This window comes from Microcaecilia unicolor, chromosome 8 (genome assembly GCF_901765095.1).
Source record: "Microcaecilia unicolor chromosome 8, aMicUni1.1, whole genome shotgun sequence".
Lineage (NCBI taxonomy): Eukaryota > Metazoa > Chordata > Amphibia > Gymnophiona > Siphonopidae > Microcaecilia > Microcaecilia unicolor.
In genome coordinates this window covers 29,914,860-29,986,948 of record NC_044038.1, presented here as the reverse complement: position 1 = coordinate 29,986,948, position 72,089 = coordinate 29,914,860, and the positions used below count along the sequence as shown (strand labels likewise).

Sequence of the window (72,089 nt, the reverse complement as noted above, 5' to 3'; positions counted from 1 at the left end):
CTGATCACTCTTTATAAATACCAACAATTGTACATCGTCTGCACAGCTAGGAAGCCCACTGTCAAATTCTCCCATTTCCCACGCTAAAGGGGCCAAATTCAAGTGAAACGAAAGAAGAGATACCACTGAGCCCTGAGAGACTCCTTGGGAAAGAGGCCAAGACTCAGAAAAAAATTCTTCTTCCAAGATTAAAACGCTGGAACTGAGAACAACCTAAACCACTTTAGTACTACTGTACCCTCGGAAAAACATCACATAGATGAAAACGGTAGCAGAATTCAAGCATGCGTGGGATAAACATAAAGGAATCCTGTTCAGAAGGAATAGATCCTAAGGAGCTTAGCTGAGATTGGGAGGCGGGGCTGGTGTTTGGGAGGCGGGGTTAGTGCTGGGCAAGACTTCTACGGTCTGTGCCCTGAAAATGGCAGATACAAATCAAGGTAAGGTATACACAAGAAGTAGCACATATGAGTTTATCTTGTTGGGCAGACTGGATGGACCGTGCAGGTCTTTTTCTGCCATCATCTACTATGTTACTATGATATATTCTTAGTGTTGGCAGGACAGTGAACCAAAAATTACATGCGGGGGGGGGGGGGGGGGAAGGAATAGATGAACATACACACACAACAAATTGCTGAAATCTTCATTTTCCTTTGGAAAGCACTTTAAAAATTATTGCTCAGATTACTGTGCTTCAACAACATAGCATACCTATAGATTTTTCCGATAAGCTATTTCAGTCCTGTTTTATTCCAATGTTTCTGTGAAATCAAATTCCAGCTAGAGTAAACAAAGCATCCATCCAATCCAATCAAATCTTTATTAGAAGCGCAAAGGAGGCAGGATCACCACAGGGCCTGTGAGCACATCACCAGTATATGCCCTGCAATAATTAATTTCCTTGCCGGTGCCAGCTAAAAATATCTGCAAGCTAAGACCAGCATCAGCCAAAACAGAGGAAGAGACCCTAAAATCTGATCTCCTTCCCTCACAGTACCTGTGACTGACTGCCAGTCTTAAATCCAGGCCTGCTTAATCCCATTTTCTCCTTCAGTGCTCTCTATCCTTTCTCCTTACCCCCAAACATACCTGGGTGACTGGAGGAATAGTTGCTAGCCGGAGGCCTGGAGAGACATCAGCAAGGAGCCAAAGAGCACCCACAGCATTACTCACTGGCTAATAGGGGTCGCCACATAAGTACATAAGTAATGCCACACTGGGAAAAGACCAAGGGTCCATCGAGCCCAGCATCCTGTCCACGACAGCGGCCAATCCAGGCCAAGGGCACCTGGCAAGCTTCCCAAACGTACAAACATTCTATTCATGTTATTCCTGGAATTGTGGATTTTTCCCAAGTCCATTTAGTAGCGGTTTATGGACTTGTCCTTTAGGAAACCGTCCAACCCCTTTTTAAACTCTGCTAACCTAACCGCCTTCACCACATTCTCCGGCATCGAATTCCAGAGTTTAATTACGCGTTGGGTTAAGAAAAATTTTCTCCGATTTGTTTTAAATTAGTGGCAACCTTCTTTCCTCTCTCCCCAAGACTGAGCACAGCACTTCTATAGTATGCCTAGGTCCAACCCCCCCAACAGGGGATCCATATACAGATCCCACCTCCATAAGAGATGAGTCACTTAAGTGGGTTTTTTTTTTCTTTTAACATTTATATCTATGCATAAAGACTTACCGGTCAACATTCAGGCCACAGTGGGCAGTGTTTTATAAAAGCTCACTGTCACAGGCAGAATTAGTCCTGGATATTCAATGTCAGCCATGTCTGGGCATTGGCATGTAATATCTAAGGCTAATTACACAAGTGCCAGCTGCCAAAGCTTATGCAAGTCCCAGTTGACATGCAGTATAAGTACTGCAAGACTGCCACTAGGGGTCATGACCATTTTGTGAAAGGCATTGCTTCTGCCTGTAGGACCCCAGTAGACCATCAGGAAGTTACAATTTGGCCTGGGGGGGGGGGGGGGGGGGGCTATGGGGATGGAGTGGAATCATGATCAGGGTGGAAGGAGGGGGCACCAGTATGCCTGATGCCACTATCGGAAGACAACCAGGCACTGGCAGCTAAAATTAGAACAGCCTTGTTGGTGTCCGAACTTTAGGTGCTTACTTAGGGGCCCTTTTGCTAAGCCGCATAGGTGCGTCAATTTTGAACTACCACCTGGCTACCACAAGTCCTGGGTGGTAATTTCCTATTTTATGTGCGTCCACTAGGCGCACTGGAAAATTTCCAGTGCATGGTGCTAACTGGGTGGTAATCCAAATTGTACGTATGTAGACCATTACTGGCCAGTTAACACGTGAGACTTTACCGCTAGGCCAATGGGTGGCGGTAAGGTTTCAAGCCCAAAATGGACGCGCGCCAATTTTTATTTTGCCGCACGTCCATTTTTGGCCAAAAAAGGCCTTTTTTTTTTGCAGGCGCACTAAAAAAAATGGACCAGTGAGCGTCCAATACACGCTCTACACCAGCACAGGCCATTTTTCAGCACACCTTAGTAAAAGGACCCCTTAACCAGTTATTGGTCTAAATTTCACCACTAACCGTTTAAGTACCAGCTCCACCTAAGCACCAGCCTCCTCGGACTATCTTTGTACTAACCTGCCACGCAGGGGTGGTTAGAGCCGATATTAACCAGAGAATATTGGCGGTTAGGCAGCCACAGGCAATTTAACTGGGCAAGAGGCTCGCTTGCCTGGTTAAATCGCTTTGAAAATTCACCAGTTAATTCACATTTAAAGAAGATGAAGTAACAGAACAATATAAATTCTCCGAACTATTCCACTTACAAGCTCATTTTCAAAGCACTTAGCCTCCCAAAGTTCCATAGAAACCTATGGAACTTAGCCTCCCAAAGTGCTTTGAAAATAAGCCTCTTAGTGTGAATTTGATAAGCATTTTCCAGCGTTTCATGTGTAGATTAGTAGGCAAGTCTTTCCTGCAGGAGAGTTTTCAGGAGAATGAGGGGGTGTCCCATTTAAGCCTCACTCCATTGTTCTGCTTACATAAATAGTCCCATTAGCAATAGCAGGATTACATAGGGCAATGGGTCTTCACTCCCGGTCTTCAAGACACTATGGCTCAGATTTTCATATAATGGAATTAAATTTCATACATCTTTTTTTTTTTTTTTATATTTGTACCCCGCGCTTTCCCACTCATGGCAGGCTCAATGCGGCTTACATGGGGCAATGGAGAGTTAAGTGACTTGCCCAGAGTCACAAGGAGCTGCCTGTGCCTGAAGTGGGAATTGAACTCAGTTCCTCAGGACCAAAGTCCACCACCCTAACCACTAGGCCACTCCTCCACTGTTGCTACTATTTGAGATTCTACATGGAATGTTGCTATTCCACTAGCAACATTCCATGTAGAAGTCGGCCCTTGCAGATCACCAATGTGGCCGCGCAGGCTTCTACATGGAATGTTGCTAGTGGAATAGCAACATTCCATGTAGAATCTCCAATAGTAGCAACATTCCATGTAGAATCTCCAATAGTAACAACATTCCATCTAGAATCTCCAATACTACTATTTTTTTTTTTTACATTTGTACCCTGCGCTTTCCCACTCATGGCAGGCTCAATGCGGCTTACGTGGGGCAATGGAGGTTAAGTGACTTGCCCAGAGTCACAAGGAGCTGCCTGTGCCTGATGTGGGAATCGAACTCAGTTCCTCAGGACCAAAGTCCACCACCCTAACCACTAGGCCACTCCTCCACTCATTAAGGCTGTTCTGAAAACATAAACCACTGGTGGCCCTCAAGGATTGGGAGTGGATACCACTGACATTTTGTGTGAATATTTCAGGATGCACCATTGCCTTCTTTGGTTCAGAAATTTGCACAAAGTTATTACAACGTTCAACATGAGAATTTATGTGGAGTGAAAGCATCAACAAACATTAGAAATAGTTTTTTTTTCCTGCTAGACAAGAAAGAGGCAGTGGATTACCCCAGGCACTGCCCAATTGCAAGGCAGCATTCAAAAAAATTACTCAATGATATCAAACTATACTCTGACCTAAGATTTCAACTGAACGGGACCAGGTAGAAGAGGGATGTCACTAAGCACTCAACAATCTGTGCCACAAATCTGAATGAAACTGGATGAATCGTTCAGAACTTGTTGGAGGGGAGTGATGAACTGACACATAAAGCAGTCATTTTCCGATAGGAAACTAGGCTTAAAAAACAGAAAATCTGAAGCCTGTCTGCTTTATTTCAGAGGTGATGCATAGCGATGGCGCACAGCTCCATGATAAATGAAGACATGCTGGACTCTATGCATTTCTTCACCCATGTACAGACAATAGGTAAACTCACTCTGCACAGAGGTCCCTTAATTTTATAATCTTGTGTGCCCATTTTCACACTTGGTGTGCAAAATAGAATGCACAGGTTCTTGAATACTTATTGAAGAGATAGTTCGGTTTTCTTTGCATATTCCCTGAAATTCTATATATCGCACCTTTATTTCTCTGTGGGAGTCGAAGCATATTCTAAGCTCCGAAGGAATGGATCCTAAGGAGCTTAGCCGAGATTGGGTGGCAGAGCCGGTGGCGGGAGGCGGGGGATAGTGCTGGGCAGACTTATATGGTCTGTGCCAGAGCTGGTGGTGGGAGGTGGGACTGATAGGTGGGAGGCGGGACTGGTGGTTGGGAGGCAGGGATAGTGCTGGGCAGACTTATACGGCTGTGCCACAACCAGTGGTGGGAAGCGGGGCTGGTGGTTGGGACAGGGATAGTGCTGGGCAGACTTATACGGTCTGTGCCAGAGCCGTGGTGGGAGGCGGGACTGGTGGTTGGGAGGCAGGGATAGTGCTGGGCAGACTTATACGGTCTGTGCCAGAGCCGGTGGTGGGAGGTGGGGCTGGTGGTTGGGGGCGGGGTTAGTGCTGGGCAGACTTATACGGTCTGTGCCCTGAAAAGGACAGGTACAAATCGGTAAGGTATACACAAAAAGTAGCACATATGAGTTTATCTTGTTGGGCAGACTGGATGGATCATGCAGGTCTTTTTCTGCCGTCATCTACTACGTTACTATGCTGGACTCTATGCATTTCTTCACCCATGTACAGACAATAGGTAAACTCACTCTGCACAGAGGTCCCCTAATTTTATAATCTTGTGTGCCCATTTTCACACTTGGTGTGCAAAATTGAATGCACAGGTTCTTGAATACTTATTGAAGAGCTATTTCTGTTTTCTTTGCATATTCCCTGAAATTCTATATATCGCACCTTTATTCTCTGTGGAAGTCGAAGCATATTCTTTAACTAATGTTAATGGGTGATTTCTTAAAGAAAAAATTGGCTACGTAACAGGAAACATGAGATGAACTAGTGCTACCCAAAGACACGCTCTTTCCTACTCAATGAAGTATTTCACGGACAAAATATCAAAATACAACAAGCTCAAAACAACATCCTTTCACCGAAAATGTTTACATTTCCAAATGTTAAAGAGAAAGAACCTCAAAATCTATACTGCAAAAAAAAAACCATTTTAGTTCCAGGGATTGTACTCATATCATTGGTCCTAAAAATAAATTCCTTATAAAGTACAAACTTCCACCAGGAAAAAAAAAATATACAGAGTAATCAAATCACAATTCCATTGATCTACCAGGAGTAAGAGAAACTGTAAATTATCTGTGCCAAATCTTCAATGTTTTAAGCCACTCAAGCGAACAGTCTTCTCCCCAGCCCAATGGAGGCTTTCATTTAACAGTAAGCAAAATGCCACATTAGGGGCACTATAGAACGGTAATTTTCAGCAGATGTGGGTCCTGAAAATAGCCCAATAACATCTATAAACCACAACAGATGATATTCCTGAGGTGAATAATTTATGAAATATATTTTAAAGCACCAATCAAATTAGATTTTCCAAACCCTATTGAAAGCAGCCAAAGACTCATTCACAAACCAAGGTAGTGCTTACTTTATCACACAGTTTTGTCTGGTTATCTGGGGTTGTTTTTTTTTGGGGAGGGGGGGTTACATATGTGGAGTCCCAATTCAGTCTTCTGAAACTTTCAACAGAAGGCAACAGAGATCTCGGGGCCATGCACAAGAGCATTCAACCATGACTCATTTCCTCTGTTGCCCACATGCTCAGATTTATGGAAGTGACATTTCTATGAGATCATCAAGAAAACAAGAATTAAAGAACAACAAAAAAACTCTGTCCTTCAAAAGATACACTTTTAAAAGTTCACATTGCCTTAGAACAGCCCTGTATCGAAAATGAGAATATTGCAAAAGTTTACTTCAATCCGAGAGCCTTGTTTCTATCAACTATTTATAATGTGTCTTATATAGTTTGATACACAATGTTCACAGACTTTTGCATAAAAAGTTCTTGAAGTAACTTAACTTTCATGTACCTTAAACCCCCCCCCCCCCCCCCACTGATTTATGCAAAACAAAACTCTGCTATAATTCTTTCCACTTCAGAGAGGGATTTCAAACTCATTTCCTTTATGGCATTATCAGAATGAAAAAAAATGCAGGGATTACAGCATTCAGTTGAGCTGCAGCTGCTGTTGCCACACATTCAGGTTCTACCTACCAAATTCAAAGTACCACAGAAACCATCATCTTTGCTTTTCCCATGTGCATGAAATTCAGATGTTCCCCTTCATTTCTGTGCTTAATTGCGGCATCCAGATGTCCAATAATTAACATTCTTTGGGGTTTTTTTCATATAACACAGCATGTGGATGGAGAGAGGGAAACTGTCTAGGATACTTTTTTTTTTTTTATTTAAAAAGGGTGGCACAATTTTGGCCTTAGGGTCAACGAGGCAGCCAAGACTGTCACTAGGTGGTCTGGTGATAAAGATGTTTTAGCTTCAAGTCACAAATGTTGGACTGTCTCCTATCCTCAGAGGCTGGCATTCCTTAGTGAACGCTGTTTAGTGGTTTTGGGATGAGTTACTGATCCCTAGAAGAGGACCATCCACATCTCTGAAACCACTGTTGCATGCGATACTAATGACAGTCACCCACCAAGTGCTCACTGCTCCATCATACAGCAAAGGGAAACAGCAAACAGAATATGGAAACAAAGTAACAAAGCAGGAAGAGCCAGCAAATGTCATGATGCAAGGAAAAGGTTAAACAATGCCTATGTAGAGCTCACTATGTCCAGTTCTGGAAGTCCTATTTCCAAAAGGAGAGGGACAGAGTCCACCGATGAACTACTCAAGAGTCTAGGGCAGGTTCAATATTAGGTCCTATGCATCTGATTCTCAACCCAGTTCTCAAGGCACACCCAGCCAGTCAGGTTTTCAGCATATCTGTAATGAATGTGCATGGAGGTAGATTTACATACCAAGGAGGCAATGCATGCAAATCACTTTCATGCATGCAAATTCATCGTGGATATCCTGAAAACCTAAGTGGATGAGTTCACCCCGAAGACTGGGTTTAGAACCACTGCCCTATGCAAACCTTCATTATGCTCCTCTCAATTAACTTTTAGGTGCTTAGACTTCCCCACCCCACCCCACCCAAGGATTCTGATCATTAAGAACTCAGCAATCCTGATCACCTCAACCCCAGCCCTCCCAGAACAATCCTGTAAAAATGAGATTGAAGGGGGGCAGACTCAGGAAAGATGTCAGGAAGTATTTTTTCACGGAGAGGGTGGTGGACGCTTGGAATGCCCTCCCGCGGGAGGTGGTGGAGATGAAAACGGTAACGGAGTTCAAACATGCGTGGGATATGCAAAGAGGAATCCTGTGCAGAAGGAATGGATCCTCAGAAGCTTAGCTGAAATTGGGTGGTGGAGCAGTTGGGGGGAAGAGGGGGTGGTGGTTGGGAGGCGAGGATAGGGGAGGGCAGACTTGTATGGTCTGTACCAGAGCCGGTGATGGGAGGCAGGACATACTGCTGGGCAGACTTATACGGTCTGTGCCCTGAAAAGGACAGGTACAAATTCAAGGTAAGGTATACACATATGAGTTTGTCTTGGGCAGACTGGATGGACCATGCAGGTCTTTTTCTGCCGTCATCTACTATGTTACTTGGACAAAATAACCACAAAGATTATCTATATATTTTTTTTATTTGTACCCTGCGCTTTCCCACTGGCAGGCTCAATGCGGCTTACATGGGGCAATGGAGGGTTAAGTGACTTGCCCAGAGTCACAAGGAGCTGCCTGTGCCTGCAGTGGGAATTGAACCCAGTTCCCCGGGACCAAAGTCCACCACCCTAACCACTAGGCCACTGGGCAAGTATTGAAATTTGTAATCACACCTCTGGGCTGGATGGTTTTGTACTAGTACATTTCCACTGTGCAGACTGTATGGAAAAAATGTTTAAACCTGAATATAATGAAAAGTTGCATACACACGCTTCCTTCCCATAGCACTTTGTTCTCCCTCCCCTCATACAGGTACCTACCTACCTTTCTCCTGTCCTGCTGCATCCTTCCCCTGCAAAAAGACCACAAGAAGTGGAAAGAACACAAAAGACTCACGGAGGAGTAGACAGAGCCAAAAACAAGGAGTGGGACCTGGATCAGGCTCTTCAAAACAGAGCAAGGACTCTCAATGTGGAATTAAAGAAGTTTAATTTAAGTTGGCTCAACACGGTACCATGTTTCAGCACACACGTGAAGCGGCATTTACACGCTATACATACTTTTACTCTCAACGGTCTTTTTAAAGACCAGCTTATGTTTGTTTTGCAAGACATATTGCCAGGGATAGATGTGGTTGTCAAATATACGCATCAAGACTCCTGAGGCAGGCACGTGTTTGTCGAAACATAGTACATGACGGCAGAAAAAGACCTGCAGGGTCCATCCAGTCTGCCCAACAAGACAACTCATGTGTGCTACGTTTGTGTATACCCTACTTTGATTTGTACCTGTGCTCTTCAGGGCACAGATGTAGAGTCTGCCCAGCACTATCCCCGCCTCCTAACCACCAGCCCCGCCTCCCAACCACCGGCTCTGCCACAGACCCTATAAGTCTGCCCAGCACTATCCCCGCCTCCCACCACCGGCTCTGGCACAGACCCTATAAGTCTGCCCAGCGCTATCCCCACCTCCCAACCTCCAGCCCCGCCTCCCACTACCGGCTCTGTTATCCAATCTCGGTTAAGCTCCTGAGGATCCTTTCCTTCTGAACAGGATTCGCATCTTAAATAAATGTCTAATTCCACATTGGGAGTCTGTGGTCTGTTTTGAACAGCCTGATCTAGTTTCCACTCCTTGTTTTAGGTATCCTTCCCCTGTACATACATCCAAGTGTCTCCCTTCTGCTGCTAAACCTACTCCCTCTGACCCACAGACACCCATTTCTCTCCTCTCCTGCTACTAACCCCTCCCCCCCCCCAAGCACACAGGTCTGGCATCTCTTCCCCCCTCCCCATTTATCTGTCTTTTCATATGGTTTCTGGCAGCGATTCCCACATGCTACCTGCAACTGATGCCAATTGCCTTCCCTCTACTGCGCTATGCCAGTGTGAAATAAGATAGGCAGGGGAGACAGCAATGCTGGATAACGGAGGGGAGTAGAAAAAAATGTAATCCTAGTTAAAAAAAAATTTAAAATGAATCGAATAGTGCACTAAATGCCCATCTCTAATCCACCTATCTATACACACTTGTATAGTGAGGACAATTTCAAAAAGAGTTTTTCCTAGGTGAACCGGCTGTTTGGAAAATTTTCACCATCTTTGATGGTTCTGCAAGTTTGAGTAGCAGTCGGGACCTGTTTGCTTTTACTGCAGCTGCTCTTTGCCATTGCCAAAAGCTGCTGCTCTCAGGTGACCTTGTCTGCCTAATGTTGATTTCTGAAAAGAGATTGAAGATCTTAAAAACACAGTATACCTTAGAGGAGGGAGGAGGAGGTGACAAGACAGAGGCAAAGTAAATACAAAGTAAAAACTTCCCGAGCCCTTACGCCAAGCCCCCTCCCTACCCATCTTCAAATCCTTACTCAAAGCCCACCTCTTCAATGTTGCTTTCAGCACTTAACCTTTATACCTTTCAGGAAATCTAGACTGCCCCAATCTGACCACCCCTACTTGACTGTTTGTACATTTGTCCTTTAGATTGTAAGCTCTTTGAGCAGGGACTGTCCTTCTATGTTAAAAATTGTACAGCACTGCGTAACCCTAGTAGCGCTTTAGAAATGTCAAATAGTAGTAGTAGTACCTCAAAAAGGTCTAAAAATCATGCACAAGCAGCAAGGAAGTTCTAAAGCAAGAGGTCATGTTATGATGTTCAGTTACATTCAAGAAAAGAGTGGAGGAGACAGAAACATCTAACAGAACTGAAGAAAGCCTGGGACAGGCACGGAGGCTCCTTGGTTGCAAGGACACAATGGAAAAAGCCAGAGATGAAATAGGTTCTGTTCTGCTGCACGAGGAATGGAAAAATGAGCCATGCCAATTTTTTTGTCTTACGCTATATTCCTTGTAATTAAAATACTGCACACAAACAATGAATTCAGTACCCAGGTCTATGTTTTATTGGTACAGTGAAACCATATACATAACATGTTACAGCTTTTGTAACACTGTACTTGAAAATAAGTGCAAATTTGAACATTAAATAGAAACTGTAATTCTGTAACCATCATCATAAAAGCCAGAGTTAGAAGTTTACACACCTTTTTTTTCACAAAACATATGCTGTACAAAATATTGCAATTAAATCTTTGGTCTAAACATGAAAACTAGTACATTTCTATACTTGAAAGGTCCACACAGGACCCTGACTATATTAAATCACACAACTGACTCGAAAGTTGACAGAAAATGAATGCCTTTTGCAAAGCTACCTTCTGTAGACAGCTCCCATTAACTGCAAACAAACTGGTCCTGAGATACAGGGCATTCAGGTAAAAAAAAAAACCCTATGCCTTTTCAGAAAGGAAATCCCTCCAGATTGCTTGCATAAAAATGAGCAAATAAAAATTAAATACATTAGCTTATATTAGCAATAATCCAGTCTAATTAAGGCATCAACTGATATGTAGTGTTTCAGATGAAGAGAAAATGTTTGCTTTGTCAAAATATCTCCATCTTACGTGTAGACTACTCACAAGGGCGGATGAATGAATGAGGTACGAAGTACTGTCAACTTTGGTGTCTGTCTGGATGAACTTGTTTGTGATTGGCAGAGGTAGCCGTCAATTACAACCGGTGCCTGCAAAGGTAACGTTAAAAGCACCAATATTGTAAAAGTACAATAGTAGTTAAAATAGGAGACCTTTGCTTGCTTTTTTTTTTTTTTTTTTAATCTTTACTGTCCTGTTAAGCCAGTTAAAAGGTAGCACCAAAGACCTGACATTTGCACCACACAGTACTTCCTGTAGGGAAGAATTAGGTTTCAATAACCATTATAACACCTGGCAACTCTGAAAAGGCACTTAAATAAACTTTTCTCAAGATACACAGTGTAACTAACATTCAAACTTAGCCCTAATAACAAGGTAAAATTTAAAACAAGTAATCTACTAATTACAGTTGGCCAGTGATCATGGTGCTGAAAAATGTACCTAAGAACACCATGCTATGCTTAAAGTCATTGCAGTATTTAAACACCAGCAGGTACAGCCTCACACCTTTTGTCATTTTCTTATTATTTAAGGCCACCTCTGCCTCAGGGCTGCCGTGTTCAGACAAGTATCCTGCATTATCTTTGGGGGGGGGGGGGAAGAAGATTTGCTCTCTTCCTGCACCACACTGCTCTCACTTACAGCCAGCACAAACCCAATTACAGTCAAGTAAACTGAGACGCCTTTTCCAACACGACAACCCCCAGGGGTTCAAGAATACACCCCGGAATACCTTAAACAATGTTTACAATTTAAAAAAAAAAAAAGATAAGAGTGATCCTAATAATCACTATGTAAACTCTGAAAATACTGAACAGTTCACAGATGAAAACAGCCTTCATGTAAGAACTGGAAGTACCCATAGGTGTTTTCACAAAAAAAAATGTACAATTAAAATATGCATTCGTATGCTCTGCACAAAATGCTTCATCAGATGACTCCGGGCTCCATCCATGCTACCACATGCTAGATATCTATTAAATCCCCCACTAGCTCACCACATCTGGGAAACAAATTATATTGCTGTGCCAGAATGTGGGCAGATAATTCTGGCCAATACGATGAAAGTTTCTGGCAGATGAGGAAGGCAGGCAATTACAAACAGAGGTAACTCAAACGGCACATTATGGTGGCTGTACCTATTTAGAGAGTTTGAAAATTAAGGGTTTTGAGTCTTTTAAAGTTTTACCAGATACCTCTTAAAGAAAAAAAATTATATGCTAGACTATTTTGACTGTTTAATTACTAACTCTAAACCCATGCTGCAATGGTTTTAGGTTATGATGATTAAACTCTGGTACTAATTGGAAAAGAAAATCTGTACCCTCATTGTTTTGGTGTCTATTTGGGGTTTTTCGATGTTTCAACTATGTTTACCTTGCTTACTGTAAATTAATAATTCCATACATTAACCATATTTACATCAGGAATTAATGATGCTACAGACATTACAAGTTATTTTAAAACTGGGACCCTTTCTGTTGGGTCCTGGAATGTTCAAGTGCAAGCTGACAGCTCAGGTTGTCTTGTCTTACAGCTGATAGCAACTAAAAATATATTTCTTCTTTTCAATGAGATGCATATATCAGATTTTAAAATTAGCTGTGTGCAGTGCTTAATAGTTAATGCAGGATTTCCCAATGAGCTAAAAAAATGAGCTAAAAAAAATAAAACTAGAAATTTTCTAGTCGATTTCATGACAAAAAAGCACAAACTAAAAGGACACAGCTTAAGTGGCAGGGATGGAAATCCCACACGTTTTGTTGGGCTGCACAGAAAGTGGACATTAACAACCAGAAAGACTCTGTTGTAAACATAATACAAATTTTAAAAGTTCTTCTGTATAGAATAGCATGCTCATTTTTTTTAAAGTTACATAGGCTTTTTTTTTTGTTTACATCTTACTTTTTGCTTCTTTCAAAAAGAGCATTAGTTATTTCCTCCAGCCACCTACCTACACGACTCAGTAAACATTCTCTGGCAGTTAAATGCCCACAAGAGCTCACTGCTCATATGACTGCTTTACAAAACATAAAATTAAAAAAAAGAAAAAGAAAAAATTCAAAAATCAGCACTTTTGATTTTTTTTTCCACTGTCGTTTTCTATGAAAGAAAGTTCTCCCTGTGAATGAGCTGACTGCTCTTGCCTTTACCAGACATGCCCTTAATTTTGGCATTCAGGTCTTGGGGTGGGCAGTTATCCATAGGTAGAAACCACAGCAATGGAGGCCACCACTGAAAAAATGGCTATCACAGTTGAAGCATTGCCTCAGTTTTGCTTCTAGCCCTGAATTTCTTGGATCTAGGTCCTCGCGGCCATGAAATGGTCCATCTCAACCACTGGGGCTTAAATAGAACCTGAAATGTGCTTCCTGAAACTGTCTCTCTACCTACTCTCGAGAACCTGCTTTAAAGTTTTGAAAGTGTCTTCTCTGTAAATCAGACACTGCACTCTAGAACTGATTCTTTAAGTGTCCCATCTGCGCAAAGTTCAGTGTTCTGATGTATCAAAATAAAGTGCTATTCTTGCACAAGGCACATATCTTTTGATAGCTTTTGTATAAGTATGAAACTACATTCTTTATAAGTCAAATATTTATAATTAAACAGATCTATACATATTATGTACTGTATTACATAATTTAGAACACATTATTGAAACTGCACAAAACATTACTATGTTTTCTTCAATATGCAAGCTTTTCAGCTATACTTAAGGCTTAAAACCTATAGGGAGCCTAGTTTATCACCTAGTACTCTGGTTTGCAAGTCCTGATCCTGACACCTTTGGTAAATAAGCAGCAATTAACACAGTGCAGCTAAACCCGCCTGCTTCACAATGCAAGGGTCAGTATGTATAGCACCATCATCACTCCTATCTCCTATAGAAAACAGGCAAGGCAGGAGGCCCTGTCCCTTTGACTGTCCCAACAAGACGAGGGAGGGAACAAATGGCTTAAAAGTTTATGAACTGTGCTGTATGTGTGCGCACATGGTCAAACATACGTAGCACGTTCAGATCTTTGTATTATTTGCACAGTGGCGCTATACTGCTGCGACAGTGCATTTCAGCAGAGTTGGCTCAACAGTTGACTGTACCATTACGCTGCTGTAAGCAAGCCCTGGAAAGTTTTGCAAGAACATTTTAAAATAAGATTATGCATTAGGTTAATATGTTAAATTTGCAATTCAGTATTTTAAAGGCGATTTTTATAAAGACAACTGAAGAAAAATATGACTGGCCATGGATTAGCACAAAATTTCCAAGGTTATTAGGACCCTGAGGAGATAATCCACATTGAGACTGATTTTCGAAGCACTTAGACTTACAAAGTTACATAGGTTACTATTAAGTACTTTGAAAATACACCTCCACATAACTTTGTAAGCTTATGAGCTTTGAAAACGAGCACCTTAGTCTACTACCAGGATTTTATTCGGAGGCTGACCTTCCCCCTCTCTCTAAAAAAATATACTCAAAAGGTATGTTTGCCCTCTGTTACTATGATACTCTTTATGAATCTGGCTACTCGGTGTTTGTTGACAAGGAAGTACTAAAAAGCATTAAGAATGCAGCAGCATTTTAAATGCCGCACCTGTTCTAAGAAGCAAATTCCTAAAGTCACTAATTAAAGTCATAATGCAGGGACCAGCAACGTTACAGATAATTCACAGAGCAGTATCAATGTCAAAATAAACTCATTTGGAGTTTCTTTCAAATTGTTTGGACAGCCCTGAACGAATATTAGTGTTGAAAAGTTCTTGAAAGGGCCTCATGATCCTTTTCAGAACCTTTTACGAGTATCGCAAGGGCACCTGTAAAGGATGGACACACCACATGGACAAGGTGTAGAATAAAGAGATGGGGGGTGGGCAATGGCGTTCCTAGGCTGCCTGACACCCGGGGCGGATCGCCGATGCGCCCCCCCCCAGGTGCAGCGCGGTGCCCCCCACTGGCGAAATTACACCCTCCCCCCCGGGTGCATTTTTACCTGTGGGGGGGGGGGGTGGGGGGGGGGGTGCCGCGCCCTGTTGGCCGAGTCTGCTTGTCCCCTCCCTGCTGCTCTCTCTGCCCAGAACAGGAAGTAACCTGTTCCGCGCAGAGGGAGCAGCAGGGAGGGAACGAGCGGACTCGGCCAACAGGCGCACGCGGCACCCCCCCCCCCGCAGCGTGCACCCGGGGTGGACCCCCCCCCGCGGTACGCCACTGGGAATGGGCAAGTTTGGGACAATGTTTTTAGGAATATAGTTCACATTGATGTGATACGCTCAATGATGGACAAGCAAATGCAGACAAATTAAACATTTTAAGAATTACAGACCATAGCACAATCCAGATCAATTTCTGATGTCTGCTCCCAACCTCTTATGTTCTCTATTTTTCACTACTGCCTTCAGATAAGAGAGATATTTCTTTGCAAGGTTACCAAAGTTTATCTTTATAACATGTTCTGACCCTAGAAGCCACAAAGCAAAAGCCTGCTGACAGGTCTTTGGCACCCAGCCACTGGATAAGATAAGAACACAATTCAGAACATTTCTTGAGGCTGGCAGCCTGCTTATCATTTTGGGAGGGGGGAGGGAGGAGGAGGGACTAAGCAGTGCATCTCCCTAACAGGATTATCATCACTGGTTTTGGATACCAGGGATCAGTTAAGTACCTTGAAATATCTCTAGCATATCACTTTCTTAAAATAAAATGCACCGGAGCAGAAAGCAGTGCCTGCCGTACATGTCCAGGCCATCTCTGCAATGCACTGCCTCACTTTTTTGAACTCTCACTACTGCTGGGTGGCAATAACATGGAAAGCTCAAGCTGTGCTCCCCTACTCATGCCTTTTTTCAGACAACTTACAGAACAGCCAGCTGAAGTCAAAGAATAGATTTAATGTATTACTATGCAATTAAGCAGGTTGTGAATTGATCCTGTATTGACTACAGTGTGCCCTATGTTCCAGCTGGCCAATTTCTCACTCCCTACCGATTTAGGCAGCAGCACCTAGATTGCCATGTAACTTATTTTGATTATCCAAAATCTTTCCAGATGGTGTCAATGTCAACAGGAAGGTGGAAAGCAGACCAAAAAAAAAATGTCTCACTTTATATGGCGACTCATCAGCAGAAACTGGTGCTTTTACAAGAAGTGGGGCTTTTCACCAAGTACCTCGGATTTCCATTTACTGTTAACAACTGAGGAATCTGATTCCACGTGTTAAGGAGCTGGAATGAGACTAAATCTAAAGTGCGCGCCTCAAAACCTGCCAGCAGATTCACCGCTGGCGCATCTTTCAATGCCTTCGGCATAGTCACAACATCTGGGACCCCGCTGTTCCCCAAAAAGAAATGCATAAGCGTCTGCTTGTGTAAACACTCCCTGAAAAACAGGAAAAAGTCCTCCAGCCTTTCTGCAAGGCAACTCTCCTCCCAGGCTTCCCAGGGACCCCTCAGAAGCAGGTAGAAAAGCGCCGTTTTGAGGGTGTAGGAGGAGAGGACGGCCCTCCACTGCGCGGAAAAACGAGGCGCAAAGGTCTTGCAGTTCAAATCGCGCAGGGCCTTGACCATTTGCAGACACTTGAGGTGGCACGACCTGGCCGGCGTTTGCTCCTTGAACCAACCGAGCAACCTCTGCTCCTGCTTGGAGCAATTGATCCCCCACATGGCTTCCAGTTTCAAACCAGGTACCAGCAGTTCGGTTTCGGCCCAGGGCTGGGCGATAAGGAAGGTGGCATCGCCCACGTGGACAGCGGGGATCAGGCGAACAGCCATCGAGATGTGGCAGCAGACGTAATCGGATCTGGGCAGGATTTTGAGGACCAGCCTGTCATTGCACACGACCAGCGCGATGTGGCACCTCTCCTGGAACTGGTACTTGATGACCGCCAGGCAGCGCTGCACTTTCCAGTGGAACCACTTGAGCACCAGGGCGGAGGAGAGGCGGCGCCTCCCTTGCACGTCCACGCCGAAACTGTCGCCGAAGCTCCGGAAGTCCTTGGCGCACTCCGATCCGCGCGCAATTTGCAGCCCGCACAGGGCGCCGCCTCCGCGGAGCGGGGCCCCGGCGAACACGGGCTCCGGCTTGAGGCTGGGCGGCAGCTTGAGAGGTACCAGGATGTCGAAGCAGTCGGGGCTGCCCACCTTGTGCTGCTCGTAGGCGCTGCCGATCTGCACGAAGTCGCCGCGGAAGGCCAGGCTGCCGCAGCCGCCCCGCGCCTCGGCTTTGCCCGTCTGCACCAGCTCGCCCACGATCTTGCTCACGTGCGCCTTGCTGTGGCCCAGCACGTGCGGCGAGAGGCGCACGCGCTGCGCGTAGTACGCCCGCAGCAAGGCAGCCCGGCGGGCTCCGCGCTCGCGCTCCTGCTCGGCGCGCGCCTCCGGACCGCACGCGCCGGGCGCAGAGGTTGCTGTTGGCGGCGCGAGCCGGCCGCCGCCGCTGCAGCATTGCTTGACGAGAAAGTAGCAGAGCAGGAAGAAGAGCGACAGCTGGCAGAGGCGCGCCGTGCCCGAGTCCAGGTCGGGCTCTCGCTCGCCGCCGACCCCGGCTCGCTCTCTCCTCAGGGCGTGGTAGAGGCACCAGAGCGCGGTGCACAGGCAGGTCAGCAGCGGCCAGAAGACGCGCACATTCAGCGAGTAACCGGACATGCTGTAGCCATACCCCGGCTGCAGCTCAGGGCTCTCTCTGACCGTTACTTCAGTTTTGAAACTTCCTCTTCCGAGCGAGGGGGAGAGCGGAGGAGTCCGCGTCACGCTGGCTGTGAGCTCAGAGAGGAAATACCAGAGGTTGGGACCGGAGGAGTGAGGCTGCAAGTCCCGGAGGGAGAGAGAGGCAGCAAGCAGCCGGGCCTTAAAGAAACAGCCCCACCGTGGCATGCACCTTCCTGCGGTATACACATGCACATACACCTTAGTTAAAAACAAATTTAAAAAATGCATGCATGCATACATATATAATGTTCATGCACAGTTTAAAAAAAAATTGCAGTTGCTATATCATCTTTTGACACTTCTTGCATTGTGTGCTCACTTTCGACCACTGCTTCCCAACGCGGTTTTCCAGACACTACTACTACTATTTAGCATTTCTATAGCGCTACAAGGCATAGGCAGCGCTGCACAAACATAGAAGAAAGACAGTCCCTGCTCAAAGAGCTTACAATCTAGTAGACAAAAAAAAAATAAAGTAATCAAATCAATTAATGTGAACGGGAAGGAAGAGAGGAGGGTAGGTGGAGGCGAGTGGTTACGAGTCAAAAGCAATGTTAAAGAGGTGGGCTTTGCACACACCTAGCCAGTCGGCTTTGCACTGAGCCCCACTATGAATATGAATGAGAGAGTTATGCATACAAGATAGTGTGTGCAGATTTATCTCATGCATGCTCATTGTGGGTCTACTGAAAACCCGAGGACGGTGTTGAGAGCCACTGGTCAAACATGCATGCAAGTGTGTTCCAAGGACTGGGCTCAGAGCTACTATTCTAAAATAATATATGGCCCGATGATCAAAGTTAAATGCAGGCGCTAGAGGCCACAAGCTCTGGACTAACAAGCAGCACTGACGAGAGGCAATAACGCAGACCTTATTTAAATTAGAATGATCGTAGAGGTGGAATAGCACCTTAACCCTACACCAGCTCAGAGCTGGCATTAGGGTTAAGCCTGTGCTCCAGCCCCCATCCCCTCTGTCAGAGAGCCCAGGCTGCCACAGTGTCCTGGGGAGGTCCATTGGACCCCCCCAGACCCCCGCCATCATACAGCTCTAGTGCCCCCCCAACAGATGGACCTCCAGTCTACCCGAACCCCCACCCCCAACACAAGGGCCTGGGATGCATTGGGCACTTTCAATGCGGCGCTGAAAGAGAAGGGAGTGTGCTATTCCCATCGTTGAGGTACCGGGGGGGGGGAGAGGGCAGGTTGCTAGACCACCAGAGTGGGTGGGGAGGCTAGGTTAGCAGCCCACAGGGCCACAAGGGATATTCTTTGGGGTTGTGAGGTGAGTTAGGGGGCTAATCCCCCGGGCCTTTGTGTTGGGAGGGATCGGGTGGACTGGAGGTCCGACCTCCAGCCCCGTGTCATGGTTGGGGGGGGCACTAGGGCTGTGCAATGGCGGGAGTCTGGGGTCCAATGGACCTCTGTTTCCTGCATTTGACATATCCAGGCTTTTGACAGCCTGGACCTGTCAATCAAGTGCGGGAGGATTGTGCTCAGGCACAATCCTCCCACCTTTTCCCTTTTAGCCCTCTCTTCAAGTCACTTCACTGGCTTCCTATCCGTTTCCGCATACAGTTCAAACTCCTCTTATTGACCTATAAGTGCATTCACTCTGCAGCTCCTCAGTACCTCTCCACTCTCATCTCTCCCTACATTCCTCCCCAGGAACTCCGTTCACTGGGTAAATCTCTCTTATCTGCACCCTTCTCCTCCACCGCTAACTCCTTTTATCTTGCTGCATCATATGCCTGGAATAGACTTCCTGAGCCGGTACGTCAAGCTCCATCTCTGGCCGTCTTCAAATCTAAGCTAAAAGCCCACCTTTTTGATGCTGCTTTTAACTCCTAAACCTTATTCACTTGTTCAGAACCCTTATTTTATCATCCTCACTTTAATATTCCTTTATCTCTTGTTTGTCCTGTTTGACTGTCCTAATTAGATTGTAAGCTCTGTCGAGCAGGGACTGTCTCTTCATGTTCAAGTGTACAGCGCTGCGTACGTCTAGTAGCGCTTTAGAAATGATAAGTAGTAGTCTTTGGGATTCCGGAATCTTGCTACTCTGTGTCCTTGACCCTTATTTGTCCTGTTTGACTGTCCTAATTAAATTGTAAGCTGTGTCGAGCAGGGACTGTCTCTTCATGTTCAAGTGTACAGCACTGCGTACGTCTAGTAGCGCTTTAGAAATGATAAGTAGTAGTAGTAGTGTGATCAGCGTTAATAGCATGCCTAAATTTGCATTCTATTAGTTCTGATCATAGTGCATTATTGCCATCGCTGTTCCAACTCTAATTTTAGAGCACTGTATGGATCAGCATGGGGCTTCCGATCATCGGGGCCATAGTTCTTTCTCAACATTGCCAAGAATCAGTAGTGTAGCCAGGAGCTTCTTACAGGGGGTGTGTCTCCCTGCCCCCTCCCCCTGCACCGCCACCCCAGGACAGTTTAGGGAGGAAGTCCCAAAGCAGGCCACATGCAGCCTATAAGTGCCGCTGCTGGGTGAAGACACTGAGAGGATTTTAAAGGGGGGGGGGGGATCTGACAGGGTATGTATATGCCACAACACATCTACCCTAAATACACTACTGGCAAGAACAGTGCTCTAGGGCAGTGTTTCTCAGCCCAGTCCTCAGGGCACACCCAGCCAGTCAGATTTTCAAAATATCCATCATGAACATGTATGAGAGTAGTTCTGCATACCAGGGAGGCAGTGCATGCAAATTTATCTCATACATATTCATTGTGGGTATCCTGAAAACTTCACTGATTGGGTGTGTCCTGAGGATTGGGTTGAGAAGCCCTTCTCTAGGGAGGAAGTATGTCATCTGACAGCTAATCAAGAAATGTATTAAGTTATGTCCAATAAAAAAAGGTATCATCTTATTTTCTTTTCCATGTTTTATTTTGTTTGATTTCTATTGATAACCTTAACAGTGGACTAACACGGCTACCACACTCCTCATCTGACAGTAGAATGCACCCTGCCTACTATGTTGCACTTAATCTGTAGGGGGTGCAGGGGCACTGGAATGGCTAATTAAAAGGTAGTGATGCTTCAGCCACACTAGTGTCATAAACAGACTTGAAGGTCGAGTGTTTTGTCTCTGTCACCTGTCATCTTGCAGCTCTGTTTGTAGTTACATGAGGTTTTTAATTTATCCTACAACAGTGGGTCTGATTGTATTATATACAATGACGTTTTTTAAGCCAAAACTTTTTCTTCTTCCCACACGGTACTTCTCATCTGGCCTGTGACTGGCTATCCGTTCTTCCTTGTTGAAGGATACTTTTAATGTTTGACAGCAGTTGCCCTTCCATTTCATCCGTCTTGAGTATATTTTTCCAGCATCTACCTGCTCTTCGCCTATTGATTATAAGTATCCTTCAGTTTGAAAGTAACAGTAAAATTGTCCTATCATAGTTTTGTCTGTCAAAAAGAAGATAATATTCACATCTGGCAGTTGGTATAAAAATGATTTAAAGTTTACCCCATTGATAGTATTCATGCTTATATTTGATCATTTTACTGTTGCTTGTACTGTTAACCAAAATTGTGGTTTTATGTTAAGCAGTACCTGCTGAACACTGCCTTGGGTGAATTTCTTCATAAAGGTGGTTAATAAATCCCAAAAAATAAATTACAAAAACGAAAATCACTTATGCTTTCCTATAACATTTTGATGACATCTGCAAAGGTATATTGAGATCAGATTGACTTGACATTTTCCCCTCTGTGCAAAAGGTAAGAAGAGACATTGCAAGTACTTTTGACCTATAGGTGTGTTAATAGACATTTTGGGGTAAATCTCAAAACAAATCACTGAAATTTAGGTACCAGGATGATGCGTTGCTAAGCACAAATTCTGTAATGGCAGTTGTGCATGCAACTGCTGTTATAAAATGCTAGAATAAGTCAACATTTACTCACCTAACTTTAGGTGCAAGCACTTACGCAATCCAGTGGCTGGCGGTAAATGCTCACGCCTAACTTTTGATACACTATCTCTAGGTGTGTCAATGATAGTAATCTATAACAACACAAGACTATCTCTACTTCAGGAAGCAGGTGAAAGTTTTGGCTCTTCAACCAAGCCTTTAATGGAAGAAGTAACTAACTTGTTAGTCTCACTCACACTCACAAGGAGTGACTCGGGCTCCACATACTGCAGTGGAGACATGTTTATCCACTCCTCCAAGTGCAACTTTCTTCAAATCAGTCACCTACTTTCAAATTCTTCCTACTTTCTACCCATCTATATATTACAACTTTGCCTTATCCTCCACTACCAATTATAATGTTCTATTACGTATTGTGTTGACATTGCTAGTATACATGCCATACTTTGTATTGTTTTTGAATATTTTTTACTGTTGTAATTTGCCTATTGCTCATGTTTGATCTATTCTTACTGTACACCGTCTTGAGTGAACTCCTTCAAAAAGGCGGTAAATAAATACTAATAAATAAATAAAACCAGTGCACATATCTGCCTGACACACCCCTTACCCACCTGTGCCCCTTCCAGGTCCAACCTCCCCCCCCCCCTTGAAGTTACATGCTCTGAAATTTGATTGTGCATTTATAGAATACCCACTAAGGACAGTAATGCTTGTAACTGCTAATTGGTGCCAATTACAGCCAATTATAACCAGTAAATGGCTGCTAATTCCAGTTAATAGCCAATTATTGAATTAAATTACGTGTGCAATTGACCTTATTGTATAGCTTTCATGCACAAATTTCTGCAGTAGTCGGAAATTTGAGCATGCAAGTCTATAGAACTAGGAGATTTATTTAGTTCAGTTTATGAACTGCTGCCCAGCCTCAAGCCGGGGCCCCACTCCTTTGGGGTGATGTCCTTTGCGGGCTGCAAGTTCCTCGTGGTCCAGAGTGGACCATGGACTTCAGAAGCTTTAGTAATGGCTTTTTGCGTGGAAGTGCAAAGGAGGAATCGCCTTTCCTCTGCTCTGATGCTCAAGTGGTTCCACTGGAAAGTGCAGTACCAATTCGAAGAGAGGTGTCGCGTTGCACTGGCATTGTGCAGTGACAAACTCATCCTCAAAGTCCTGCCCATATCCAATTATTTATTTATTAGGATTTATTTACCGCCTTTTTGAAAGAATTCACTCAAGGCGGATTATGTTTGCTGCCACATCTTTATAGCTGTTCAAAAATCATAAAACAAACACATTAAAATCCCCATGCAATCATTACAGCAATATAATCCCCCCCAACCACTCATCCTCCCCCTAGCCCAATCCACAGTGGTCCCACAATTCCAGCTGTCATATCTGCATATGTCTGCCTAAACAGCCAGGTCTTCACCACCTTCCTAAAACCTAGCAACTCTGAAAAACTATGGATTACTTCTGAGCAGTCATTCAAAGCTGACAGTCCCATCATCCACAAGGCCCTCTCCGTCCATAACTTACTCATGGGAGGGAAAACTCTGTGGAGGAGATATGAGAGGAGAGGATTAGCGGTTAGGAGCAGGGGCGTAGCCCGACAGCCATATTTGGCGTGGGCCTGGACTCAAGAATGGGTGGGCAACAGAAACCCCTCCCTGTCCCACTAGTTGAATTTGGTCTCTCCTTGTCTCACCTGGCATGCCATTCTGCTATTTACAAGGTCGCAGAGGGACAGTTGTTGGGAGTTTTCAGATGGTGGGGTCGGACAATCAGGCATAGGTGTGCTGCTAACTGGGTAGGCCTGAGCCCAATTGGGTGGGCTCTGGCCCACCCAGGCCCACCTTGGGCGGCTTTTTTAAAACGGCCAATGGTTAGAGAAGGGGCCTGCACAATAAGCTATGCCACCAGAAACCCTGCGAACACACTAACCAAGAGCAGCTCACAGCCTCCTCCTACTTAACTAACCCCCTCTCGAACGGTGTGGTCAAATGAGGGTTGCCCCTTCCTGGGAGAGAGTTGCTATCCCCCTCTGTAGGGGACAGGGGCATAGCTAAGGTTTCACCCACCCTGGATCCTGTTCAATAGTAGATGTTTTTACTCTGCTACGCATTTTTGCAGATTGATCCAACTTCACAGAGATGTGCAGAAAATACAAGGTACAGTGCAAACTAGCCAGATTTCTGACCGGAGTTGTTGTGGTTTTGCTGATTCACAGATGCCTGCCTCAAGTTTCTCTGATGTGGACTCCCACAAATTGAATGAATCTGTTCAAATTCTGCTGCAGGTATGCCAGTGGCGTAGCCACAGGTGGGCTTGGGTGGGCTTATGGCTCAGGCCCACCCAGCAGTAGCACATGAAGATTTCCCCTGATGGTAAAGAAAATGCTACTCTCCACAACACCGGCACATGCGCATGCTCAGTTTTCAGTGCATGCCTGCTGCCAAAGTAGAAAGAAGCGTTTTCCACCAGCTGAGAGAATTTTTTTTTTTGGGGGGGGGGGGGAAACACTTGGTGCCCACCCAATTCTTGCCTAGGCCCACCCAAAATCTGTTGTCTGGCTACGCCCCTGAGGTATGCTGATTCAAGGAGCTTTGCATCTCATGTTTCAACTCATCCTCTCTACAGCTATGTAGAAATTTGCTGGTTGATCTTGATACAGTGTATCTCCTCTTTACATCTGTTGGTTGATTCTAGTACAGTGTTCCTAGTAACATAGTAGATAGCAGCAGATGAAGACCCGTACGACGGTCCATTCAGTCTGCTCAACATAATACCTTATGCCAGGGCTCGACAAATCCCAGGCGCCAGGTCACCATGGCACCTTGAAATTGTGCCCTGGCACCCGGGGTTTCATACCCCCAAAACTTTTCTTTTTGCACATACGTAGTAGATGACAGAAGAGACCAGTATGGTCCATTCAGTCTCCCCAACAAGATAAACTCATTACATGTGATATGAAGTGATACATCATATGTATACCTGATCTTGATTTATCTTTGCCATTTTTAGAGCATAGAGTGTAGAAGTCTGCCCAGCACTGGCCTTGTTCTAAAATTTCTGAAGCTGTTGTCAGAGCCCTGAAAAGCTCCACTCCAGCCCATCCAAATCTATTCAGCCTTGATCAGGGCACAGACCCTTGAAGTCTGCCTAGTACTAGCATTCCTACCTAATCTCTGCTAAGCTTCTTTGGATACATTCCTCCTAAACAGGATTCCTTTGTGTTTGTAATTCTGTTACCGTTTTTATCTCTACCACCTCCTGTGGGAGGGCATTCCAACCACCCTCTCAGTGAAAAAATACTTCCTGACATTATTCCTGAGTCGGCCCCCTTTCAACCTCAATTCATACCCTCTAGTTCTACCACTTTTCCGTCTCTGGAAAAGATTTGTTTGTGGATTAATACCTTTCAAATATTTGAACGTCTGAATCATATCACTACCTGTTTCTCCTTCCTCCAGGGTATACATGTTTAGGTCAGCAAGTCTCTCCCTGTACATCTTGGTACGTAAACCCTGTACTATTTTTTGTTGCTTTTCTCTGAATCACTTCAAGTCTTTTTACATCCCTTAGCAAGATAAGGCCTACAATACTGAACTCACTACTCCGTGGGGCCCTCACCCACGACTTGCTGCTAGGGGCATCAACACCTCCTTTCTTCTGTTGGTCATACCCCTCTCTATGCAACCTAGCTTCCTTCTGGCCACGGTCACCACCTTGTTGCACTGTTTTAGACACCTCTGAGATCCTCAGACACCATCACCCCAAGGTCCCCCTCCTGTGTCAAGCTTACCAGTGTCTCCCCTCCTATCTGGTAATCTGTTTTGTAGTTCTGCAAACCCAAGTGCATCACGCGGCACTTCTTGGCATAAATTTTGGCTAATTATACACTTTCACCAGAAATTCACTTATTAAACAAGCATTATAATTTTTTAATTTTGAACTGGCAGGGCCTTTACCATAGTATGTATATGGAGTCGGTACTCAGCCGCCAACATCATAGCACTATTTTATTTTTATTATATTTGTACCCCGTGCTTTCCCACTCATGGCAGGCTCAATGCGGCGGGCAATGGAGGTTTAAGTGACTTGCCCATGGTCACAAGGAGCTGCCTATGCCAGGAATTGATCTCAGTTCCTCAGGACCAAAGTCCACCACCCTAACCACTAGGCCACTCCTCCACTCCCCTTCCTCTCTTCCCTTTCCTATCACTTACTATAACTATAGTGCAACTTTTGTTAGAAGTAGATATTTTTCACTTATCTTTGCTGGTTTGCGGTTTGAGTCCTTTCCATATCACCTGTGTCTTAGTGCTACGTGATCACTTGCTCCTGCCCATGCAAAATGGCTGCTGCGACCTCTGCTGGTAGTCTTGCAGTACTGAATGTTATCACTAGAGGTCACAGCAGTCATTTTGCAACTGGAGCCAACATGGGCAAGAGGTAGTGGGGTTTACTCCTGCCTTGGTGACCCCCTAGACCACCAGGGATACAAAGGTAGGCCTAGGGAGGGCCTTGGGAGGGAGGAGGTCTTGTGAAGAGGCAAGATGGGTGTTGTTGGGGGGGGGCATTGTTGTTGGGGGGGCATTGCTGTTGGTGGGGCATGTTGGTGGGGGAAATTGGGAAGATCTCATGGCTGGGGAGGGGATCAGAATGGGGTGGTGATCAGTACCAGAAAGGAAGTGAATTTGCTTATGCGGGTCCTGGCCTTTATTCAGCCGGGACCCACATAAGTGTCTTATGTGGGTCCTGTCTGAATACTGACTGAGACCTGCGTAAGAGTTGGTGGCCAGCACTTATCCAGATGGCTCCAGATATTCAATGCCTGGACATAACCCAGCATTGAATATCTGGCCTAATTCAGCTGGTGACAGCACTTTACCACTGCTGGCGGAATATTGAAGGTGGGTTTTTAATCACATTATAAACCATAAAAGTATATTGCTTTGTCACAGTCTGTTTTTTTTTACACTCCCCGCCCCCACCCCTACCTTTCCTCATGAGACTCTCATCGGAATGGTTTTATTTTCCATTCACATATTCTGATATAATTTTTGCTCTTATTGTCCTGACCTAAGGAAAAAGGCTCTCTTCTTCGAAAGAGAGTCAAAATGTATTGTCAGTCCAATAAAAAAATATATCATTTCATTTATTTTATTTTTTTTGTTTTATTTGATTCAGTGGCGTAGCCAGACCTGAGAGTTTGGGTGGGCCCAGAGCTAATATGGGTGGGCACACACTGTCTGTATAAGTTTGAGTAGTGTCTCTTGGGATCCTACAAAATAATGCCTTAGAATTCACTTGATGCCCAACAGCTGCCCTGCATCTGTATAACCACATACATACTTAATGGAAAAATTGATATTTTTAAATATAATTACATTATCCCACAATCTGTCCACTGCAAAATGCTATACACAAACTTGTGCAAAAACACACTCATATCCTTACTAAACCATAACAGCACTAATTCCAAGGACAGGATGAACTACAACCTTATGCTTGAAAAGGCAGAACTGTAATTACACTAGGCTCTAAAACACTAATACACTACCTTGTGAAAAAAAAAGCAAAACAAAAAGGGCTGCAAATACTACATGCTAGCAGAATACTGCACCTTCATCACACATGAAAAACACATGACACAACAGACATGACACAAGGAACTAGAAATCAAAAAATATGAAGGCAAGATACTGAACTGGAAAGTTAACTCAAGAAGTCAGATTCAGCATGCAGCAATACCAGAAAAATTGAAACTTACATGCAAAATATCACAGATTCACATTTCCAAAAGCTGACATATTCCAATTAATAAATTCTAATAAAATACTTTTTCTACCTTTGTTGTCTGATCTATTTGCTTTGGTCCCAGTGTCTTCTGTTTTATGCAGTGTCTTCTTTCCATCTGATATTTTTTCTCTCACCATATCCACCATCCTCCTGTGTCCTTATGTGTCCTGTCTACCATCTGTAGCCCTGTCCCTATCCTTCCTCGAGTTTCAGTATCTGCCCTCAACGTGTTTCAAACCAGCCCTTAAACTCAGCCGTTTTCCCTCCATCCATATCCAGCATTTCTCCTTACTCCCCTCCATCCATGTGCTTCTACTTCCTCTGTCTTCCCTCCCCTCCATCCTTGTCCAACATTTTTCCTTCTCTTCCCTGCCCTCCACTCCATCCATGTCCAGCATTTCTCCTCTCTTCCCTCCCCTCCATCCATGCGCATCTCCTCCCTGACTTCTCTCCCCTCCCTCCATCCATCCATCCAGCAACTCTCCATTCTCCCCTGCTCTCTCCTCCATCCACCCATATCCAGCAAATGTCCTCTGTCCCCTGCATTCATCCATCCATGTTCAGCAATTCTCTCTCCTCTGCCCTCCCCTCCATCCATCCATACCCAGCAAATGTCCTCTCTCCCCTTTTCCCTCCATCCATCCATATCCAGCAATTTTCCTCCTTCCCCTGCCCTCCTCTCCATCCATACATGTCGATCAACTCTCCATTCTCCCCTGCCTTCTCCTCCATCCATCTCCAGCAAATTTCCTCTCTCCCCTGCCCCCTCCATCAATCCCTGTTGTCCGGCAATTCACCTCTCTCCCCTGCCCATCCTGTTTATTTCAATCCCCTTCCCCATTCTATCTGGCGTCTCCTCCGGCCCCCCCTCAAAAGAATGACAACGTGGATGCAGCAGCTCACAGGTTTGCTTGCCCTGTGTTTTGAGTGAACGGCGATGGCTGCGCGGAGGAGTGGAAACCAAATCGCTTCTTTCTTTCTTTCTTTACAATGGACTAGATGGGCGGGCTGGCTGGCTCACTTACACTCTCGAAGTTGCAGCATAAAAGCAGCGAGCCAGTCTCGACTCCGTCCTTTGCTTCCTGCCCTCTGTGTGTCCCGCCTTCCTCTGATGTCATTTCCTTTCAGGCGGGCGGGACGCTGAGAGGGCAGGAAGCAAAGGACGAAGTTGAGACTGGCTTGCTGCTTGCTGCTTTTACGCCCGCTCGCCGCTGCGAGCAAAAAAACGAAGTCGTCGTCGTTGTGGAAGGTGAGGGTCGCAAAAGACTGGGTGGGCCCGGGCCGAGATTGGGTGGACCTGGGCCCACCCAGGCCCACCCGTAGCTACGCCCCTGTTTTGATTTATTCCATTAGTAAAACCATGCATCTCTGTTTGGAAACCGGGTATTAACTTCTCTGATTAAGCCAGCAAGGATGACAAAAATACCCTCCTTGTCTGGAACCCCACTCCAACTAAAGACTGTACATAGTTTTGGGGTACAACTCACAATGGAAACGCAAATCTCTGCTAAGGTAAAGACCTTTTTCATGCATTTGTGCAAGATCCGTCAAGTGTGCAATTACTTTCAAAAACATGATTTTGCTACCGTTCTACCCTCATTGACCACTAACCATGTAGACCAGTATTTCTCACCCTATTCAAGTTCACTGCAAGCCTACATTTTCAAAAATGTGTGGCACACCAACCTCTGTGCACCAAGCAGTGTGGATATGGGACAGGTCTCATGGCAAAAAGAACAGAAAAAACAAGCTACAGAAACACCGAAAACCCATCAGAGGTTTGACGGGATCCAAGGAGAAGCCTCAGGAAGTGACAGTGGAGGAGGTGCAATGTATGTGCTGCACAAAACAAGGTTTAGTTAGCCATGCCCTGCATACTGCCTGTTAATTTCCACACTCGATTTCATGCTATGTCTAGGAAGGACAGAGGTATATTTGAGTATAGACAGAAAAGAGCTCCTGCATGCTACCACTGGTGTTTCTTGTCTTCACAGTGGTTGGAGGAGTAGCACAGTTGAAGTAGGGAAGAACATGCTCCCACTGCTTTGTCCACAAGGAGCTGCTGGGGCAAATAGGAGCTTGAGCTGAGACGAGACAGATGTAGGAGCTGGATGGTGGGGGCTGATGCTAGAACCGTGGACTGGAAGCTGGAGATTGATGCTGATACTGAGGAAGAGACTGGGCGAAGGGGGCTGGTAGCTGTTGGGAAGAGTGAGTTGGAGGGTGATACTAGGCAGTGTAGAGGGCTGTGGGCTGATGCAGGAGGGAGAGGAAGACGGGTTCTGTGAGAGGAGAGAAGCAAGGTCATAATGCTGTAGAAGATAGTAGGGAAGGAGAAAAATAGGTCTGGTTGAAAAAGCAGGAGCAATGAATGCCTAGGATAGGGGGAAACTGCAGGCAGATCTGAGGACATAGGGATGAAGGAGAACAGAGACAGGGACTTAGATGTAAGCATACTCAATGGTTGGTTGGGAGATTAGAAGACTGACAGACAGACAGACTCTAAGATTGGCTGATTATTGGGAGTGCAAGTGGGAACTCAAAAGGAGGGATTCTAACTGAGGATGCAGGGACTAGCTAGGGTTGAAGGGTGGGGATTAAACTAGTGGATAATGAGGACTAAGAAACTGACCAGGGATTAGAACAGTGGTTCTCAACCCAGACCTTGGGACACACCTAGCCAGCCAGGTTTTCAGCATACCCACAATGAATATGCAAGAGATTCATTTACATACAATGGAAGTAGTGAGAGCCTCTGGATTAGAAGGACAATGAGATCTAGATGGTTGAATGAGGGGTATGAGTAGGGCTGTGAGAGGGAGTGCAGAATATGGGGAGAGGAAATAGTTTGAAAGTGCTGGAGCATTTGAGAGGCAGTTGAAAAGGACAGAAGGCTATGGGCAGGGTAAGAGACAAAGGAAGGGGACTGTCTCTCATTATGTCCAAAGAGGTGAGAGAAGGTAGAAATGGGAAGTGTAAAAAGGGAAAATGTCAGTCCTCTTGAAGATATAAGAAGGATGAAATGGAAGGAGTTTGGGGAACAGGAAATAGCTGGGGCTGGTAAGGGGATGAGAGGTAGAGGAAGGTACATGAGGCTGGGGAAGAAATTAAGCACAGAGGGTGGAAATGGGGAACTTGAAAATGGGTTAAAGATAAGAGGGATAGGAGGCTAGAGGAGAACTGAGAGACAGGTGAAGAATGGGAGGACCAAGCAAGTATGAGTAGGAAATAAAAAGCTGGTAAGTAGCTGAAAGATGAAATGAGGGAGACTGGAGACGGGACAAGAAGTAATGAAACCTAGCTATAGGTAGATAAAAAGGAAACAAAGGATCAACATCAGAGCCAAATGTAAGGGAGGATGGGAAGAAGACAAGGAACAGGAAAAAACAGAAAATGGAAATGGGATCCTGGATAAGAGCTTAGGAGAAACCCAACAGAGAAACTGGTAAACAGAAAAATGAAATGATCAAACAACACACGAACCTTTTGGTGTTGGGCCATTCTTGTGGTATGAGCCATAACATTTGCATAGTTCATACTGAAAGAATGACCCTTAGACGAGAATTAAAAAGCAAAAACTGGCTCAGGCACCAGAGCCTGTAAGAGCTAGCCTGGCCTCAGGTATAAACTGTAGGTTAGATTTAATAAACTGCTCTTCTGCATTTGCATGCATTATTTACTACAAGTCTCATTTTGTGCAATGGGCCCTATCTATATATATAAAAGGCACTTTGAAGCCTCAAGCCGGAAACTTGAGGCGCCTGAGATATCCGGTTTGGCCTGCAGGCTCCAGTCACTGTAGCTCCGCCCTCGCGTCAAAATGCGATGATGTTGAGGGCGGGGCGGCCCTCACGTCAAAACGCGATGACGTTGAGGGCGGGGCGGCCCTTGCAACCACGTCACTGAGGGACAAAGGGACAAAGAGGAGAGGTAAGCTGGAAACTTGAGGCGCCCGAGATATCCGGTTTGGCCTGCAGGCTCCAGTCACTGTAGCTCCGCCCTCGCGTCAAAACGCGATGATGTTGAGGGCGGGGCGGCCCTCGCGTCAAAACGCAATGACGTTGAGGGCGGGGCGGCCCTCGCAACCACGTCACTGAGGGACGAAGGGACGAAGAGGAGAGGTGTGCAACTCGGAACGGAGGCACGGAGGGGGTGTCTGCAACTCGGGAGGGAGGGAGGGAGGACGGGGGGGGGGGATTACCCTGCTAGCGCCCGTTTCATTTTTGCCAGAAACGGGCATTTCTTACTAGTTCCTATATAGTAATTCTCACCTCCAACATTCTGAGGCTGCCTGGAACCGTGGTCTGCTAGGTGCTGTAGATCAAACTGACGTCATGAATCCCACTGATTGGCTGCACCTCGGGTGAAGTCACAAAGCAAGCAAACCTATGAGATGCTGCAGGACGTTTAATAGACAGGAGTGGAAGTGAGCAAAGCAAGTCTATGGTAAGCAAGGAAGCCCATTGGTTAATCTCTGTTTCCACTTCCCTACGCAGCCGTCATTGGTATACACTCAAAACCAAGCAAACCTAGGAGATGCTGCTTCACATTGTCGTTTTTAAATTGTTCCATCTGAAACAAGTCTAAAGCTGTTTCAACTGGATAGACAGTGCCGTAAAACGTGGAGGACAAAAGGAGGAGGGATACAGACAGACCCTGCAACAGGGAGGGAGGGAGGGCAACTGACCCTGCAACTGGGTGGGAGGGAGGGAGGGGGACCCTGCAACTGGGAAAAAGGGAGGGGGGACCCTGCAACTGGGAGGGAGGGGGGGACCCCCTGCAACTGGGAGACAGACCGGGGGGGGGGGACAATGATCCTGGAACTGGGAGGGAGGGCACATACTCTCATTCTCACACACACACACTCGCACCCAGTCTCACTCTCTCTCTGTCACACTCGCACATGCACTCTCTCTCACACACACACTCTCAAACATACACACTCCGAGGAAAACCTTGCTAGCGCCCGTTTCCTTTAAAACAGAAACGGGCCTTTTTTTTTACTAGTTACCAATAACGTTAAATAGTGCATTATAAGCAGTCTGGGAGCAAGGAAATGCCTATTGTAACTGACTTGTGATGTAAATAAATAGATTTTTGTGTGTTCTGCCCTGTGCCTTATCCTTACTCTGTCTCATATCTATAAGTAGGTATCAATCTTGTGCCCAAAGTACAGTATCTCTCCTTTTATGTAATCCACCTTGTTCTGTACCTAGGAAAAATCATAATATAGGACTGAATTAGTACTATTCTTACAATATGCCACTAGAGGGAGCCAAATAAATTCTTAGGCAATGATTGAGCATAGGGAGATAATTCCTACCTATATTATATACAGCGTTTTATCTGTGTGTGAGAGAATAGAATAGAATCCACCTAAAAGGTCATACAAAAATTTAATTTCAAAAAACAAGATTCTAGTGGTCTAATCACATGATTGATCTCATCATCCTACCTCTCCGGAATACATTTAGACTCTCCCGTTCATATCTTACCCTTCATTATCCAGAATGCAACGGCATCAAGTACAAATCTACGTGTGCTACCTCCTTCTCTTTCATCAGCACTCAGCTTTGGAACTCTTTGCCAAAGACCATTAAAACCATCACCAACCATCTAACTTTCAGGAAATCTCTAAAGACCATGTTATTTGGAAGTGCTTATCCCACTGCCTCTGTATGTGTCTCCACTGTTGGAAGCGCATCAATCTAGAGACATTTTGGACACATTCCCCTTCCCTGTTCCCTCCAGGTTTCCCTAATTCTTCCGCAAATTCCTACTCTTCCCCAATATCTCTTGTAGGTTTTTCTGCTGTATTAGCTTCATTTTACTGCATTGGCATCTGCTTCTGTGGTCCGTTGTAAGCCACATTGAGCCTGACACTGTTGGGAAACTGTGGGGTACAAATGAGATAAATAAATAAACAAAATATAGGGATTTATTTTTCAAGCAATTCAGGAGCCCTTTTACTAAACCGCATAAGCATCTACATGTGCCCAACGCACGCCAAAATGGAGTTACCGCCAGACTACCACGTGACTTTTTGGTGCACATCTGAAAAATATTTTTTATTTTCAGACGCATAATGGACGCTTGCCAAGAGGCATTTGCTGCACGTAGGGCATTACTTCCCGGTTACCACATGAGTCTTTACCACCAGGTCAATGGCTGGTGGTAAGGTCTCAAATCCAAAATGGACATGCAACAATTTTCATTTTGCCGCATGTCCATTTTCGGCAAAAAAAGGCCTTTTTTACAGGCGCGCTAAAAAAATGGATCGGCACACGCCCAAAACCTGCACCTACACTACCGCAAGCCATTTTTCAGCGCGCCTTTGTAAATGGACCCCTCAGTGCTTTGGCAGCCTCTGAAAAATAGGGATTTATTAGTGTATTTGTTTCGTAAACTGAAATTTTAGTATGCATGTTCCATTAAATTATGCAATTCATTTTACATTTTTTACATACCATTATTCGAGAAACTCTATACTTCACCAGGGATATTCAAACTAATATAATATAAATTCAACATCAACATAAGTTTGAAACACACATGGGTAGCTGTTCCGGGTGTATTCCCGGTATTTGGGTTTTGTAGTTTTATTGTCTCACTTTGTTTATTAGAACAAATAGTGAAGGAAAGAGAGAGTTTTTCAGATCATTCATTTTTCTTAAGTATACGTGAGTTTTTTGCGTTTGGTCTTTTTTTCTCCTTTTTCCCTCTCACTGGGACCTATGATAGTACTCTACTCCTGACTTTAATAGTGGTTAGTATTTTCCCTATTAGGAGCTTTGAGGTTCCTTGTTGATTAATTTTGAATTAAGGATTTCGTTGGTTAAATCCTTAAATAACAAAGAGAGACATCTACAAAACGTATACTTCAAACTTATGTTGATGTTACATACCATTATTGCAATGTGAATATTATTAGACATAAAATTGAGACCACATACACAAACTTTGTCTCTCTTTCCACTCCCCCTCCCCATCATTTCCCGCATGTAGTCTCAAGCCTCCTCGTCATCCCAGGAGTCACTTATTCTCTTTCTCTCAACCCTCACTCTTGCATCATTATCCAAAGCAGGCACACACTCTTGTCCTCCTGCCCCTTCTTTATTCCCAGAATGCTATCTCAAGCTCCCTCATCACCCCCAGAATTCATATTCTCCCTCTCTCCTAATCTAGTGCTTCTCAACCCTCTTCTGGAGGCACAGATAACTCATGGGGTTTTCAGGAATACCACAATGTGTTCAGTCTTCAGTCAGGCAAATAACTGTTGATAGAGGAGTGCTTTAGCTGCTGTTATTGTATCAATCCATCACATTGCCAGTCTTCGTTGTTTACGTTGACCTTCAGTCTTGCCAAGAATGATGTCTTTAATGTTCTTTCTCTTCACATGATGTGGCTGGAGTATGAATGTCAAACGTCTTGTCATTTGAGCTTCCAAGAAAAGTTTAAGTTTGATCTTCAGCACTAACTGATTTTTTTTTTCTTCAGACAGTCCACCTTGCTTAGAACCTTAAAATATATGTAAAATGGCAGCAGTAATGGTTGTACAATTTTGCAACTTACTGGGTGAACTGCTGCCATTCCTATAGCTGCCTTCTCCACCCAGAGTCATTCCACCAAAGACAGCATCACTGTCCTCCATGGCCCCTTAGCTTTGTAGCTAGAAAAGCAGGTCTCCCACCAATGATATCATCTGGCCATGATGGCAGGAGCTGGGTGACATCATTGGATTGCAGCAGCCAGGACGAGTTTGGAGGGTTTTCAGGTATAGCTAGAAATCCTAAATTTCCCATCGGGGTGACTTAACAGTGTTTTCCAGATAATCAAAACTCTGAAGCCATCCTTATGGTTTTACTTTTAAGTGATAAGTAAACCTCTTAGGCTTATACAACCAGATAACCTCCTTTCCTCTCCTTATATGATCTGTCTCTACAGGCCAAACATAAGGATGTGCTCTTGAGTTTAAGGCTTTTCAAATGCACACACCTCAGACAAACATGCACAACACAACAGATGGTAGCTACCTGGCCTTTCATCAATTGTTTCAGGAAACATTCTGGGAAATGACCACATAAAGGTTCTGCTCAATTATATAGAACTGAGATGTGTAATCACAAACTATTGTTATACACTGTGGAAAAAAGCCTTACCCATCCTTCTACAGTGGTTATGAACAATGGATTAGATTCCATTAAAAGTAAACAAAACATAATTGATTTGTGCTCATGCAAAGACTGAAAGAAACATTCAGGCTAGTATTTCTGTTTCACATTTTGGGAGATTTCAGTTTTGTAGGTGAATAGAAGCTTCTAGGGGCTGCTGATGTCTTTATAAATACACTGCAGGATATAGGGTTAGCTCAACAGGGGGAAATCCCCTGCTCATGAAGGTGGGCATATCTCAAGTTTTGTATTTACCCAGGAAGAGGGTTCCCTAGGTTGGAACTTTTCAGACTTGGCTTTTAAACTTATTACCTTGGTCATACCATTTCCCGGTAATGTTTTCCTACCGTTACCCTGAGGTTAAGATGGTAAAGTCAATTTCCTGTAAGAAGAAGCAGAATTTGTTAATTCTAAATAATGCTGTCTTTTGAGAGAAAGCATGAGGCATCTTACAGATGGATCAGAATGACATATGGCATAGGCAGAAGAATGAGATGGGCCACTGGGGTAGGGAGCCAACCAATATTTTGGCCAACACAGTATTAGCAACTGGAGAGCTTGGGGTGGTGCTGTAGATTGATCTTTTTTGGTCCTTCCGACCAAAAAAGGTTTTTTACTGCCTCAATATCAGTGGGATTAGTAAGTAGAAATTTGGAACCAAGCATTTTCACTGACAAGTAATAACTTGGTACCAGAAAAGTGATATGCTGTTAGGGATAGAAAGGATTCACTGAAGAACTGAGGAAGCAGAAGCAGGAGCTTTGGATGGCTGAGAGAGCTTGGTGTAGATCAAGAAAGTGAGCAGCAAGATTTTATAGACAGGACAGTACAAATGCAAGGGGATTTTACTTTGCTTTGGTAGTTGGCTTGATGAGGAATTGACTGAGGGGGCTGTCAGTGGTTTTGAAAAACAACATGGTGGAATTAGACAGCTTTGAATGTGATCAGTACGCGACTAATTTCAGTGAGAAAATTGTAACTATCAGGGAAACAGCAGAATGGTAGAGGAGAAGTCTGTAGACCAGGGTTCAAAGGTCAAATAGCTATAACTAGTTTTAGGGAAATATCTCTGGATGAAATAGGAAAACTCTTGCCTTTCAACCTATTTTGTAAAGGTACCACAAGAGGCTTCCTTAGATTTTCTGAGTGATAATATAAACGTCTTCCTCAGGAACTGTGATCGCTCACTACCACTGAAATAAACTATAGTGAAGCTTCTGTAAAATAAAGAAAGGAATAACTAGCTAGCTAGCCAGGCCAATCTAGAGCCAATATTATCACCCATTGTCTAATGTTCCCTTCTTATCTCTAAAATTGTGAAAAGGCTGTAGATTCTTTGGATACATCAATACACTTGATCCTTGTCAATCTGAATTCAGGCAGTATGGTACTGAGACTGCATGGGTTAGGATTCCAGGTGATGTGAGATTAAGTGGAGATAGCAGTGGCGTAGCCAAGGGTGGGCTTGGGTGGGCCCAGGCCCACCCACTTTGGGTTCAGGCCCACCCAGTAGCAGCATACCTATGATGCCCCACCAGCCGAAAACTCCCAACAAGTGTACCTCCTGCATACCTTGTAAGTAGCAGATCTTCACCTGCAGTGACATACATACTGCTCGCACCGGCCCCACAGCCTTCCCTCTGATGTATTTCTGCCTAGGTGGAAACAGGAAGTTGCATGAGAGGGAAGGGTGTGGGGCCAACATGAGCAGTGTGTATTAGTTGCTGCTCGCTGCTGGTGAAAATATGCTATTTAAAAGGTATACAGGAGAGGGGGGATGTTTGAGAGACCATGTGGCATACAGGTGAGAGAAGGAGAGACCAAATCACCTGTGGGATGGGGCGATGTTCTTCTGCCCACCCATCTTAGGCCCAGGCCCACCCAAAATTGGGTGTCTGGCTACGCCCCTGGGAGATAGAGTAGTGGATGTTATTTATCCTAGACCTGAACACAGCATTTAACATGTTGAACAGAAAATACATATTAATCACTAGGCAATATAGGCGCTGAAGGTCTGTCATTCCCAAAGGTCTACACTGAAACGAATCAAAACCATGTTTTGCCTGTATACAATGGCTTACTAAAGGCGCCTCTGGTTTTAACCCATGTACACAAGAACTGTGTTCTGTCATTCTGACATGCATATTTCTGGAAGTTTTATCCATGTATAGCTTTTTACACTGATACTGAAGAACATATATCACAAATTATGTTATGTTTACAGTTTGTTGGAAAACGTAAAAAATATTTTCTGGTGACACATTGGTTTCTTTAGTGATTGAACATGTTTTATATGCACCATATTTTCTATGTCCTGCCTCACTAGTTGTGTCATTAATCTGTGGGAGGAGGACTGGACTCAAAAGTTCTTTGAGATTTTTACCCCTAGAGAAAGCTATTCTGAAACTATGTTGTGTAAAGGCTGGATGTGATTTCAAAATGTCAACATTGGTCTTAATTACGTTGGCCACCTCTTCCCCTCCCTTCGTAAAATGTAGTACACAAGTGCTACTGTTGACCTCTGTTGACTCATCGCTATTGTTCTTACTGTGTAGCAACAGATCTCTGTTATTATACTTCAACCGTTTGTATTTAGATTCATTTCGGTCTCTTGTTATTGATCACCTACCATACCGCACTAGAGGAGGAGACAGATCGGAGATTGCTAGAGAGGGAACAATGCTGGATACACAAACTCAAATCGCTGAAGCCCATTGGTTTAAATACATCTGGCAATTGGGTTTGTTTTTGTAAGAAGCGGTGGAGATTGCATGACAATACATTGGAGGAACGATGTGCTGATGATTAATCCAGTCATAACCAACAGCGCCCACTCTGCTTGGTGATTGGCTGTGAATGTTTGGCATTCTTTTGAAGTAGTAGTGTCATTTTTTATTTGTGTATTAGCACTCCATGCTGTGAGAACGGGCAGTGTTCCCGCAGTGAGTAGAACTGGTATTGTAATTTTATGTACATTTTCCAACATTAAAGAAGATTAACAAACATTTCTCATTGCAGATTTTGACGTGAGATCCTCCGACAGAGCTGGTCAGGTGAAACGAGTGCCTGTCAGGAGCCTCTCTAGCCAAAGATAAGTGTGATTTGATGCATGATTATACTTAATGCTAGTAATGAAGAAATGACTAAGTTTTAAGGATTTTCACAGGATCACAGTGCAGCCTAGCAATGAAGAAAAGGTTTAGTCTCAAGATATTAAAATAAAGAAGAAATAAAAGAAAAATAGAAGATATACATTTCAATAAAGATTGACTTAAAAGGTTTTTTAGACCAATGATTGTGTGGGCTCATGATATATAAAATAAATTAGCCATACGGTGGATGTGGCAGTTTATCATGTAGCATTGTCTGAGGTCCTTTTTTACCGACAATTAAAAATGTTTTGTAGTAACGCTGGAAAGAGGATTTAATTGTAAATTGTAAGTTCTTATACTATTTGAGTTTGAGGAAGGTACAACCTCAAGTTGTATTTTACATATGGAGGTTATGGCAGTGGCGTAGCCAAGGGTGGGCCTAGGCCCACCCACTTTGGGCTCAGGCCCACCCAGTAGCAGCACACCTATGATGTGCCTGGCAGAGATTCCCAAGTCCCACCAACTGAAAACTCCCAACAACTGTTCCTCCTGCATACCTTGTAAATAGCAGATCTTCGCCTGTAGCAAGCAGTGACTGATACATACTGCTCGCAGTGCCCCCACAGCCTTCCCTCTGATGTACTCCCGCCTATGAGGAAACAGGAAGTTGCATCACTGGGAAGGCTGTGGGAACAACATGAGCAGTGTGCATTAATTGCTGCTCGCTGCTGGTGAAAATCTGCTATTTAAAAGATGCGAGAGAGGGGGGATGTTTGAGAGACCATATGGCATGCAGGAGAGACCAAATCACCTGTGGAATGGGGCAGGGTTCTTCTGCCCACCCATCTTGGGCCCAGGCCCACCCAAAATTGGGTGTCTGGCTACGCCCTTGGGTTATGGTATAGAAGTTATTTCTATTGAGGCCCTTAAAGTTATTGAAGAGAGTGTCCTTCCACATTCATTCCAGGAAAGGACTAAATATTACAAAGTGTTGTATTTTTTTTTTTTTTTTTTTTAGTTTCTCAGTTTAGTGCTGTAGCTTGTAGTCATTCTTCTGTGAGAACCACTGCAATTCCCAGCTCAAGTGCTTACAGTGCTAGGAAGTCTATACTAATTTCTATGTATCTTTTTTAGATCAGTTCTGGTAATGTTGCTTCTACAGAATGAAACAAGATATTTCTACCTGGCACCCATTCTTTCTTGAACATTCCCAGCACTTATTTAATACAAAACCTTCAGTAGCTTCTAGATAAGCACTTTGGGCATTTTTCAGCTACTTGCCAACTAACTGATCTCTTTCATTAAACCTTGGGGTCCATGGGTCGGTTGTAACAGACAATGGAAAAGGTATTGGTACTCAGAACCCCCAAGTACCTCCTCAAAAAATGCCCTGGATACATGGTACAACCTCCCAGTGAAGGCATGGAGGCAAATAGAATTGAAGAAACCCTGAGACAGCCACAAAAATCTGTAGAGGAATGGAAGTGAGTACAAAATTGAAGATACATTAAGGTCGAAAGAATTGCATCTTGATGCTAGAGTAGATATGAATGTTATATGCCCTCCCTAATTAGCAGGCTAGGGTCGGTAACCCGAGGTAGCAACCGTTACATTATTTTCTCTAAATGTTTTATGTTATTTAGGTTTCTGTATTCTTGGAATCCAATTTATCTTTAATTGTGGATGAATAGGCCTTAAAGATTTTTCCCTCATTTTATTATGGATTTCCTATGTGTAATGCCGATTACATATTCATATTGTGTAGTGAAATGTTGAAATATATTAATTAATAATAAAAAAAAAGGTCTGAAGAATTGCAGCAAGAATGGCAAATAGACAAACTAAATGGACCTTACTGTATTTATATGCGGTCTGTGCCCTGACAATGGCAGATACAAATCAAGGTAAGGTATACACAAAACGTAGCACATATGAGTTTATCTTGTTGGGCAGACTGGATGGACCGTGCAGGTCTTTTTCTGCCGTCATCTACTATGTTACTATGTTACATTCTATTTTTCTGTATAATGAAACAAAAAATAACCACAGCTTCCAGATGTTGATGTTTAGCCCTCCTGGAAAAAGGGAAGATCCAGCCGATTGCATTTATTGCAAGTCACATTTGGATATGGTAAGATTTTAGAAAAATTTGGAAGTACAGTAAAGCCTGATTGGTTGAAGAGCAACTTTTCTTCCCCCCCCCCCCCACCCATTGGTTTCCCTTAAAGATACATAAAGACAATTTCCATTCATCATGCAGTAGCCCTCTGCTAAATTATCTCCAGTGACTGTGATAATAAAAGAATAATTTGATAAAACATTGGTTTCACAAATCTCTTTATTGAGAAATCTGGTACAAACCAAAACTACCACAAGAAGAGATGAAAATAACAGAGAATACATTTTTAATGCTTATCTGAAATATGTACAAAATAACTGTTTGCGTATACAGAGATATATGATCTCTAAATATTTACGTACCTTTTAATAGTTTCAGTATAATGGTGGATTATGTTTTCTTCATAAGAACCTTTAACTGCTAGTCATGAAAGCACACCAACTCAGCTAAATTAACACAGCAGGTGTTAACTTTACCTGTGAATTAGCAAGACTAAATCAGACCCTGTGTTAATGTCCATGTTAAATCATGTTCATTCAGCATAGTTTGATGCACTTTCGTGAAGACATTTGTATTATTGTGTTTGCCTTTGTGTTGATTTGATTCAGAGCATATGGTTGCTCAGGGGTGCACTCATTAATTTTAGGAGAGATTCCATGATAGAGAAACCCTTCCACCCATTAGGATAAGCCTACGACTAGTGGGCTGCCCACTTGGGTGAGTTCCTTCACACAAAATTTATTATTTAGTTTCTTTTTTTATGCCGAACAGGCTCATTTAGCTCTCCATCCATACCCTTGTGATTAGTGGTTAGAGCAGAGTTCTAGTTGAACCCTGGTTTATTTTCGAATTATCTTTGTTACCAGAGGTATTTTAAGGGGATAGTATTTTTGACTTTCGTGAAGAGAGACATGTATTTCACCTGGGGGAAATACTTCTCTTTACAATTATGGAAAAGCCCTACTGAACCAATCTACAGTAAATAATCTAGTAAAATAATTAATGAACCAGGGACTCATGGACACCTAGTGAAAATAGGTGATGGAGAAGCTGAGGTGGAAGCTACCTCAGATATATATTGCATATTGAAGAATGGCCAAATCTCCATTCCTATCCATGATGAATTTTGACCAATATTCTTTTTATAATAAATAATTGTATGAATCAAATATAATATATTTATGCATAAGGTAAATGCGTTAGTAATACTGACAACAAACGCAGCATTTCCTTTTTGCTATTTCCCTTCCCCTGCTCCACTAATACTTTTTAAAATGAAAGTCACATGGTAAAATCTGGATACCAAAGTTTCAGCTTAATGCTTCAGAACACACAGAAGTTTAGACTCGACTTTTCCCTTCATTCAGGTTTAAGTCGTGGCAGGCTGTGTTCACTATCAGAAGCAGGTATCACTGAATGCAAGTTTTTGCTAGAAGAACATCTACTGAAAATATAGCAGCTCTTGGTTCAAAAGTACGATCTGCTAGGCAGTGGCATAGCCAAGGGTGGGCTGGGGTGGGCCCAGGCCCATACACTTTAGGTTCAGGCCCACCAAGTAGCAGCACACCTATAATGTGGCTGGCAGGGATCCCAAGCCCCATCAGCCAAAAACTCCCAACAACTGTTTGCTGCCGGTGAAAATCTACTATTTAAAAGGTATATGGGGAAGAGGAGATGTTTGAAAGACCATATGGCATGCAGGCGAGAGAGGGAGAAACCAAATCACTTGTAGGACAAGGCGGAGTTCTGCCCACCCACCTTGGGTCCAGGCCCACCCAAACTTGGGTGTCTGGCTATGCCCCTGCTGCTAGGTGATCAGGTTTTCAAATCCTCTCCTTTGTTCAGGAAGCCTCGGTACTACGAACCTCATTGCTCTCCATACACTAAGGCTTTAACTTAAACTCTGTGGAATAGAAGTGAAATGATGATGGATAGCAGCTGTGGCGGCAACCTAATTGGAAGGTGCAAATACAGTCAGTAACTGAAGCCATGCGATCACCAAAATACTGGTAACACTTGAATGCCTGCCACTGTACAAAAAAAAACCTTATCTCTCTGCTTAAGAATAGCACATAGCAGCTTCATGTCATAGGAAGAGCTGAAATCAGTGCACAGAAAAGCTTGAGCTGGGCTTTAGCCACCATTCCTGAACATCCCCATCGGATTGCCGGGGTCCACTTTCAGCTCCTGGGCCTTTTTCTGGAGGTCAAGCCCCATTCTGAGCAAAGTCTGCTTCACATTCACCTCCTGGCCCGTGGTGTGGTCATGCACAGCTGGACAGGTGGGGTTGCAGTGAGGCCACTGGCAACTGTCAATCAGATGAAAGGGGCAACTGCGGAGGGGAGTCTTGAGAGTTTTGGCGCTTTCCTGGAAACTCCTCTCCCAGCAATGTAAGGCTCGGGGCAAGGAGACACTCTTTACCTGAAAATCCATCCAGTTGCTGAGAAATGGAGAAATAGGTTAGACATACAGCTGATGACCAATTAAATTGATTGATTGGGGCTATCTGCTATTTTTCAGTGGTACCTAACCGGTTATTGCTGCTGAAATTAGCGGTTAGCGTCTAAGTGAAAATTGGCTATTTTGGGAGCATTGAGGGGGAGGAGGAGGGTGGAATCAGCAGTTGGTCAGTTAAGTGCGAATATTCAGTATTTAACCGGCCAGGGTAACCGTATAAATTGGACCGTATAAAACAGTCCTATCTTTATGCGGTTAAGTTCTGAATATCGGCTTAACCGACTAAGGTGCAGGAGGGCTAATGCGCAGGTAGCGTGCGCCAAATCAACACTACCACCAGGCTAGTGCGTACACCCGGTGGTATTTCTGAGTTTGGCGTACACCGAATCTCACGGTAGAAAATAATTTTCTACTGGGAGGAGGGCGTTCCCAGCAGTAATCAGCAATTGGCGTGTGAGCCCTTACTGCTAAGTCAACGGGGTGGCAGTAAGGGCAAAGTCATAAAAAGGTGTGCACCCAGTGGTGATCCTAGGGTGCAGCACAACACCCCCCCCCCCAGTGCAATGACACCCCCTCCCCAGCACATCAACCCCCCCCCCCCCCCCCCCCCCCGGGTGCATTCTTGGCTGCTGGAGGGTGCAGAAAGCAGCCGCGCGCCTGTCAGCTCCACAGGGTCCCTGCTCCCTCTGCCCCGGAACAGGAAGTAACCTGTTCCAGGGCAGAGGGAGCAGGGAACCAGCGGAGCCGACAGGCGCACGGCTGCTCTCTGCACCCTCCAGCAGCGTGCACCCAGGGAGGACTGCCCCCACCACCCCGCCCTTCCTATGCTGCTGTGTGCACCAGTTTTAATTTCAGCGCGCACCCATTACGCAGCCCACTAAAAAAAAAAGCCCTTTTTCATAGCCATGGTAAAAAAAGTGGCCCAGTGCATGCCCAAAACACTCGCCCACACTACAGCAGGCCACTTTTTACTGTGGCTTAGTATAAGGACCCCTATGTGTTAGCTGGTGCCACGTTAAAAAGATATTCAGTGCCGAAGCTTGGACATGGCCCAGCATTGAATATCCAGAAATAACACCAGCAGTGGTCAGTAAAACGCTGACCACTGCCAGCTAAATATTTACCCCATTATCCCCTGGATTCTATATAGCGTGACTAGATTTATTCTGTAACAACGCGCATAACTTAATTGGCTGAATAAGCTAATCAGCATTGTTAACAGCACATAACAAGCAATAATAAACGCTAATTGGCAATAATTAGAATTTACATGTGTCAGGATTGCTGGAGGGCAGCATTGCTATGAAACCAACTAGGATTGCTGGACATGCTTAAATTAATATGAAACCAGTTTGACATACTTAGATTAATATTAAACCAGCTTCTGACTTCTGATAACACCCCCCCCCCTCAGGAATCACTAAGGATAGCACATGTACCAAATGTTGCCCAGCTTCAATTACTCCTGATTAGCATACCTATGTCCTCTCTGGGCATCTGGGAACAGTGCTCTGGTGAGAACAAAAGAAAGCCAGACAGATAGGCTCCAGAACTAGGGACTTCAAAGGTACAACCTGTGAAAATGGTCACCTTCCTGACTTCAGAAAGCAAACTGGAGTTAGTAAAGGAAAGAGCTGAAATCAAAGGCTGGGAAGAAAACAAGTTTTTTGATCTCTTTCTGCTCCTGAGGTATAAAGCAGAAGCGCTCTGCTCAGGTCACTTCTCTCTCTGTCTTTCTCTCTGCACACACCCATCTCCAACCACCAGAGCCCCGGCTCTGGCCCCCCTTTCTTCCCCAGCTTTACCCCAAAGCTTTCTCTCCCAGAGCACATGGCTCTGCTTTCTTAGGCTCTTTCCTTCTTTCTCAACACATATACACATCTCCAGCCCTACCTCAAGGCTTCCCTCTTTCGCTGCATCCCCCCCCCCCCCCCCCATTCTTACCTGTCTCTCCTTGATTCCCCTCTAAGCCCACATACAGATACAGCATTGGAATATTTACCTGTACTAAGTGCTGTGATCCTATATATGCAAATACAATATACTTTCTATATATATATCCAAACCCGTGTGGATTGTGTATTCTTTGGGAACCCACTGCCTCTGTGAACTGGACCCGACAACGATTACTGACAACATGTACAAATCCATAAGCATATTCTGTAACTCACTGCGCTTAAAGTTTAGTGCACACAGGCAAAAAGGGGCGTGGTTATAGGTGGGGAAATAAGCATTTCGTGGGCATTCCAAAATTTATACGCGTTGTTATAGAATATGGCCCAGTGCGCATAAATCTATGCACTGGCATTTATGCCACATTTTTGTTGGTATAAATGGGTGTGTATAGTTTTAGGCGCATTGAGGTCTGCCTAGGTGTATTCTGTATACTGTGTGTAAATCTTGGCGCCACTTATAGATTACATCTAGGCAAAAATGTTTACCGTGTGGAATTTTGTATGTATGCCTATAGCAGTTGTTCTCGGCCAAGTTCTTGAGATAGGATGCCCACAATGAATATGCATAAGATACATTTACATCAACGTCTTTCTTTTTATGCAAATATATTCTCTTGCATATTCATTGTGGGTGTCCTGAGAACCTGACAGGCTAGGTGAATGGATTGTGGTGGCAGCAGCATACCAGCAACCACCAGCGCAACTTAGTTAAACAGAAGGGGGATAGTAACATAGTAGATGACGGCAGATATAGACCTGTATGGTCCATCCAGTCTGCCCAACAAGATAAACTCATAACATAAGGTATGATGCGATATTACATATACATATTTGATTAGAGGCTGACCGAATTTCAGATTCAGCACCAAAAATAACCCAAAATCCAGGTTCAGGTCTTGGCCAAAAATACTTGTGTATTTTCAGCTGAAAGCAAACCTCTCTCTCCCCTCCCCCCACGCCCTGCAATCACTCTCCCGCTCCATCCCTTCTCGCCTGACCACTCATAGGCCCTCCCTGGGCCTACCTTAGTGAAGCCATCATAATCTAATGGACTCTTCGGGGCAGGGGCGTAGCCAGACTTCGGTGGGAGGGGGGTCCAGAGCCCGAGGTGAGGGAGCACATTTTAGCCCCCCCCGGCGCCGCCGACCCCCCACCCCCCATTGCCCGCCAGCCATTGTCGACCCCCCCTCCCCGCCAGCCGAGGTCCTCCTCGCAAAAGGCTTCCTATGTGCAATACGTCAGAAACAGAAGGAATAGGAAGCCTTTTGCGAGGAGGACCTCGGCTGGCGGGGGGTTGGGATCCCCCACCAGCAAAGGTAGGCGGGTTGGCGGCGGGAAGGGGGGGTCGAGCGGGTCATCGGCAGGGGAGTCCAGGGTCCAATCTACGGGGACCCAGGCCCCCCAGGCCCCACGCAGCTACCCCACTGCTTTGGGGGTAGGAACGAACCCCTCTTGTTCCTGCCCTATGTCGCTGCTCTCTCAAAGTAGCCCTGGTGGTCTGGTGGCCTCTTTGGAGACAGGAAGAAACCACACTCATTCCTGCTCCGTGCAGAGCTCCAATCCAAATGGCTGCCAAGACTTCTCATGGCAGCCTCACGAGACTGCCGTTGGAGGTTCTGACAGCCATTTTTCAATTGGCATGGGCAGAGGATTCACACCCATTCTCCAGCATGCTCCGCCTAGTTCCCTTCCCTTCCCTTGTTTGGCCAAAATGAGATTTATTTTTCCAAATAAGAAAAAAACATGAGCAAGGGCTTCTCAAGTAGCAGGATGAGAACCAGAGAAGCCAAGTTGAAATCCCTCTGCCTTTCTCCTTGTGATCTTGGGCGTCATTTAACCTTCCATTGCCTTATGTACAAACCTAGATTGTCAGCCGTCCAAGGATGGGAAAATAGCCACTGTACCTAAAGGTAACTCACCTTGAACTACAACTGAAAAAAGCATGCTCTGAATCCAAAATGCCTTTTCTTTGTCTAATCTTTGAGGGCCACAACAGGTCCAGTTTTCAAGCTTTTCATAGGAAATATTCATTAGGAACAGCTGTTAGCTTAGCGGGGTTTAAAGAAAGGTTTGGCTAACTTCCTAAAAGAAAAGTCCTTGAGCCATTATTAAGATGGACTTGGGAAAAATCCACTGCTTATTTCTAGGATAAGCAGCATAAAATGTATTGTACTGTTTTATGATCTTGCCAGGTACTTGTAACATGGATTGCCCACTGTTGGAAACAGGATGCTGGGCTTGATGAACCTTCAATCTGTCCCAGTATGGCAACGCTTATGTTCTAGTGCAGGTTAAAAGACAGAAAACAGAGAGTAGGGTTAAATGGTCAGTATTCTCAATGGAGAAGGCTAGTTAGTGGGGTTCCCCAGGGGTCTGTGCTGGGACCGCTGCTTTTTAACATATTTATAAATGACCTAGAGATGGGAGTAACTAGTGAGGTAATTAAATTTGCTGATGACACAAAGTTATTCAAAGTAGTTAAATCGCGGGAGGATGGTGAAAAATTACAAGAGGACCTTACGAGACTGGAAGACTGGGCGTCTAAATGGCAGATGACGTTTAATGTGAGCAAGTGCAAAGTGATGCATGTGGGAAAGAGGAACCCGAATTATAGCTACGTCTTGCAAGGTTCCACGTTAGGAGTCACAGACCAAGAAAAGGGATCTAGGTGTCGTCATTGATGATACGTTGAAACCTTCTGCTCAGTGTGCTGCTGCGGCTAAGAAAGCAAATAGAATGTTAGGTATTATTAGGAAAGGAATGGAAAACAAAAATGAGGATGTTATAATGCCTTTGTATCACTCCATGGTGCGACCGCACCTCGAAAATTGTGTTCAACTCTGGTCGCCACATCTCAAAAAAGATATAGTGGAATTAGAAAAGGTAAAGAGAAGGGCTACGAAAATGATAAAGGGGATGGGACGACTTCCCTATGAGGAAAGGCTAAAGCGGCTAGGGCTCTTCAGCTTGGAGAAAAGGCGGCTGAGGGGAGATATGATAGAGGTCTATAAAATAATGAGTGGAGTTGAACGGGTAGATGTGAAACGTCTGTTTACGCTTTCCAAAACTACTAGGACTAGGAGGCATGCGATGAAGCTACAATGTAGTAAATTTTAAACGAATCGGAGAAACTTTTTCTTCACTCAACGTGTAATTAAACTCTGGAATTCGTTGCCAGAGAATGTGGTAAAGGCAGTTAGCTTAGTGGAGTTTTACAAAGTTTTGGACGGCTTCCTAAAGGAAAAGTCCATAGACCGTTATTAAATGGACTTGGGGAAAATCCACTATTTCTGGAATAAGCAGTATAAAATGTTTTGTACTTTTTTGGGATTTTGCCAGGTATTTGTGACCTGGATTGGCCACTGTTGGAAACAGGATGCTGGGCTTGATGGACCTTTGGTCTTTCCCAGTATGGCAATACTTATGTACTTCTGTTATGTATTTATGTACTTCTTATGGTTAATTTGTAAAGTCTGATCGCCCAGAAAACCAGACCTGTTTAAAGTTCTCAAGGACCAGAGTTCAGACTCCAGTGCAGAGCAGTTCCTCTGATACTATCCCTATCACTATCCCTGTCATTGTGCTCCTCACAGCAAATCTCCCCGTAAAAGAATATTCAATTCTTTCATAAAGGCCGTTCTTAGAAGGCAGCAAATAACAAGCTGACAGGTGCGATGCAGATGTGCTTAAAAGTGAATATTTGGTAGATACATTCCAACACAGGAATGAGTACATGACCTAATAGTGAAAAGATGGACAGGCCTTCAATCAGCCATCTGTGACATGTGGCAGTGAGGTGGGGTGGGGTGGGGTGGGGGGGGGGCAAGTCTATAAAGGGGCACTTACTTTTAGACACTAAGAGTGCACCTTTTGGAGCCTGTTCTATAAAGGAAATTAGGCAGGGCTGGCTCAAGTGATAGTGGTGCCCTGTTCCAATTTGCATTGGCGATGCCCCCTCATAGCATCATTTCTGGTGCCCCTCCCCCTTCTCCCCACAGGTTCAGTATCACTCCCTCCCTTGGGCTGGCATCTCCCCCATTCCTCTTTCTCCCTCCCCTTGGATCCGGCACTGCTCCCTCACCTCTTTTACTCTCGTGGTCCTGTAAAGTTTACATCAGTCGCTGGTGGCAACAGCAGCCTGACAGACTGCCTTCAGCAAGTCCTTGGGTCTTCCCTCTGCTGTGTCCTGAGCCAGGGGCTGGCTCAAGGTAGCCTGTCATGCTGCAGCTGCTACCGGCGATTGACGTACATGCGGGGGAGTGAGAGAGGGTGAAAGAGCAGTGCCGAACCTGCAGGGAAGGGAAGAGTGGAGAGACTTGATCGGGGAGGGGGGGGGAAGGTGATGGTGGGGGGGGGGGGGGGGGAGAAAAGGCTTAACCTGTAGATCAGGTGAGGTCAAAAGTTGGTATCTTGGTGCTCTTACATGCCAGAGCCTCACCTGATCCAAAGGTTAAGCCGGCCCTAAAAGTAGGCACCTACTTTCCTTTATAGAATCATTGTATAGCAGAGCACATGCACACCTACCTTTTAGGTGTGATACACCTGCCATGAAACTGGTATAAATGCTCACACTTAGCTTGCTAAACACACACAAATTATAGTATTCTATCATTTTTATGTGTAATTGTGCACTCCACCCAGACTTCACTCCTACTGCCCTGGGAAGCCAGTACACAGTAATTCAAAGTTTTGTCAAAACTAAGCTAAATCACCAGCTGTCCTGTAGTTACTGTGTATTTCTTAATATGGAAGCCATTTAACATTTGGATGCATTTTCAAGCCTGCAGCTAAAGTCCAAAACAGAATCTCTTGATAAATGGGAGACAGGTTAAGCCAGAACACAGTACTACAGTGGTTCCCAACCCTGATTTTTTCAGGCTATCCACAATGAATATTCATGAGAGAGATTTGCACGCAATGGAGGCAGTGCATGCAAATCTCTCTCATGAAAATTCATTGTGGATATCCTGAAAACCTGACTGGCTGGGGTGCCTCCAGGACCAGGTTTGAGAACCACTGATGTACTGTACTAGTTTTGGTCAAGAATGACATCCTGGGGATTTATTCAAAGAAATCATTTTGGGGGGGAATTTTTCTGATATTTACATTCTCAACAGTTACTGTGTTTTGGCTTGTCAGGTCAGCATAGCTACAGCCACCTTCGCATTTAGGTGCCATTTTATGGGAACAGTTCATAGGGGAACCCCAAATGGGATAACAACATCAATAGATTGGGGGGGGGGGTCACAGAAACAAGGTCACTCCTCCTTTCTGTGAACCTCCACCAGTGGCGTAGCCATTTGGACTCAGGCCCATCCAAAATTGTGACACTCTTGCTGTGGCTGGTTGGGATCCCCAAACCTTGCCAGCTGAAGATTTTCTCTTCTTGGGCAGCCAGCAGCACTTTCCTTGAGCTGACGCTAAGACCAGCCCTTCTGCACATGCTCAGTTTTCACACACGTAAAAGCACTGAGCATGCACGGACTTTCGGCAGCAGCATCAGTTTGAGGCAAGTGCTACCGGCTGCCGTTTGGAAGAGTGCTGGCTGCTCGAGGAGGAGGAAATCTTCAGCTGGCAGGGTTTGGGGATCCCTGCCAGGTCAAGTATTTAATATTTGGGGTTTGTGGGCAAGGAGGGGTGGAGAGAGGAGCAAACCATGGGGGGCGAATTCCATGCCCATCTACGTTAGGCTCAAGCCCACCCAAAATTGCTCATCTGGCTACGCTCCTGACCTCCACTGTGTCCTGTGCCCAGTGGTGGCAGTCAATATGCGGTCTGTGAGTCGGTGGGTATTCACAGGCCCTGCTTCCTCTTCTTGCGTGGGCTTCCTGTTAGACTGGGAACCCATGCAGAGCGCCGGGGTCCGTTAGCACACACACTGACACACAGAGCTCTGTGCTTAATGCTGCTTTGAATAAGTGGAGGGAAAATGAAGTGGATGACCAAGTGTGGTGAGCAGAGGTCTTCTAGTTTTTTTTTCATCATCATCATCTGAGGTCACATGAATTTTTTCAAGTGTTACAATGGGGTTATATCATAGAAAAGTTCGGGAAGCATGAGCTTAGGCATGTTGACATGTATGTGCACATCTACGCATATATAAGCCAGCACTCTGGTCATTTACGAGAGTTGTTGCCTTCTTCTTTATAGAATTACTCCCTTTCATAAGGGGAACCTGTTTCTGCTATTTTTTCCTCACCTTTTTGTAATCAGAGTGTGAGACAGACAAGCCGGAGCGAAGACAGCCCTGAAAAACAAAAGAATTTACCAGCAACATTGGATTTTCCATTTGTCCCAAAGTATTTATTTACAGAGTACTGACTGCCCACAAAGCATTCATTCATGCGCTCACAATGCTACTTGTCCCAAACAGTTACCACATTGAGTTGGAGACCTGAGAGGTTAAAGCTGCCACTCAAGGTTGAAGAAACAGTGGCAAATGGAGGATCTAGAGCTTTTAGGTTCTTAACTCTACACTAAAGACCAGCAGCTTAGCCAGACCTCGCGGTGGTAGGGGGCCAGAGCCTGAGGTGGGGGGCACATTTTGGTCTGCTGCCCCCCCTCCCCCGCTGCCCTGCCACTCCCCATCCACTGCTGTAGCAGATACTTTGGCTGGCGGGGGTCCCCAACCCCTGCCAGCTGAAGCATTGTCCAGCACGCCGCGTTGCCTGCCCTGCTTTGTCTTCCCCTCATGTCCTGCACGCTCCTTTTAGTGAAATTGAGCAAGTTCAGACCGGCGCTGGACAACGCTTCAACCCTCGCCAGCAAAACCAGGGGTCCATGGAAATTTTGTTCATGTGGCTATGCCACTGCTAAAGACTACATCATACTCAAGCCTAACAGTTCCTCTTCAATAAAAATATTGATCAGCTTTCAGACAGCTAATGTAGACCCACTACCCCCCCGGATTCTATAAAGGGTACTCAAATTTGTGTGGCAGAATTTGGGCATGATCCTGAAATTCACTTGCAACTTAATTCATTAAGAAGCCCAATTAACAGCTAATGTGGGTGCTAATCAATTATTGATGTTAACTGGCACCAATTATGATCTGGCATCTGGCTGCACTCTATTCTATAAGGCAGTATGCCTAACTCCCATAGTGCCTATCTGAAAAGGGAGCGTAGCCATGGGAGGAGCATAGGCATGTCAGGAGCATTCCGAACATTTGCACATGTGGTTATAGAATACTGGGTCAGTACATCTAACTTGGGCGCCAACATTTATACCAGGTTTCAGCAGACGTAAGTCTGGCACCCATAATTAGGCATGAGATTCGCACTTAAACACGATGATTTTTTTCCAGCCCCTAATTTGGAGCACCATTTATAGAATCTGACCCTATTTGTTCACTCAAGGGTACGGTGTCCCTTAAAAGAGGTCCTTAAAATTGACTGGGTTAATTCCAACATGCTCGGCCAGTCAGTAAACAGCATAAATGCAGAGGAAACAAGTCTCTGTCAATTGAAAGAAAGCTCTGGAATGAGGGGGCTTAAGATGAAGGTGAAAGGGGACAGACTCAGGAGTAACCTGAAGAAATACTTTTTCACAGAAAAGGTGGTGGATTTGTGAAATGGCCTCCTGGTAGATGTGTGGAGATTAAAACTATGACTGAATTCAAGAAAGCTTGGGACAGCTATATAGGATCTCTAGGGGAGAAGAAGGGATAGTAGATGGCACGGATGGCCAGACTGGATAGGCCATATGGTCTTATTTGCAGTCATTTTTCTCTCTTTATGTTTATGTTTAAATATTTATTTATTTTATTTATTGCATTTGTATCCCACATTTATCCCACCTCTTTGCAGGCTCAATGTGGCTTACAATTCTTCAAGGGTGATAGAGGTAGAAGAGAACATACAATTGGTTTAACAGAGGGTTTTGGGTTACATGGTGGTGAAATACATGACGATTTTAGAGCAAGAGACATTAAAGAGCATTTCTGGATATATTAGAGATAGTGCAGTTATACGTGCTGATCTTTATGATATATGTTATCAAAGAGGTAAGTTTTCAGTAGTTTGCGGAAGTTGGTCAATTCATAGACCGTTTTCAGGTTGCGTGGCAGCGCATTCCAGAGCTGTGTGCTTTTATACGAAAAGGTTGATGCATGCATTGATTTGTATTTCAAGCCTTTGCACTTGGGAGGATGAAGGTTAAGGAATGTGCGAGAAGATTTTTTTGCGTTTCTGGGTGGTAGTTCTATTAGATCTGCCATATATGCTGGGGCGTCACCATGGATGATTTTGTGGACTAGGGTACAGAGTTTGATTTATTCACATATTTTTCAGTAAAGTGGACCTGGATTGGAATTGTTCAAGAGTAAGACCCTTTTTCCTTGATTAGTTATGGACCTACAAATATCTAATTTGCAAACAAGGCTCAGGGTTTTGGATGGGAATCCAAAGATTAAACATTTTGTACTCACGCAACATCACGCAATGAGTTTTTCATTTCTCGGCCAAGGTTCCGTATGTGGTTCCATTGGTTTTCCATCAGGGTCTGGATTCCAAGCTGAATATTCTCGATTCTCAGCTGTTCCTCATCGAAGAGCCACTGGACCACAAAAAGTGGGGCTGCAGAGATTCCAAAACTGAGCTTCAGTGGGGAAACGAAAGACTGCAAGGCCCCATTTAAACCTCGTTACAAAAGCAAGGATTGACTTACACCTCAAGGATGAGTAGAGCTTGTGGCCAAAGAAGCAGTGCCACTCATCACCTTTCTTAAACTGCTGTTTACATTTTTCAGGAAGTATTGCATTCCACAACCTGGGAAGAGAAGACCAGCAGGCATTACGTTAGTGGCAAAAGAAAAACCCTAATCGCAAAGCTCCATTTTCATTCAAGGTCTGCAGTCAGAAGCAGCAAAATGGAAACAGATGCGGTAGAATTTCCAGATGAAACCAGGTGTTTTCTTTTCCTGACAGATTGCTCTAAGAATGCAAGAGGCCTGCTGGGGCATCACATCTGGTTTACAGATCAGGTTCAAAACAAACAGGAGTAAAGAACACTAGACACGAGTCTTGCTGATATTTAATTTATAAAGAAATCATCGAAATGTTACAGAGAGCCCTTCTGTTATTAAGACCTCAATTCTGCAAACCTCTAAAAAGTTGTAATAAAAGTTCTGACCAGGTTTGAGGATGTTTGTTTCTGTCTCACGGTACATAACGTTTTACTTTTATAGTCCTGAAATTTTGCTGTATAAAGTTCAAGGGGTTAGGGTTTAAGTTTGGGGCTAGAGCTAAAAAAAAAACTGCAAAAACAAACCTTGCCAGTCTATTCGATTGCAGTTTTAGAAATAGGAATCCTTTGTCCAAAGATTTATTTTCATGTGACTTCTAGAGTGGGGAAACAGTTCCACAAGAAAAATAAATCATGCAAGAAAACACATTTCTGCCAAGGGACATTTGCCGGTTTTGGAAATTCCTAATTTGGGGGCAAACATCCTACTGGCCACCTTTACACCAGTATTTACCACAGATTTTCTTTTTTTTTTCCCCATTCTTAGACTCTTTGGATGAACTGTGTAGTTCTTCTAGTTCATCTATACTATATGTATTATACCAAGTGCATCTTACTGTGAAACGACGTTCTGTTATTTCTATCTGCTTAATTTACCAGGTCATCAATGTCCTTAGATAGCACCAATTGCTTCTTCTACTCTGTAAAACGATGTACTATGCTATCCACATATCTATTATATCACCCATGCTCTCTAGGTAATATCTATTGTACCCTTTTCACTCTGTAATGGCAAATGCCATGAAGGAACATTGTAAGCCACATTGAGCCTGCAAAAAGGTGGGAAAATGTGGGATACAAATGCAGCAAATAAATAAAAAATAAATACAATTGGCTAAGCAAACTTACTTGTTTTTACCTACCTTTAAAGCTAAATTTTGAGAGCTTATTTAATAAAACTATCTTTTCCAGAGGGACAGAATAGGAATTTTTTTTTTAAATACAGATCCTCAGAATTGTAACATCAGGCACAAAAAAGCTAACATGTGTACCACTGAATGCCAGGAGATAGAATATAACTGAGATATGCAGGCACAAGAATTTTGTTTAGCTTTCCATGTTATTTGTGTTTTTTGTTTTAAATTTTTGTTTTGTTGTGCTTATATAGCTTTTTGGCAATTTTGTTAATAATGCACGTGATTTCTCAGTAGTGTGTACTTTCCTTCAATATTTATTATTCATTTGGATTTAGCTCACACGTTTTCACTAGTAGCTCAAGGTGAGTTACATTCAGATGTATTAGGTATTTACTAAAGTGTGCTGAAATCTGGCATTAGTGCATTACTAATGTGGGATTTTAATGCACTCTAAGCCCCAGGGGCGTACCCAGACAACAGATTTTGGGTGGGCCTAGGCAAGAAGTGGGTGGGCACCAAATGTTCTCTCTCCCACCCCCACATCAAAAAGTATCTCAGCTGGTGGGAAAATGCTTCTCTTCAGTCTCCACCTTGGTAGTCTGCAGCAGGCATGCACTGAAAACTGAGCATGTGAAGGTGCCAGTATTGTGGAGAGCAGCATTTTCATTACCATGTGCTACTGTTGGATGGGCCTGAGCCCTAAGTGGGTGGGCCCCGGCCCACCCAGCCCCACCTGTGGCTAAGCCACTGCTAAGCCCACATTTAACACAGCACTTTTTAAGGGCATTTTCTATTTTTTTATTTTCAAGTCATGCGCTAATTTTTTTCGTTATGAAGAGATTCACCCAACGTGGTGTACTGCAGATGCAGTTAAATACAGTTGTAGCACATGGCCTAAAATGAATCTACACAGACAGTATGCTCACGAATTCGTGCCCTTGTATACACTAGAAATTCAAGTGATTTGCTTCATCCAATGATGAAGTCTACCTTGTTTTACCGTGTACTTTTACCTACTTTTATATAGCAAAAACTAGGTAAACTTTAGCAGAACTAGGTAAAGTAAAAGTACCTAGTTTAGCAAAAACATAGGTAAACTAGGTACCTATTTTCCAGTGTGGTTATGCCCATATTAGCCCTCTCTTCAAGTCACTTCACTTGCTTCCTATCCGTTTCCGCATACAGTTCAAACTCCTCTTATTGACCTATAAGTGCATTCACTCTGCAGCTCCTCAATATCTCTCCACTCTCATCTCTCCCTACATTCCTCCCAGGGAACTCCGTTCACTGGGTAAATCTCTCTTATCTGCACCCTTCTCCTCCACCGCTAACTCCAGACTCCATTCCTTTTATCTTGCTGCACCATATGCCTGGAACAGACTTCCTGAGCCGGTACGTCAAGCTCCATCTCTGACCCTAAGCTAAAAGCCCACCTTTTTGATGTTGCTTTTAACTCCTAACCCTTATTCACTTGTTCAGAATCCTTATTTTTATCATCCTCACTTTAATATTCCCTTATCTCTTGTTTGTCCTGTTTGTCTGTCCTAATTAGATTGTAAGCTCTGTCGAGCAGGGACTGTCTCTTCATGTTCAAGTGTACAGCGCTGCGTACGTCTAGTAGCGCTATAGAAATGATAAGTAGTAGTAGTAGTCTTTGGGATTCCGGAATCTTGCTACTCTTTGAGATTCTGCACGGAATCTTGCTACTCTTTGAATTCTACACAGAATCTTGCTACTCTTTGGGATTCCGGAATCTTGCTACTCTGTGTCCTTGGCCCTTATTTGTCCTGTTTGTCTGTCCTAATTAGATTGTAAGCTCTGTCGAGCAGGGACTGTCTCTTCATGTTCAAGTGTACAGCGCTGCGTACGTCTAGTAGCGCTATAGAAATGATAAGTAGTAGTAGTAAATACAAAATTTACAATTTTAACAGCATAACAATAGTAAAATGACTAACTATAAACATAAATACAATAAACAAGGTAAACTTTGTTAATATGGGTTCTAGCTTGAGGCCTATCCACTGGAATGGTGATGGGCCAAGTTACACAGCTTTAACCAGCTGAGAAGCCCTGACTAGGCCTGAAAGCCCACCAATGGCCTCATAGATGAGAACCTGCAAAAGCAGGCCTGCATGATGAGTCTTAACAAAATCTGGTACAACTGTCAAATTGAACATAGCACCTAAGATGTAAAAATAATGGACAAAAATGGATAAAGTTTGGTCTAAAATGGAGTTTGTCATTCTATAAGATGGCACACAGATCATAAGATGATATAAAAGAAGATGTGAAACTGATATGTGATATTTTGGTAACAAGAAAAACAAGTTGTTGACAAAAACGGAAATTGCAAAATAACTTGCAATAGCTAAAACGGAAAGGAGAGGTGGGTACAGATGGGCACCTGCCGGAAAGGAAAGTATGATTCAGAGGTTGTGCAATATTAAGAAAAAAAAGGGTCTTGCCATTGACTTGCATGTAGACCTGCGCCTATAAAAGAGATGAGATTTTGGCAGATCGTTGGAACTGTCCCCAACGCATCCTCAGAGGCAGAACTCTGTGCAGTTGAACCTAGAATCTGTCTGATGAATGTACCAAATTGAAGATTTGATTTTGGTAAGAATAAACACTTTATTTCTGGAAACTATCTCTGTATTTCTAATTCATTCTTTGCCTGTCATTTGTTCTGCAAGGTAATCCACACACAAGTAACACTCAGTCTCTGAACTAATTTGGGTTGGCTTTTAATAGAATATATGTGGGAACATAAATGGCCAAAGATCCACTTACATCCTAACAGACAGAAAGCTGTGGTCATTGGAATTAGATTTGAACTGAGCCTTCTGATGCCTTCCCAGCAGCGATACCCATGGGAAGGGGTGTCACTGGAATTCAGGGAGGCGGTCCACAAGATCATAGAAGAACAGACCCTCTGTACACCTCCGTGTGGAAGGATCCCACGGGAGTCTATAGAGGGGTAGATAAAACAACTTAAAGGTGAAACCTAATAGGACTACGATGAAACAGTATCAAATACACACATTTAACCAGGGCTTTTTTTGAGGGGGCACTTGGGGGTACTGAGTACCGGCACCTTTTCCACTGTCTGCTAAAATTGACCCATGGTTCTCATATTTTAATGAAAGAGCTCAGGTTCTACATCCAAATTCTGCCTTGTCGTAGATTCTGTGTCTGGTTGCAGGGGGCCTGGCTATTGTGGGGTGGGTCCCTCAATGATCACTCCATCCCTGAAGGGTGTCCTGGCATTTGAGTACCGGCACCTTTTTTGCTAGACAAAATGCACTGCATTTAACAGCACCAAATTCAAACAAATAGATATAATACAATGACAGCATAATACCAATGAAACACCTAATAATAATCATACATTAGAACATTCAAACAGAGATGCTAATGCTTTTCTACAAAACAGCGTTAGCAAAAACCTGGAAAAAAGTTAATGCGGGAGCATTTACCGTTTCCTATTTGAAGGCACTACCCCCTGGATTCTGTAAAGGTCACCCAAATTTGGGCATGCTAGGCGGATGAGTGCACAAATTAATTAGTTAATGAGTTGGTGACAATCAAGTGTTGGTGTTAACTGACACTAATTTGGATTTACGCATGCATCTGCCTACGTGCTATTCTATAACGCTGTGTGCCTAAAGCGTCTTGCATACAACCCAAAAGGGGGTGTGGCCATGGGAAGGGCATGGGCGAGTCAGGGCATTGTTCTAGGATTCAGGGTTTGCGCACCCAACTTCAGTGCCAGGATTTACCCTAGGTTTCAGCAGGCATAAGTCCTGGCACTGATGGGCGCTTGGCATGGAGCAGCCTTTGTGGAATGCGAGTTTCATGTGGATCTTTCCAGCACTTATAGTTGGGTGCCATTTAATGAATCTGGCCCTAAGTGCCCCTTCCAGTGGCGCAGCTACATGGGGCCACGGGTGCCTGGGCCCCCGTAGATTTGGCCCTGGACCCTCCAGCCGACAACCCTCTCGACCTCCCCTCTCGCCGCAAACCCGCTGTTGCCTACCTTTGCTGGCAGGGGACCCCAACCCCCGCCAGCCGAGGTCCTCAGACTCAGAAACACAACGAAGCCTTGCGCCGGAAGAAGAGGACCTCGGCTGGCGGGGGTTGGGGTCCCCCGCCAGCAAAGGTAGGCGACGGCGGGGAAGGTTGAGAGGGTCGTTGGCGGGGGGTCAAAGTTGGTGCTGGTGGTGGCAGTGGGGGGGGGGTCGGCAATGGTGGGGGGGTAGGCGGCACCGGGGGGGGGGGGGCTAAAATGTGCTCCCTCACCTCAGGCTCTGCACCCCCTCCCACCAAAGTCTGGCTATGCCCCTGGCCCCTACGTTAACTCAGAGGCCCTTTTACTAAGCAGCAGTAAGTCCACCGCAGGCTTACCACATGCCAATCTGGAGCTACCGACAGCCCAACACGGGCACTGACAGTAGTTTCCACCCCCAGTGCAAGAGGGGATTACTCGACAGTAATCGGGCAGCACCACGTGCTACTTGGTAATGGCTGAGTTAGCGCGGGAGCCCTTACCGCTGCCTCAGTGAGTGGTGGAAAGTGCTCCCCTCCCCCCACCTGTCACACGGTAAGTGCAATCTTACTGCATGGCCATGTCTTTTTTTGGCTTTTTTACCTATTGCGGTAAAAAGAGCCTGAGCAAGCGGCAAAACCAACCCCCGCTGCTAGCACAGGGCCTTTTTTTTACTGCAGCTTAGTAAAAGGGCCCCTCAAAGTTAGCCAGTTAGTGTACAGTAATCCAAACACACTAGCTGATTAACGTTTCCATACCCATTCTCTTCCCGTGACACGCCCCTCCCAAAAATATTTTTTTATAAAATAGTTAGTGCATGGCTAGTGCACAGAAAAGGATAAAATACTGCCAAACACTTTTAACTCGCTTTGCGTTAGCCCTTTTCCCACGCTAAATGTACATTAACAGCCTGCTGCAGCTTAGTAGAAGGACCCCTTAGTTTGCACCCGAGGCAATGGTGGGTTAATTGATTTATAGTGATTTATCCAAGATCTGGAACAGTGGTTTGCATATCTGGGTTTAAAAAAAGGTTTGGACAAGTTCCTGGAGGAAATGTCCAGAGCCTGCTATTGAGATAGAAATGGGAGAAGCCACTGCTTGCCCTGGGATTGGTAGCATGGAATCTCGCTACTCTTTGGGGTTCTGCCAGGTACTTGTGACCTACATTAGCCTCATGCTTTGTGGACACCCTGGAAGAAATGGGAACTAGGTTTATCTGAGCACAAGGCTTATGGCATGGGGTCAGTGGCGTAGCAAGGGCGGGGCGGTGGGGGCGGTCCGCCCCGGGTGCACGCTTCTGGAGGGTGCAGAGAGAAGCCGCGCGCCTGTCGGCTCCGCTGGTTCCCTGCTTCCTCTGCCCCAGAACAGGTTACTTGCTATTCCGGGGCAGAGGGAGCAGGGAGCCAGTGGAGCCGACAGGCGTGCAACTGCTCTCTGCACCCTCCAGCAGCCAAGAATGCACCTGGGGGAGGGGCTTGATGTGCCGGGGAGGGGGGTCATGCTGCATCCTGGGGGGATGGATGCCACTGCACCTGGGGGGGGGGGTGCAGCGGCGATCCGCCCCGGGTGGCAGCCAACCTAGGATCGCCACTGCACGGGGGTATGTTTTGATACAGCTGAAAACGAAATTATGTCAGACAAAAACGCCACCAGCAGCAATACATCATTAAGATGAGTATTGAATCTTAAAAGTTTATTAAATGATAAGAATTTGATATAAGTAAAAAAAGATAAAAAGGAAACAATTTTGATAGTAAAACCAGTACCATATACCTATGAGCAGGTGGGTGTGTAATTCTCACTGTATGAAGATATGTATCAGTGAGTGACACCACTGAGGTTATGCTATAGCTAAATTATACATGTAGGCACCTAAGACTCCAAATATGCAAATTTCTCTCATGAATAGTGTTTCTGTGTATTCTGAAAACCTGAATAGCAGTTGGGTCACTAGGCTATATTTGGGAAGACTTGCAATTAGAAAGGTATTCAACTATACAAGCAAAGCACATCCATTTCTTCAAATTCAGTACCTGAGCCCTTTCTTGATGGCATCAGTTGGGGTGCAAGAGGTGGCGTCTACACAGTCAGCCTGCCTTGAGGGTTTAACGTCCAAAAACCAGCCGGAGTCGACCAGTCCTCTGACCTGAACTGCCTCAGCCTCCAGCTCCTCTAGGAGGGCTGCCACCCTGTCTATGTTCAGAAGCACACCAGTCCCTCCGGCACTGAAAGGGAGAAAGACAACATCCATGAGCTTAAGGTTTAGGACCCCTTGTAATAGCACATAGAGGTGAAAAAGCATTTCATTAGAAGGATTTTTGGGCCCTTTTACTAACGCCGCATAGGCTGAGCGCCAGTTCAGAACTACCACCTGGCTACCACGTGGCACGGGCAATAATTTCATTTTTTACGCACGCCAGAAAATTTCCGGCGTGCGGGCAGTAATCAATATTGTACATGTGCTGACGATTATCGCCCGGTTAACGTGTGAGACCTTACCGCTAAGTGAATGGGTGGCAGTAAGGTCTCAGGCCCAAAATGGACGTGCGCCAATTTTCATTTTTGCCGCACATCCATTTTCGGCCAAAAAAAAGGACTTTTTTTGCAGGTGCGCTGAAAAATGGACCTGCGCACGTCCAATACACGTGTATACACCAGCGCAGGCCACTTTTCAGCACGCCTTAGTAAATGGACCCCTTTGTGATTTAAAAAAAACAGTACTGCATTGTCATTTCTACACACAGGGCCCTGTTTACTGAGGTGCGCTAATATTTTTAGCGCACGCTAATCCTAGAGACACCCGTGTATTCCTATGGGTGTATTTAGCATTAGTGCGTACTAATTTTTAATGCATGCTAGCGCTCCTATAGCACGGCTTAGTAAACAGGGCCCATAGGTTGCTATTGAGACCTACACTTTAAAGAATCAAGGAAGGTATTAACGTAAGATCAGGGAGATGAAATTAAAGGGTTGTATGTACTGGGAATGATTTTCAATAACCTTATTACAGAATAGGACCTCACAAGAAGTATATGGGAAGCAAAACCAGTGTTGGGCAGACTTCTACAGTCTATGCCCTGATCGTGACTGAATAGATATGGATGGGCTAGAGTGTAAATTTTAAGGGGCTTCGATGTTAGCTTCAGAACTTTTAGTACAAGAACAGTGCTGGGCAGACTTCTACGGTCTGTGCCCTGAGAATGACAAGGACAAATCAAACTCAGGTATACATATAAAGTATTACATACCAGGTAAAATGAGTATATCTTGTTGGGCAGACTGGATGGACCGTAGAGGTCTTTATCTGCAGTCATTTACTACAGTGGGGGAAATAAGTATTTGATCCCTTGCTGATTTTGTAAGTGTGCCCACTGACAAAGACATGAGCAGCCCATAATTGAAGGGTAGGTTATTGGTAACAGTGAGAGATAGCACATCACAAATTAAATCCGGAAAATCACATTGTGGAAAGTATATGAATTTATTTGCATTCTGCAGAGGGAAATAAGTATTTGATCCCCCACCAACCAGTAAGAGATCTGGCCCCTACAGACCAGGTAGATGCTCCAAATCAACTCGTTACCTGCATGACAGACAGCTGTCGGCAATGGTCACCTGTATGAAAGACACCTGTCCACAGACTCAGTGAATCAGTCAGACTCTAACCTCTACAAAATGGCCAAGAGCAAGGAGCTGTCTAAGGATGTCAGGGACAAGATCATACACCTGCACAAGGCTGGAATGGGCTACAAAACCATCAGTAAGATGCTGGGCGAGAAGGAGACAACTGTTGGTGCCATAGTAAGAAAATGGAAGAAGTACAAAATGACTGTCAATCGACAAAGATCTGGGGCTCCACGCAAAATCTCACCTCGTGGGGTATCCTTGATCATGAGGAAGGTTAGAAATCAGCCTACAACTACAAGGGGGGAACTTGTCAATGATCTCAAGGCAGCTGGGACCACTGTCACCACGAAAACCATTGGTAACACATTACGACATAACGGATTGCAATCCTGCAGTGCCCGCAAGGTCCCCCTGCTCCGGAAGGCACATGTGACGGCCCGCCTGAAGTTTGCCAGTGAACACCTGGATGATGCCGAGAGTGATTGGGAGAAGGTGCTGTGGTCAGATGAGACAAAAATTGAGCTCTTTGGCATGAACTCAACTCGCCGTGTTTGGAGGAAGAGAAATGCTGCCTATGACCCAAAGAACACCGTCCCCACTGTCAAGCATGGAGGTGGAAATGTTATGTTTTGGGGGTGTTTCTCTGCTAAGGGCACAGGACTACTTCACCGCATCAATGGGAGAATGGATGGGGCCATGTACCGTACAATTCTGAGTGACAACCTCCTTCCCTCCGCCAGGGCCTTAAAAATGGGTCGTGGCTGGGTCTTCCAGCACGACAATGACCCAAAACATACAGCCAAGGCAACAAAGGAGTGGCTCAGGAAGAAGCACATTAGGGTCATGGAGTGGCCTAGCCAGTCACCAGACCTTAATCCCATTGAAAACTTATGGAGGGAGCTGAAGCTGCGAGTTGCCAAGCGACAGCCCAGAACTCTTAATGATTTAGAGATGATCTGCAAAGAGGAGTGGACCAAAATTCCTCCTGACATGTGTGCAAACCTCATCATCAACTACAGAAGACGTCTGACCGCTGTGCTTGCCAACAAGGGTTTTGCCACCAAGTATTAGGTCTTGTTTGCCAGAGGGATCAAATACTTATTTCCCTCTGCAGAATGCAAATAAATTCATATACTTTCCACAATGTGATTTTCCGGATTTAATTTGTGATGTGCTATCTCTCACTGTTACCAATAACCTACCCTTCAATTATGGGCTGCTCATGTCTTTGTCAGTGGGCACACTTACAAAATCAGCAAGGGATCAAATACTTATTTCCCCCACTGTATGTTACTTTGTTACTCTTTGGGGTTCTACATGGAATGTTGCTACTAATTGGGATTCCAGAATCTTCAGAACTTTTAGTACAAGAACAGTGTTGGGCAGACTTCTACGGTCTGTGCCCTGAGAATGGCAATTACAAATCAAACTCGGGTATAAAGTATCACATACCATGTAAAATGAGTATATCTTGTTGGCAGACTGGATGGACTGTACAGGTCTTTATCTGCAGTCATTTACTATGTTACTTTGTTACTCTTTGGGGTTCTACATGGAATGTTGGGATTCCAGAATCTTGTAACTCTTTAGGATTCCAGAATCTTCAGAACTTTTAGTACAAGAACAGTGTTGGGCAGACTTCTACGGTCTGTGCCATGAGAAAGGCAGGGACTAATCAAAATCAGGCATACATATAAAATATGACATACCATGTAAAATGAGTATATCTTGTTGGCAGACTGGATGGACCGTACAGGTCTTTATCTGCCGTCATTTACTTTGTTACTATATATATATATATATGAAGATACATAAAGCATAAAATATCTGTTATTTTGTAAATGTTCTAGCTGAGATGGCTCCAAAATTAAGCTTCTCCTTTCCCCAGTGCCTTCATTTGTCAGGGAAACAGCTTTTACAAAACTGATTCTGCGAGCTCTGATGCTGAAGAACCTGTTTCCAACAGGTGTAAGTGAGATCAGTTCTTACTATAAATTAGGGTGGGCCAGTCAGTGTCTACTATAGATCACTTGCTCTTTGAACAGTTTTGCTCCTGATGAGCGGAAAAGAAATTATAAACACAAGCAAGCACTCATTTCTGTATTTGTTCATAGAAAGATTTTTTAAAAGCCGTTGTTTGAGATCTACAAATGCTGTTACAAATGAGTCTTGTCTTCTATTGACCGGGACAGACAGTATTCACTTGGATTAGGATTTTACATTTAATTACTCATCTTTCCAAATCAGAGCTCAAGATGAGTGACGTTCAGGGACGGGAGGCATTTTCTTGCCCCAAGCTAAGCTTAGAGGCCCTATATATTAAGCATTTTTATGTAGACACCAAGGGAAGAATTCAGTAAATGGTGCTGAAAAGTAGGTACTGGGAAAAATTCATGCTCAATGCTATTCTATAAAGGGTGCTCTGGACCGAGTGCTCATTAAAGAATAGATCTTAGTGTATATTCCAGCGCCCAAAGTTGGGTGCGAGAACTTACACCAACAGAAACGTGTTGTAAATCCTGGCACACAGCCTCCAAATTCTATAACAATATGTGTAATTCTTTGGAATGCCCCTGACCCCCCCCCCCCCCTTTAAGGTTGTATGCAAGAAAGTCTGGGTGTGGATATTTATAGAATTGCGAGCAGCCAGATTTGCATGCTAATCCAAATTAGAGCCAATTAATGTCAAAACTGATTGTTACTGACTCATTACCTAATTTATTTGTGCGCTGATCTCAGGATTACGAGCAATTTTGTGTGCCCAAATTTGGTTTGGCATTTATAGAATCCAGGGGAAAATGGGAGGTGACCTTTAGTAAATAGGAAAACCAGAGCAGACATTATCAGATCCAAAGACTCGTTATTTGAACAGACCCAACATGGCCACCTTTCGCCAGATAGGCTGCATCAGGGGTACAAAACTAAAACAGCTAGCCAGGGACACACTATGCTTAGCCCTGGTAGTAAAACTGAGCATCCAAGATGACTTCAGCACTTCTTCAATGGCAGATAACACACAAGCTGCTCCTTTCCTGTGTGCTATCTGCCATTGAGGAAGTGCTGAAACTTGGCCACGTCAGGTCTGTTCAAATAACGAGTCTTTGGATCTGATAGTGTCTGCTCCAGTTCTTTTGCACTGTTGCAAGACACCTAGCGCCTCTCTTTGATTCCTTTAGTAAATAGGCCCCCCCCCAAATTTGTACCCGAGGCAATAGAAGGGGAAGTTAATTGCCCAAAATCACAAAGAAAGCCAGTAGGAGAAATGGGCTTGATGCCCTGGCTTCTCTGGTTCTCGGCCTGGTGCTCTAAATTCTTTTCATTTACATTTCCTTTGTAGGCCTTTTGCTGAAAGTTTGTGACACGTCATGCCAGGAATTGCCAAGAGAACTACACTGCTACCTTGAAAGAGTGCAGCTGCAGTCAAGGAGGTTCAGAGAGTGGGTTATTCACGCCTTCATTTTTACCTGTGCCGGTAGGTTGATGTGCCTTCCAAACACCCTTGATTCTCGTAGGAAACTTACCTGGTCCCTGCCAACATGACTACTTTAGCCTGTTTGATTCCTTTTGGTACCAGGTCTTTAATCACTTCCCGGATAATCAGAGATCCCATGAAGGCGTATTCTAGAGAGAGAGAAAAAAAACAAGACAGAGAATAAATTCCACACACACTAAAGCCTATTGAGGAATGTAAGTATGGAGCTGCATGAGGATTACATACCGTGGCGACCCTTTGGCTGCGTTCCACTCCAGACATCACTGGAGCAGTAAGGCACAAACCTGAACAGACCCAGGAGACAGTAGACACATCATTAAGGACAGCTTAGGAAGAGAAGCTATACAGTGGTCCACCTTTATAGCCAAACCCTCCCTATCCAAGGGAAGTCTTATTTCCCATTGCAAACCTAACCTAACATTTATTACAGCAGCTGAATCCCGCCATTATATCCTCTTTATAATAGCACATTTGTTGGCTCCCAGTCCATTTGCTGTGGAGGAGCTGTGATATTTCTCTCTCATACTCCTGCAAAGGTATATTTTATGTAGGTACTGCATAATTCTACTGAAATAGCACAACCAGGAACTGGCATACCTGGTTCCAAGTAAGGCTAATGCTTTGTGACAGAGAATACCATGCAGTTAGCTTTAAATACATTTCCTTCATAGGTTCCTTGACCTACACAGTACCTTGGCATTTTCTTGTATAGACAACCTCATAGGTGTAGTTTGGGGAGGGCATGGGGGCAGTGCCCCCTCCAAATGTTGCATTGGTCCTCCTCCTCCCCCCTTTGTCAGTATGTCTATCTTACCTTTTCTGCCCCCCCCCCCCCACCTTGCAAAGCAAGCAGGCAAACCACACCAGTAGTGTAAGTTATTAGGACACAAAATTACATTGTAACACTGATAGTTAAAGAGAACCAAGGAAAAAAAAATAGCTTACACTGTATTAGCATTCCACCAGTGGGGGTTCTCATCTAGGTGGGCTGATAAAATCCCAGTACCTGTAACAGCCCCACCACAGAAGGGAAAATCATTAATATAAGGTAGAACATTTTGTCTCAATGACTGAACACAAGGTTGAGGAAGGAGTGAGTAGAGAGCATCTGTGATACCTCTCTTTGTTTGCGGCCATTCAGAGGAGCTCATTAATCGACGAATGTTTTTATATCTAGCGTCACAGGTCTCTCGGTTGTAGCAACACCAGCCTCCTGGAAGGAAGGAAGAGCCCAGTTTAAAACAACAGATGCAGAATATGTCTGGGTGAAATTGTAGTTCACTTTCTCTATGGGGCCCTTTTACTAAGGCCTGTAGGCACCTAATTGCGTCCAACGTGTGTCAAATTGGAACTACCACAAGCCCTGAGCGGTAAATCATTTTTTGGTGCATGTCTGATATGCAGGGCAGAAAATATATTTTTATTTTCTACCGTGTGTTGCTAACTAGGCAGTAATCGGCAGTATAGCTGACAATTACCGCCTGGTTAATGAGTAAGACCTTACCGCTAAGTCAATGGGTGGCAATAAGGTTTCAGGCCCAAAATGGATGTGTGCTAATCTTTATTTTGCCACACATCCATTTTTGTCCAAAAAAAGAGCCTTTTTTGCAGGCGTGCTGAAAAATGGACCTGCGCACGTCCAATACAGAAGTCTACAACAGCGTAGGCCATTTTTCAGTGCACCTTAGTAAAAGGACCCCTATGTTAAATTAAAGGTATTTGCAATGGTGAAACCATGAGAAGGCTTTCTGATTAATCTTGATACCACTCACTTTTGAGTGGAGGAGTAGCCTAGTGGTTAGTGCAGTGGACTTTGATCCTGGGGAACTGAGTTTAATTCCCACTGCAGCTCCTTGCGACTCTAGGCAAGTCACTTAACCCTCCATTGCTCCTGATACAAACTAAGTACCTGAATATATGTAAACCGCTTTGAATGTAGTTGCAAAAACCTCAGAAAGGTGGTATATCAAGTCCCATTTCCCTTTCCCTATTTGAGATTCTACATGGAATGTTGCTACTATTGGAGATTCTAGATGGAATGTTGCTACTATTGAGATTCTGTTGCTACTCTTTGAGATTCTACATGGAATGTTAATGTTGCTATTCCACTAGCAACATTCCATGTAGAAGCCTGCCCTTGCAGATCAGCAACGCAGCCGCGCAGGCTTCTGTTTCTGTGAGTCTGACGTCCTGCATATACGTGCAGCGGACTCTGATTCTGGGGAACTGGGTTCGATTCCCACTGCAGCTCCTTGTGACCCTGGGCAAGTCACTTAACCCTCCATTGCCCCTGGTACAAAATATGTATCTGAATATATGTAAACCACTTTGAATGTAGTTGCAAAAACCTCAGAAAGGTGGTATATCAAGTCCCATTTCCCTTCCCCCCCCCCCCCCTTTAATTTCATTCTCACACAGTATTTTAACATACCTTCTAGGAATATAATCCAAAACTTATTTCCTTTGGCTTCTCTTAAGTAATACCTGTCAAATGGTAAACAGAGAATATAAATGTATGTGTGAGCATTGACTTCATGCTACCAAACCAGCACAGTTCTGAGGTTCTTACCCTGCTGTAGTCCCATCATTACAGGTCACTGAAGTGTTCCTGAGGAAGCAAAGTTTCATGTCATCCACCGACTTGAGGACAGGATGAGGCGCTTGCGACGGACTTCTCAACTGAGAGACCAAGACATTCTCCACAGGAGGAAGAGCCACTGGAGGAACTTCCTCAGCACTCAGGCTCCGGCCTGCTTCCCCGCTGGAGCTCGCACCTTTTCTATTTTGAGCTGGAGTCCTGACATTAGGTTTAGGATTGCGCTTGTTTTGGGAGAGCACTTCACTCAAGAAGAACAGAAGCAACAGTGCTTCCCAGAACTTCATAGCTACGAATGAGTTCCCTGAAAGAGAAAAGGAAATAGTGTGGAATGGCAGGTGCCATGCAACAGAAGACACAAAAGCAAAAAGGAGTTTATGTGGACAATGTAGAAGTAGAATGAAGTCTTTTGTCATGTCTTATTTCATCTCTACTGATCTCTGTTACAGTATATCAACATTTTAGTATAACAATTTGACTTAATCCTGGTCTACTGTATCTAAATAAAATGTAATCACTCAACAACATTTTCATCTTGAAATCTAGAACTTTGGTCCTGAGCATCTGAAATACAGTTACATACCTCGAACAAGCAAAGCTCTTGAGCTGGAGAAGGAGAAAGGTGCAGTAAGCTCCTAGTGGCCAAGGGATGCAGAGAGCCCAGGTTGAAGAGCAGCCCTGGCTAGGAAACCAGCAGAAATGCTTCTGTGTGGACTTTATATTGTCCTCAGATGGAACACATGTCTTTCTTTCTTTCTTTTTTTTTTTTTTTTGAGCGATCGCCAAGGTCGAGCAGATGACAGGGGCTGGAGAGAAGATACCACACCCTGTGCTGAAAAAGTTTCAAGCTTTCGCTTACAACACTTTGATCTCAAAACCTGCATGCTTGAAATTTCTGCAGCTTCTGTATGTTCTGAGGTCATCAATCTTGTTCTATAGCCATGCACAGCCAATTCTGGTCAGGGGGTCAGTGACATTAGAAGTTTTAATGGAAGCTAAAAGAATTGTTTGCATTCAGATTTCATTGTAGTTTTGAAAAGTCAGAATTATGGCATCTGATCTTTAGAGACTTTTATCTCTGGAGAGTTTTGGAAGAGAAAAAAAAATGACCAGTAGTCCTAAATGTAGTAGTTATTTGAGGAATAAACATTATTTGGTATCCGATTTTAATCTACTGAAAAATGCTCAGTTTGCATCCTGTGTCATCAAACTTGGTAACTTCCTTAATTCTCCTTATGAACATGGGTTGTAGCCTTGTAACATTTAATTTTCTGTTTAGGATAAGATTTGGACTGCCGAGAATCCATTTAACCATGAGAGCTACCACTGAAACAGCCACTGGTCCATTCTGCTCTATCAACAAATGTGTCCTTAGAAAACACTTTAAAATGTAGAAGCAAAGCAAATCTTAATATTTCTTTAAGCAAAAATGCAAAATTTGACTGGTTGAACTGTTAGACACCAGAACAACTAGAAGAAATGCTAAACAGTAAAAATAAACCTGGAAGCCAATAATTTTGTAATATTTTTAAGAACCAACAGCTATAGCACATTAATACATTATGCAATACCAATTATAAGCAACTACAGCAAAATGTTTTAAAAGTGAGTTAACAAAGACATTAATATCTAGAGATCACCAGCTGGTAAGAAAAAGCCTACTTATCTTTTAGTTACTAATTTAGCTTGTACCTCTGTCCTGGGTGGCGCATGCATGACACAGCTCTCACTATTGAGGATCTGAGTACTGTGAAAGAAAACACTGCCTGTTTGGAATAGTGAACATAGTTTGCAAAGATCTCAGGGTGACTCATTGATCTGCAGAGGAGCTGTCCCTTGCTCATCAATGAAATGCAGATCACCCCTGTTCAGAATAAAAACCTATTGGCCCAGGAGACAAAGAGGGGCATAATCGAACGAAAACGTCTATCTCCATGGGCGTTTATCTCCGAGAACGGGTCCGTGAAGGGGCGGACCGAACCGTATTTTTGAAAAAAATAGACGTCCATGTTGTATTCGACAATTTGTGAGCTGGGCGTTTTTGTTTTTCAGCGATAATGGAAAATGAAAGTGCCCAGCTCAAAAACGAATAAATCCAAGGCATTTGTTCATGGGAGGGGCCAGGATTCGTAGTGCACTGGTCCCCCTCACATGCCAGGACACCAACCAGGCACCCTAGGGGGCACTTTTACAAAAACAAAAAAAAAAGGTAAAAGAGCTCCCAGGTGCATAGCACCCTTCCCTTGTGTGTTGAGCCCCCCAAATCCCCCTCAAAACCCACTGCCCACAAGTCTACACCATTACTATAGCCCTAAGGGGTGAAGGGGGCACCTATATGTGGGTACAGTGGGTTTGGGGGGGTTGGATGACTAAGCATTAAGCAGCACAATTGTAACAGGTAGGGGGGGGATGGGCCTGGGTCCACCTGCCTGAAGTCCAGTGCACCACCTAACAACTGCTCCAGGGACCTGCATACTGCTGCCAGGGAGGTGGGTATGACATTTGAGGGTGAAAATAAAAAGTTGTGAAACATCATTTTTTGTGGTGGGAGGGGGTTAGTGACCACTGGGGGAGTCAGGGGAGGTCATCCCCAATTTCCTCTGGGGGTAATCTGGTCATTTAGGGCACTTTTTGGGGCCTTATTCGTGAAAAAACAGGGTCCAGGAAAAGTGCCCTAAAATCTAGCTACAAACGCATAGTTTTTTTCCATTATCGGCGAAAGGCGCCCATCTCTGTTCGGGTGATAACCATGCTCCAGTCCCGCCTTCACCATGCCACCAACACGCCCCCATCAACTTTGTACACTTCCGCGATGGAGTGCAGTTGAAAACGTCCAAGTTCGGCTTTCGATTATACCGCATTATTCGTTTTTGTGAGATAAACGTCCATCTCCCGATTTAGGTGGGAACTTGGGCATTTTTCTCGTTCGATTATAAGCAGGAAAGTGATATTTCAACCTAACACACACAAACATACACGTCAGATTTATTGAAATGCACCCATGCAAGTGTGTAACACTACATTTCACAGCATTTTAACCTGGGAGATATTAAAAATATAAGGTCATTCCCACTTGTATATAAAATAGCTGCTGACATAAGAGTACATGCCATAACATGATGACACATACTGAACCAGTGGACATGCCAGCAAGCAT

At 44.4% G+C, this 72,089-nt stretch overlaps 2 protein-coding genes across 2 annotated transcripts; both read right to left on the bottom strand.

Annotated features, from left to right (window-relative positions):
• Window positions 1-16,196: 16,196 nt before the first annotated feature.
• ITPRIPL2 (ITPRIP like 2) lies at window positions 16,197-17,756 on the bottom strand. The gene has a single exon (XM_030212245.1). The coding sequence runs from the start codon at window positions 17,733-17,735 to the stop codon at window positions 16,212-16,214; it is 1,524 nt and encodes a 507-aa protein (XP_030068105.1). The 5' UTR covers window positions 17,736-17,756; the 3' UTR covers window positions 16,197-16,211.
• Window positions 17,757-43,012: 25,256 nt separating this feature from the next.
• Window positions 43,013-69,219, bottom strand: LOC115475983 (palmitoleoyl-protein carboxylesterase notum2-like). Its single transcript, XM_030212073.1, has 11 exons — window positions 68,906-69,219; window positions 68,768-68,820; window positions 67,454-67,549; window positions 67,282-67,342; window positions 66,562-66,620; window positions 66,365-66,464; window positions 61,250-61,441; window positions 53,959-54,059; window positions 53,720-53,867; window positions 51,491-51,538; window positions 43,013-43,319 (listed from the first exon to the last, which is right to left on the bottom strand). Exons 1-11 carry the CDS (start codon window positions 69,217-69,219, stop codon window positions 43,013-43,015), a joined length of 1,479 nt encoding a protein of 492 aa, XP_030067933.1.
• Window positions 69,220-72,089: the final 2,870 nt, after the last annotated feature.

What these genes read in the sequence shown, in the direction of transcription:
- ITPRIPL2 (XM_030212245.1), bottom strand. Translation starts at nt 17,735, where the DNA reads ATGTCCGGTTACTCGCTGAATGTGCGCGTCTTCTGGCCGCTGCTGACC.
- LOC115475983 (XM_030212073.1), bottom strand. Translation starts at nt 69,219, where the DNA reads ATGAAGTTCTGGGAAGCACTGTTGCTTCTGTTCTTCTTGAGTGAAGTG. An exon ending in TTGGATTATATTCCTAGAAG is followed by an intron (nt 67,550 to 68,767) that starts GTATGTTAAAAT and finishes CCTTCCTTCCAG; the next exon opens with GAGGCTGGTGTTGCTACAAC. An exon ending in ATGGCCGCAAACAAAGAGAG is followed by an intron (nt 67,343 to 67,453) that starts GTATCACAGATG and finishes GGGCTGTTACAG; the next exon opens with GTACTGGGATTTTATCAGCC.